At 42.8% G+C, this 72,089-nt stretch overlaps 2 protein-coding genes across 3 annotated transcripts; one reads left to right on the top strand and one right to left on the bottom strand.

The window, feature by feature from the left end:
- Nucleotides 1-12,073: 12,073 nt before the first annotated feature.
- On the bottom strand, nt 12,074-26,655 carry BAG3 (BAG cochaperone 3). Its single transcript, XM_075612050.1, has 4 exons — nt 26,137-26,655; nt 18,150-18,500; nt 15,902-16,303; nt 12,074-13,660 (listed from the first exon to the last, which is right to left on the bottom strand). Exons 1-4 carry the CDS (start codon nt 26,323-26,325, stop codon nt 12,965-12,967), a joined length of 1,638 nt encoding a protein of 545 aa, XP_075468165.1. The 5' UTR covers nt 26,326-26,655; the 3' UTR covers nt 12,074-12,964.
- Nucleotides 26,656-34,930: 8,275 nt separating this feature from the next.
- TIAL1 (TIA1 cytotoxic granule associated RNA binding protein like 1) lies at nt 34,931-63,939 on the top strand. 2 transcript variants are annotated; one of them, XM_075612047.1, is made up of 12 exons: nt 34,931-35,195; nt 42,808-42,904; nt 49,329-49,478; nt 50,218-50,272; nt 50,986-51,073; nt 54,377-54,452; nt 56,060-56,168; nt 56,443-56,538; nt 57,022-57,106; nt 59,257-59,380; nt 60,712-60,851; nt 60,943-63,939. In XM_075612047.1, exons 1-12 carry the CDS (start codon nt 34,960-34,962, stop codon nt 61,061-61,063), a joined length of 1,377 nt encoding a protein of 458 aa, XP_075468162.1. In that variant the 5' UTR covers nt 34,931-34,959; the 3' UTR covers nt 61,064-63,939. The 2 variants fall into 2 exon arrangements, with proteins under 2 accessions (XP_075468162.1, XP_075468164.1); XM_075612049.1 differs by lacking the exons at nt 34,931-35,195; nt 42,808-42,904; nt 49,329-49,478; nt 50,218-50,272 and adding an exon at nt 53,777-53,844 and having other exon boundaries at nt 51,055-51,073.
- The last annotated feature ends 8,150 nt before the right edge of the window (nt 63,940-72,089 follow it).

Here is a 72,089-nt window from a genome sequence, read left to right as displayed (position 1 = left end):
TTACAGTGAATACATGATCCAACTTGTACATAAGACTCACAAGACACCTTGTAAATTCATGCCCAGCTTCTATGAATAATTCTATTTTTAGGGCAATAAAAAAAATCTTCTCACGTTGCATTCACATATTTTTCTTTCCCTGCTTGCTGACACTGTACTTGGTAAGCCTAACTATTGTGAGTTCCTTAATGTAATCCGCTCCTGGAAGATCTGATCTCGTGTCCCCAGCTCCCTCGCAAGATTGAGTCACCACCCTTTAATGTCACAGAACTGTCTCCCTAAAACCCAGGCATATCTACACACAGATTAGGAAAATAGTCTCACTCTCTCCCTACCACCGGCTTTTAGCATGCTGCCTCGACAGGCACCTCCAAGGACACCTTGCAGCGGGACCCCTTTGGCAACACCTTCCAGGAGGCCCCCTTTGGCAACACCTTCCAGCGGGCCTCCTTTGGCAACACCTTCCAGGAGGCCCCCTTTGGCAACACCTTCCAGCGGGCCTCCTTTGGCAACACCTTCCAGGAGGCCTCCTTTGCCGGGTTTGCTGACGGGGCCTGGGCTCCGTTAATCACCGGTGCCTGGGGCAGGAGTCCCAGCTGTCTGGCCTCAAGCCTGTTGTACATCGTGGTTTCCCACATCTTTACCGCAAAAGCTAGTTTTTGTAGCTTGGTTTACCAAGTTTATTTGTTGAATGCCAAGTCGTAACCTTGACTTTTGACCTTGACAAGGGCCACCAACAGGTCAGGTTTTCAGGATATCCCTGTTTCAGCACAGGTGGCTCAGTCTTTGACTGAAAACGGATTTTGAAGGGAAAATCCGGGAAATTCCGGAAAACTGATTTTGAAGGAGAAATCCGGGAAATTCCAGAGAACGGATTTTGAAGGAGAAACCCGAGAAATTCCGGAGAACGGATTTTGAAGGAGAAACCCGGGAAATTCCGGAGAACGGATTTTGAAGGAGAAACCCGGGAAATTCCGGAGAACGGATTTTGAAGGAGAAATCCGGGAAATTCCAGAGAACGGATTTTGAAGGAGAAACCCGAGAAATTCCGGAGAACGGATTTTGAAGGAGAAACCCGAGAAATTCCGGAGAACGGATTTTGAAGGAGAAACCCGGGAAATTCCGGAGAACGGATTTTGAAGGGAAAGCCCGAGAAATTCCGGAGAACGGATTTTGACAGTTTCACCCATCTATAGTAATGTCCCACTAAATTGTTTTAATTGTGAGCTCTTTAGGCCAGGAACCCTCTCTCACATTGTTTCCATTTATTTCAGGCAGCATTATTATTATTATAATAATACTATACATCTCTACCAAAACGTATCAGTATTACAAAACTCTGTTTAATGCTCAATCTTTGATAACTGTAATTAAAATAAAGTGTTAAACGGGAGCCAACGATCCCTTCTCTGTTTGTATCTGCTGCATTTTCACCCTTCTTTGTAACTTGTGCAACTCAATATTTACTGTCAGTCATAAGAGCCTCATAATATGAGAATCGGTCTGTTATAATTACTCCCTTTTAGGACTTGCCAGTCTCTTGGCATGAATGATAATGGAAGCGTCACACCCAAAGGAATCCTGCCTAGTACATTCTATGTGTACAGCAGCCCAGACAGGAGTGCACTAGAAACATGAGGTCATTTTTCAGCTATGACTGTTTAAGCGTTGGAAGGTATTTAAAACATAAGACCTCTGTGATTGAGCTTCTGAGAAGCACTGCCTCATCAGTGAGGGATGTATTACTTGGTGTCAGTAGTAATGCTCAATTACTAGCTGCAGTTATATAGCTTGCACATCTATGGAATGTTCTCTGGCGCTCAGGAAATTTACAGTATTCTTTGCTAAATATATTTAAAGGTGTACTTGGACTTTAAAGCAGCAATCTGCCATTTTGACACCCCACCCCCACTTTTTTTTTTTTTAGTGTCATGATAATATCATGACATATTCAGTATTTTTTTATCAATCTGTGACTTCAGGAGTTAATGGGGGTTACCGTTTGTCTTAAAGTATAATATATTGGGTTTATGACAGGCTAAGACCCTTCCTGGGTCTGTGTAGATCTTCAAAGGGGGCTTAATTGGGGAGGGTTATCACTGATGACCAGCGGCGGATTTGAAGATCCGCTGCCCCATGGCACTTACATGTGGCGGCCGCCTCCTTGCTGCCGCCCTCCTTCTCCTTCCGAATACGTCACCAACGTGATGTCATTTGACGGCGCAACGTCACATTGCCATGGCAGCGAGATGCCGTGTGTCGTCCCGTTGGTGACGATTCGGAAGGAGAAGGAGGGCGGCAGCAAGGAGCCGGCCACCACATATAAGTGCCTTCCCATCAGGCCCGAAAGCACAGCATCTGTATAAATAGGAGCAGGCATTTTTCCGCCCTAGGCCCGGGCATAATGGGAAATCTGCGAGTGCTGATAGCTCACTATAAGTGACATATATATGACGTTTAGAATGCTATACAATAGCCAAATAATAGGCTGTCTAGCCTTAAAGAAAACTAAAAATGATTGAATGATCACTTGTACATCCCAGAGAGAAGTGAGGAACAGGTAAACGCTTAGTTGGAGGACTTTATTAATAATGAGAATATCTGGTGAATTCATCAGTTCTGCATAATAACAGGTACATATGCGGCATTGTGGCAATAAGACAACTCACATCATACCACACACTACATAGGTAAGAGAGGCCAAGGACCAATAACTGTATCTCCTGCAAAAATAGACATTAGGCTGTCACATTTTATACGCAGGCATGCGTGTGGAGAGCACGGACGCAGCCGTGAAGATGGCGGCTGTCTAAGGCTAAGGCCCCGGTCACGCCGCTGTAATGCGCGCCCGCGATATTGGCGGCGCGTTCAGCCGATTCCCCGGTCTGCAGCTCACTACAGGAGGAGAGACCGGGGGGGGGGGGCGTTGCGGGGGAGTGACGGGGGCGCGGCCATGACGTCACCCGGCAGGTTCGCCCTCATTGGCTGAACCGCCGGGGGCGTGCCTAATCGCTCGACACGAGTCCTGCTCTCAATTCTATTGAGAGCAGGAGCAGCTCTCGCGCGAGCGCTGCGGCCCCCCCTCGCAGCGGGCCCGGCGCCATTGAGGGGAGGGCTCTTGTGCGTGCAGCGTCCACCACAGCGGATGCTGTAGTAGGCAGCGGGGGCAAGGCCTAAGTATTGGGGGAAATTAAGTTATGAGTGTTTATATATTGAGTCTTTTTAGAGCAGAGGTTTTTCTAAGTCGTAAAACCGTCAACCTAGCAGCTGATTTACGACAGGGGTGGGCTTATGTGGTTTTCAATGGGAGAAAAATGGTATATAGGTCTTTTCCTGGAGTTAGGAAATCGGAATTCAACAGAGGTGTGTTTGGGATCAATCGTGGGTATCTTCATTTTTCTACTCCAGTGACCTCTCTGGGTGAAATCCTGTGGCATATGGTAACGTAATGTGTAGGAATTTCTCTTTTCTGTTTTATCCTGTAATTTTAAGAAACTGTTCTGCATTTATTGTAACTGTCTGTTCTTGTAATACTTTCTCTGTAATCTAAGCACTGTATTTTTATATAAATTACAACATTTAATGAGTGATGCTTTGGGGCTCTGAATTAACTTTTGCATGCTCTGGAGAGGATTTACATTTTCGGACACATTTTGCTACAACAGATTTTTGTGTGTTAAGTGCATAGTTTTTTCTATAACAGGGGCCTGAGACCCTGACAGATATATATTAATTACATATTTTGCATCCTTCTCGTGTGGTGGCAGCAGGTAGATATGATTGCAATTGAGTAAAGGGGTTAATATTAACTAATTGAAAGTACCTTGCGCAGCAGAAAGGTGAGTTGGTTAGTTTAGCCGTGTGTATTAACCCTGGTTGCATATCTAAGTCACATGCTCACTTGTGTGCTGTTCGTGACCGGTGGTATATTAGGACGGATTGAGGGGAGATATTGTTCATTTGAGGTACCGTTGCGAAGGTGAAAAGTGGGCCAGCTAGAGAGCTGTGTATTAACCCTTGTCCCGTATGCAGGTCACGTGCTCACAGGTGTCCGTCAGTGACATTCGGCTCCAGAGACCCCCTGCTTCACAAGATGGTTACCAGTAAAGGGACCGGGACTACTTTCTGGTTTTTAAATGAACATCCAAGGAAGCAGAGGATGTTGTGTTTTCCTATTGGTTCACGGGACTGAGATTTTTCATCATCCTGCTCAATGGATTAATTACAACCCTAAAACATAAATCATAGAATCTATTTATATTCTGGCCCAATTAAGGAAACGCACTACATTTATTGTAAAGAAAATTGAAAGAAATTGGTGGTTTTATTTTTCTTCTTGTAGATTTTTTTTCTTTTCTCGTCCATTAACCAGTTTTGTCCCCAGGAGACCGATAAATAACTTTCTATGCTTTTGGACTATGATAGGTATCTGGTGTTCAAGATAGAAGTGATAGTGTGGCAGTTTTCACACCAAATTCACTTGAGTTCATTTGAACAGACTTCTCTGAATGTGGAATTTCTCAAAGCTCTGTGAAGGAGCGACTGAGAACACTGAGGCCTATTCTAGTAGCTCTGAAGTTATCATTGCCAAACCGCACGGTTTGGCATGTTCAGAAGTAGCAGAATGAAATGTGAGGGGAAAAAAACTATTCTCTATTGCAAAGCGACCAACTGCACGGTTTAGCAGCCAAATCACCAGGATTGTACGAGCTTTTGAAGAGGAATGAGGTGCTAACTCCATCCCCAGTGTGACTTATGGGGTATGCTTTCTCAGCCAAACCCAGATTTCAGGCTCTGGATGTAACTCGCAATACTAATCTCGCCACCCTTGAAGAGGCGTGAAAAAAATGTGAGTTTATAGAAGCGGTTTGCATAACGAAGCTACTAAAATAGCAGTTTTATTTAAAAAAAAAAAAAAAAAAAAAAAAAAAACAAGTTGGGAGACTTTTTTGACAAACCAATCGGATTGGCAGAGCCAGAGTGAAACCGCTTCTAAAAAATAGTTTCAGATCCGGATTGGACATACGAGAGGGGTTTACAGAATAGCAATGCATGCCAATCCACATAGGGCACTTTAGAAGAGGTTTGTCACACTTCGGAGCTACTAGAATAGGCTCCACTGACTGAAAACAATGACGTGGAGCTGGGAACCGGGGAGCCTGGTTAAATCCTGGTGTCTGCTCCTTGGGCAAGTCACTTTATCTCCCTGTGCCTCAGGCACCAGCAATTAGATTGTAAGCTCTACGGGCAGGAACTCATTCGTCCTGCAAACATTCTATGTCCAGTGCTCTGTATACTGTCAGTGCTATACAAATAAAAAACAGTATTATATTATGTACTCTGTTTGCGGTTGTAAGAGTGTACAGCAGGATGGACCAACCCCTGTCCTCAAGGGCCACCAACATGTCAGGTTTTAAGGATATCTCTGCTTCAGCACAGGTGGCTCAGTCAGTTGAACCACCTGCGTCGAAGCTGCGACTGCTTGAGCCACCTGTGCTGAAGCAGAGAAATCCTGAAAACCTGACCTGTTGGTGGCCCTGGGGGACTGAAGTTGGCCACTCCTGGTTTACAGGTAGGTAAATATGGAGAAGGTATGTCAGTTTTAGCATCTCTGCTGTTTGTGCACCAGTAAACCTCCAGCTCCAAACTGGGAAACGTGGAGAGGGGCACGGGAAATAAACACAAGATTGAGTCATTATGCATTTTGATAGACAATCAAGTAATGAAAGAGTTAATGCATTTTAACCCTGCCAGTGCTGGTGGTGTCTGGGAGACATTGCATTGCAGTGGAAGCACTTTCAACATGGAAGAGGTTGATAGAAATGTGGGGAAGGATTGTGATGGAGTGACTGTCCCGGCTCTCAGCCACCCACTCCCCCTAGCAGACTCCAGCAGGGCACTAAACATAGAAGTGGCTATTCACCGTTATCCCGTTACATGCACGTCTCAGGTTACAGGACAGCGGACAACGCGTTCACAGCGGCCCCGCGTGTATGGGGAAAGTGGCTGAGTCTGGAGAGCAAAGTCCTCTAAACAGAAGGAAGGGCTTTAGAAGATCCAGAAGCAGGCTCGTGGTCTGTCACAGGGGTGCTCAACTCCATTCCTCATGCCCCCCCCCAACAGGACAGGTTTTCAGGATATCCCATTTTGAGCACGGGTGGCTCAATCAGTCCCTGCTTCAGCACAGGGGGCTCAATCAGAGGTGAGCCTCTGAGCTACCTGTGCTGAAGCTATGATATCCTGAAAACCTGACCTGTTGGGGGGAGGGGCTCGAGGGCTGGTGTCGAGCACCCCTGATTTATCATAGTCCCATTCGTTCTAAGGCCTGTGACCAACATGATGTGACGTTGCTTCCTTGTGTCAGGGAAGCTCTCAGCTCCCTGCATTTGGATAGCAGCGAGTTTCCCTGACACAGAGAAGCAGCTTCACACAGCATACTGAAGACGGTCTGCAGCCCTTCTGAGGGATTTCCAGAGCATGTTGACTGCAGTGGGGGTCGAACACTGGTGGATTTCCCATTAGGCCCAACAGGCCCGGGACTAGGGCAGCAACATTTGGGGGCGTCATACAGAGACCCCGCTCTCTTCCCCATTGATTGCCGGAGGAAGTGTGGGGCCTCTGTAAAGGTCTCTTACCTTATCCTTCGCGCCGCCCTCCTCCTTCTGCAGCATTGCGGCGACATCACAGGGCGTCGTGTTGTCATGGAAATGCAGGAGAGCCGCGCTGTGGGAGGAGGCGGTCAGGGGTGCCTAATGGTGGCAACATTTTCAATTGGATATGATATGGATATCTCCATTTTTATTGAACCTAAGGCTAAGGCCCTGGTAACTCCGCTGCAACGCGCGCCCGCGAGATTGGCGGCGCGTGAAGCCGATTCGCCAGTCTGCAGCTCACTGCAGGAAGAGACCGGGGAGGGCGTGGCGGGGGAGTGACGGGGGCGCGGCCATGACGTCACCCGGCAGGTTCGCCCTCATTGGCTGAACCGCCGGGGGGCGTGCCTTATCGCTCGTTGCGAGTCCTGCTCTCAATTCTATTGAGAGCAGGAACTCTCGCCCCAGCGCTGCGGCCCCCCCTCGCAGCGGGCCCGGCGCCATTGCGGGGAGGGCTCTCGTCCGTGCAGCGTCCGCCACAGCGGGCGCTGCAGTAGGCAGCGGGGGCAAGGCCTAAAGCTGCGGCTAGGCAGGGAGCGGGCGTGATGGCGCTCATGCGGGGTGACGTCACGCTTCCTGCTTGGCTGGGAGATTTGTGGCCGGCTAGGTGCGCACGTGGGGGGGCGATTCAGGGGCGTGGCCATGACGCTCATGTGACGCGCGAGAGACAAATTAAATTTTGCTTACTTCGGCAAGCAGCTAAGCGCCGAGCGGGCACATGCCTTAAGGAACCCCAACATAGTTTCATTTGTTCTAGTCTCCTCTGCACTTTAACCCAGGGGTGCTCAACTCCAGTCCTCAAAGACTGAGCCTCTGATTGAGCCACCTGTGCTGAAGCAGGGATATCCTGAAAACCTGACCTATGGGGATGGAGGGGGGCCTGAGTACTGGAGTTGAGCACCCCGGCTTTCTTACTCTGTGACATCATTGCACAAAATGAGCTTTGTGCTGTTTTCTTTTAGACAACAGATGTGTTGTATATCTTGAATATTTGTCACCAAGATGCGGCTTTAATTAAAGGAAAGCGCACACTTGGCAACTTCTTTCCCCCAGCTTTATAACATCACTATCACTAATGCTACGCTCATCATGTTTACTTAATAAACTTCCACGTCCCGGGAACGGGAGAGTTATGAGCGTGATGAGGAGCCCAGCGCAGGATAATTCACAACGTGGTCAAGTGGCAAATAAAAGCCAAAGCAGCCACGGAACTAACAGCTCAAATAAACAGAATGACTTCTATATTAATAGCTCACTGCCTTCTCTGCTCATCTGCTATCCGTGGAAAGAAACCTCTGCATGCATAACCTTGTCAGGAACACAGCACGCACACAAAGTGATATCAGAGCTTCTCCGATTACACAATAAGTCACTTGTATATTCAGAATCCAGCTAAGGCAGCGGTTCCCAACCTTTTATACATTATTTACCCTCTGCTAGAAATTACTTGTTCTGCAAACCCCCAATTAATCAATCAATCTTACTGCCTACTCAGCAGACTCTTGCTGACAAAATTCTATGACCGAACCTAGGCAGTATAGTGTCCCGAGCGTGTGAGGAACACATGCATAATAAGGCCCCAAACTATCCCTCTGTGTGCAGACAGCATGGGGGGTATAGCTGACACTCACTACCCCTCTGTGTGCAGACAGCATGGGGGGTATAGCTGACACTCACTACCCCTCTGTGTGCAGACAGCATGGGGGGTATAGCTGTCACTCACTGCGGGAGCTTGCAAAGTCACGCCATGTCATGCCTTGCTGCTGTGGATGCAAGCATTGTGAGCAGCTTTAATTGACAGCTATGCAACCCACGCTAAGGTGGGGCCCCATTGAGTGCGCTGTTCCCACACAGGCTTAAGAACTCACTATACTGCTTGGGATCCACCATTATGTTTATTTATTTATTTTGGCCAAACCTCTTGGAGACATCTCACAAACTCCTTTCCCAGACTGCCTGTTGAAAATCACTGAGCTAATGGGAAAGAATCGTCATTCTGATCCGGTAACCTTTTTACAGGGAATTTCTAAACATTATTTTTAATTTTTTCAGCGCACCGGGTTTTTTTTTTTTTTTGTCCATTTCATCAAATTGCCCTGGTTTTCTATAATGAAAATCATATGCCCGCAGCATAAACTGAAGATATGGTGACGCAAAGCAAGGAATTAAAATTCGCAGAATGCAAACCAGATCATAGCTACATAGGAGATGGATTTTGCGCCCGGTTTCGTGATTGGCCTACTATATAAAATCAGTAAATTCTACGTTCTTTTGACCAAACACAAAGAGTTAAACCAAAGAAGTGACATTTTTTATTAGCGGTCATCCTAAACATAGATTGAAATCCTTTCAGATTTCAGGTACTGCTTCCCACTGTTTAATTACAAAGCCTTTCCTAAGTAACTAGTGAGATCGGAGCCAATACGTCTATGATAAAGTTTGCATGCGATTCATACATTCTAAGCTTCTATAATGTTGCACCCCAGTCATATGAAAGATATCAAAGATATCATTCGATGCCACACATCCTGTACGATGAACCACTTGGATTATCTGAAGGGTTAGGCTTGTTCTATAGTTGACGCGCGCGCGCTCCTGTGCAAACGCTCGTGCACGTGACGCACACTTTTTGTGTGTATGGTCTGTGCTGCTGTGAGCGACAGGTTTGGAGTGGTCTGTGTGTTTGTATAGATTGTGAGGTATTCATTTATAATATATTTTTAAAAATTAAAAAAAAAAAAAAGACACGTTGTGTAAAGAGAGTTTAGAGTTTACTCTACATCTTTAAAATGTTCCAGTTCTCTCAGCTCCTGCTATGTGAACCTGCTCTTGCAAGGCACAGCGGAAAGAGGACGAGGGACGGGAGGAAGAGAGGATAGGAACGGAAGGGGGAAGAAGAGGAAAGGGATAGATATGTGTGAGGGAGGAATTATTTATTAACATTGAGCGCACACACACACACACACACGCACACACACACGCACACACACACACACACACTGCAGACTGAGCGGTAGCGGAGCAAAAACATAGTTTTCACAGTCTTTCCCCGTCGGCCGGCTCCACGCTCACTGCTGTGCGTGCGCAACAAGCGTGCCCACTATATTACGGGCCTTATTTTGGTCAAAAAGTTTAAAATCACCCACATGCTTGCTTGTTTATATTAATTTTATTTTAAAATAAACTGTTAAAGTCTTATTCACACATATAAATACATATATATTTAAACACACTTTACAGGATTACCTAAAGTGCCCAAATGTGAAAAGTAAAATAACGTATAACGTGAACCACTGGGGGAAATAAGGCTACTTTAATACAACAGAGCAGGGAATTCTGCGTAAGATGAGGCCTCGGGTATTTAGATAGTATGTCTCTTACCCCTATATTACAATTGCAGCCCCAATGTGAATGCATATGTCATTTTTGTCTATACTGATCAAAATCCGCTGTAAAATGCTCCATCACCATTTTAAATATGATGAATAATAATATTGTGGGGTCAAATAGGCCCAGTAATGTGAATTTCCATCTCTCCCTGCTCAGTGCAACATTTTGAGATGACTGCAACGTTCTTCCTCCTGGTAAAAGCTGAACTAGTCGTTAGTATATGCAGTGATACAGTAATTGTCATTTTGCTGCTAGTTTTGGGGCCTAAAATGTAAAAGCTGTTAAACATATCTTAAATTATGTTTCAAATATTAACTATAAAGAGGTTACTTTGGGTAGTGTGAGTCTCATAGGCAGGAGTGGCCAACTCCACTCCACAAGGGCCACCAAGAAGTCAAGGTTTTCAGGATATCCCTGCTTCAGCACAGGTGGTGCAGTCTTCGACTGAGCCACCGATTGAGCCCCCTGTGCTGAAGCAGGGATATCCTGAAAACCTGACCTGTTGGTGACCCTTGAGGACTTGAGTTGGCCACCCTTCACAGGGATACCATGTATTATAGGCTAAAGCTGGTAAATTCCGGGTATTATTGAAACCCCTGCTCTGATTGGATAATGCCCAGAATTTTAACCAATCAGTAATGGCCTGGAATTTTTGCCACTCTGACAAGAATTTCAGCCAAACAGTATTCAGTTCTCATTCACAAAGAGTGAAATCAGCTCTCAGACAGGGGAGGTGATTGGACAGGAGGCATCAGCAAGGCACTGACTCCTCCCCCACCCTGCCTGCAGCCTGACACTGACTCCTCCCCCTCCCTGCCTGCAGCCAGGCACTGACTCCTCCCCTTCCCTGCAGCCAGACACTGACTCCTCCCCCTCCCTGCAGCCACGCACTGACTCCTCCCCCACCCTGCCTGCAGCCAGGCATTGATTCCTCCCCCACCCTGCCTGCAGCCAGACACTGACTCCTCCCCCTCCCTGCAGCCAGGCACTGACCCCTCCCCGTCCCTGCAGCCAGGCACTGACTCCTCCCCCACCCTGCCTGCAGCCAGGCACTGACTCCTCCTCCACCCTGCCTGCAGCCAGGCACTGACTCCTCCCCCACCCTGCCTGCAGCCAGGCACCGACTCCTCCCCCACCCTGCAGCCAGGCACTGACTCCTCCTCCACCCTGCCTGCAGAGAGCTCCACACAGGAGAGTGAGGGGAAAGGTTAGATATGTGTCTGTTGTTTGTTTTGTGGGTGTAGAGGGGCTAGCAGAGTCTATTTTGTTGGTGTGTGTTTTGTGGGTGTAGAAGGGGGGGGCTGCAGAGTGTGTAGGGGGGACTGCATGCAGTGTGTTTGTGTTGTATAGAGGGGGGGGGGGGTGGCAGTGTGTGTATATAGCGGGGGGCTGTGTGTATGTACAATTTCCTTTGAATAAACTTGCTGTAAGAGCAAAATAATGTAGACAATCATGCTGATAAAAATCAATGACTATAAAAGTGTCTTTTTAAAAAAAAAATGTAAAATATAAAAAAAAAAAAAAGCCTACATTTAGCCTATAATAGTAATAATCCCCTCAGAACAGGGCATTACTGGCCAATAAAGCCCTGGCTGGGTTAAAGTCCCTCGGCTTCGCGCCTTCAACTCTTCCAGCCAGGGCATTATTGGCCAGTAATGCCCTGTTCTGAGGGGATTATTAATTAAATAAAAGTATGCACCAGAGAATCAACTGAATCGAATTACAGCAGATCTCGCCTGTGTCAGTGTACAATCCATCATACTCCAGACTATGAGTATACTCTGTATGCTACAGAGTGGGACCAACGTCTGTTCAGTTTACCCTTCACTTCCTGCCTTGATTCCATTCCCTTGGCTGCAGTTTATGCAAAGTTCAAGCGGTATCTTTTGGAAAGGGATCTCCTCGCTATTACGCCAACCCACCAAACCGAAAAGCTGCTGAGAATGATCCTTCAAAGAGACATGCACACTTGAGCCACCTTTTGGAGCATCCCTGCAGGTTCCCACACTGAAAATAATGGCGGTACTCAGAAATAATATACAAAGCATTTATAGATTTCAAACCTCCCCTATATGCATTATCTGCTGATCCCTATCAAGTCCTAACCAACAGGAAACTTAAAGGAAGTTCAAAGAAATGGAGTGTCGGCTTGAATGAGCAGTGTTGTTATTGAGCGATTCCCCAACAGTATTCTTAGGATCTTCTCTCTATTCCCCATGAGTAAGTACAGTATTAGGGCGAGTATCTGTTCTTAACCTTGTTCTCTATTGTAGCATCTATGTTTTCAGAGGTGGGACCTCGAAAATGCAGCCCTGCTTTAATACTTCTTGCACTGCTACCAAAAACAGTACCGACACACACCCGATGATGCAATCCACAGCAAAGAGAAACATGAATTACAACCGCGTACTAGAAGTAAAACGATGATATCACTTTTCTTCCCTCTGTTGAAATACTTAAAGATTGATGGTGTCCATTGGTTCTGAAGATGGCGATTCGATATACTGCTGGCAAATTCCTCCTGCTAAATTGGCTACATTAGAACAACACTCATGCATGAGCATTAAAGTGGAAGAAAATAGCCTTGTGGCCCTCCCATGGTAGAGGTTGCAATAAAGAGTTATGATTTGTATATGGCATTATTTAAAAATTCCTATAATTCATAGTACGGTTGATATTAAATGGTGTATGATATCATATCAAGGTGGCTGATTAGTTATTGATGTGGCACTGCTGGTTGAAGCCTTTCCTTCTCTCTGCACATAAGAAGGAGAGGTTCACCGTGTCCAAGATATTTGGTGTGGTGAAAAACAATAGATTCAAAGCTACGGAAACACATGCAGCTTTCCATTTGCAAAACTCAAACCCAACCCAAGTCCTACAAGTTCTGAAATTAATTTATTTTTCTCTGAAGGTGCAAGCAGCTAGTGTCTATCAGAGCTAGGTGTTACGGTGGCAGATTCAGGGGGCATGTTTTCCCAGACACAGGAAGAGCTTGGCTCTTCATTACTTCTGTCCATTGTGTTGTCAAACTCCATGGAATCCTGGGAGCTACCAGCAAGGTCCATAACTCTGTCATCTGTGGCTTTCTGTTCCAATTTATCCAAAATGTTCTGGACCTTCCTGACACCATCCCTCCTCGCCTGACGCACATCTGCACGACCTTCGGGGTCAACCGAATCCAGGGCCAGCAGCTCCTTAGTGAGGTACTCCTCCAATATCAGATACCTCTTCTCATTTTTCCTGCCCTGGAAGCCAACAACAGCTTGCGCCAGTGCCTGTACCCTGTCCAAGATCCTATCTACCTGTAGAACCCCAGGGTGCTTATCTTGAAACTCTGTCACTTCAGGTGCTTCCTGGGTGACTGGCTCCTCTGGAGCAGGAGACTTTTCCACAGGAGTAGTTGGAACAGGGCTTGGAGCAGTTGGAACAGGGCTTGGAGCCTTCACCTCTACCTTTTCAGGGGTTGCTTTCTGGGGAGGAGATTTACGATCTGCCTCTTTGTAGATCAATCGAATGGGGGGGGCGCAGCTTGGGGGCTGATCGGTGGGAGGAGGGCTAGGCTTATTTTCTGACTGAGACTTTGGGGGGGAATCCCGATCTGGGGTGACCTGCTGCACCTGCGGAAGAAGAACATAGTGTGTAAATAACGAGATGATAACCGCTTACTGCAGACTAGTTTTTGTTTTAGATCACATAAAGCGGTGAGGCACGGCATCATGCATTAGGCCGAGTCCATAGCAGGGGAGGCCGCGCTGAGCCGTGCGGACACTCCGCTCTGAGCCCCTGCATCCTCCATGAGGATGTCTTTAGAGGGGGCTCACGCGAGCGTCTGCAGGCGTGCTGAGGCGCTGGATTTTTCAGCCGACAGCCAAGCTGTTTTTCAGAGCGCTGTCGGCTGAAAACATCCAGTCAGCGCGGAGCAGCGTCAACGTCACGGCGCCGTGACGTTGATGCGTCGCGGACGATTGGCCCAGCGATGTCACTGCCCCGCCTCCCTCAGTCTCCCCCCGCCTCCCGATCGCGCCCGCTGGCTCGCCTGCATGGGCATGAAATCGCGCAGATTTCAGCAGGCGAGCCTCAGCATCAGCGCGCCTCAGCCTTAGAGACAAGTCGCCTAGCTCGGGGGTGGCCAACTCCAGTCCTCAAGGGCCACCAACAAGTCAGGTTTTCAGGATATCCCTGCTCCAGCATGGGTGGCTCACTCAGTGGCTCAGTAGAAGACTGAGCCACTGATTGAGCCACCTGTGCTGAGGCTGGGACTTTTTGAGCCACCTGTGCTGAAGCAGTCTTCAACTGACTCACTGATTGAACCCCCTGTGCTGAAGCAGGGATATCCTGGAAAGCTAACCTGTCGGTGACCTTTCAGAACTGGAGTTGGCAATCTCTGTCTAGCGTGACAAAATCCAGAAAACATTATGCAGGTCTAATGTAAAAGCAGACCAGTGATTCTCATTATATTCAGCTTCTCAGCGGGAATCTCATATACACCTGGACAAGAGTGAGCGAGTTATGAAAACTGATATTTCTTTATAAAAAAAAACTTTCATTTTTTGCAAATGCTCCGAGGTCAGCTGTGGGGGGAACATGTCGACACCGCCTGACTTGAAATGCATAGATCAGTGGTACAGATATGAAAACTGCTCAGTTGTGGTCGGTGGGTCAACTCAACCTATATTATTATGCATAGTAATTTGTTAATGTTACCTAGAGACGACCAAGTACGCAGCACTTGACACGTGTATCAAACAAACAATATAAAAACAAGAGGCAATAAAATGACAATACAGAGATAACAGCATTTGGTTGAAATGAGAACAAAGGGATAATCCCTGGACAAAGCCTTCCAATCTTAAATAGATGGCTGGCAGACACAGTGGAAGGAGAATTGGGGACACAGCAACCTAGTAGTGGGATTAAAACAATCCATGTTAAAAGGAACACCCGCTCCTTGGAAATATACACCCTTCGGTATACAGAAATAGCAACTACAGCAGGGGTGGCCAACTCCAGTCCTCACGGGCCACCAACTGGTCAGGTTTTCAGGATATCCCCCTGCTTCAGCACGGGTGGCTCAATCTGTCCCTGCTTCAGCATAGGTGTCTCAATCAGAGGAACACCCGTGCTGAAGCTGGGATATCCTGAAAACCGGACCTGTTGGTGGCCCTTTGATGACTAGATTGGCCAGCCGTTTTAGAGGGAAATCACTGGAAGGGGTGAAGACAAATAGCGTACCAGAAGATTTTCTGGCTCCTGACAAAAATAACATTTACAGTACTACTAGCAAAACCTGTTGGCCTCTTACCCCTTCCTAACATTAATATACAACACTCATCATAGGGAAAAACATAATTTGATGGCTACTACTGCAGGTTAAATGCCAGTGATGTTAGGCACCATAGCAGATTAGCATGGAAGGCGTGGCTAGGTTGGGTGTGTTAAGACTCTATGTTATAGGTCTTCTACCTATAGGTCATCTACCTTCTACCTATAGGTCATTGTTTTTCAAACTGACTCCTTGTGACCCATGCCCACACCAGGGTTCTCGAGTCAGCCCCCGCTATTATATTAAACTAAAAAAAAAAGTGCTTTCATCTGGATGCAAGTGCATTGGGTATTCCCAAAACCTGGTGTGGCCATGGGGGACGAGGAGAGGTTGGAAAAACACAGCTCTGCATAGCAATACGCATACAAGGGAAAGGAGACACCATCATTACAAAGATGCTCTTTGTGAAGGAAGCTACTTTCTGTTAGTGAGGATGTTGTGTAATGATTCTTGGGGGGAGGGGGCCTGCTGAAATGCATCTATAAATAGCAGTATTTGAATGGAGAACGGGAGATGTAATTCTTGTGTCAATTACCTGAGGCTTGTCCACCACGGTCTGTACTCGAATAGGAGTTGGTGACTGGGTAGTAACTCTGACCGGCGAGCTTTCCCGACTCGAGGGCGCCTTTGATGCTGCTCTTATTGGGGACTGGGCCGGCGCTGGTCTGGGGTCCTTGTCCTCCTGGACTTTGTGGAACACTGGCTGATGGGAGTGGTAGTCGGCTGCTGCCTGCGGGTAATGGGTCTTCTGTGTCTGGTGGAAGCTATGGGAAGGCTGCCGTGGGACATTGCCCTCATGGATCACACGGATGGGAATATAGCCACGTGGCAGCTGGTGGCTACTAGTGCTTTGTCTTCCGGGCGACTGAGAGAGGACACTCTGCCTGCCAGGCGACTGAGAGAGGCTACTCTGCGACTCGGCAATTGAAGGAGGTGGCTGCAATGAAAACAGAAGTTCCACAAATTGACTGCACTTCAAGAATGGCGTATCATTATTAAACTCTGGTATGATGTAACCAAGCAATATAAGGGATCGCCTATACATGTACGTCCGGGTAATTGTATAACAAATGTAACCAAACATGGGCCAACCCAGTCAGAAATTACCGGTTTTTAACCCTAGCCTCATCTAACCTAAGCTGCTCTAAACCTAATCTGAATGCATTTATTTGTGAATTAAATAAAGATTAGTGCTATGAAAATATTGGTCTGACTGGGTGTCCTTGGATAAAAGTTAGGAGCACTGATCGGCCACATTTGTTTTCTTCAGTACAGCACTTTTCAGAGCGCAGAACTGATTATGGAGACAGGGAGAGAAGAGTGCATCAGATTAATTCTCACTTTTACAGATGTTACGCCTTCAAAATGATGCATATTTACCCATGAAAATGAACGCTCATCCTTGTGCAGTACTTTTCTGTCCCTTTTTCACAGCTATTGAGATTTTTAAATGTTAAGAATCCACAACAAAGGCTTCACTCAAGGGTTATCCTCTTCACAAGTCGCAATTACTTCAACTTTAGAGTATTCTTACTTAAACCGTTAAAAAAAAAAAGTCTTTCAACACAGGTTTAACTTGATGGACGTATGTCTTTTTTTCAACCTCCTCTACTATGTAACTATGTAAAAAGTAGTTCAAGTAAAATAATATTAAGATAAGCATTTGAAGGATGAAGAAATGGTGCATTAACCTTTCACTACATAGTTACATAGTTGATGAAGTTGAAAAAAAAGACATATGTCCATCGAGGTCAATTTCTGCTAAATTTAGATAATAATGACAGATACTTATCCTATATTTGTATTTACAGTATATTGTTCCAGAGGAAGGCAAACAAAAAAAAACCAGTGAAACATTATTCAATGATATCTCATAAGGGGATAAATACAATTCTTCCTGACTCCAGTAATGGCAATCAGATTACTCCCTGGGTCAACATGCTTCCTATGTTTACTTATTTAGTATATCCCTGTATACCTTCCCTTTCTAAAAAGATGTCTAACCTTTTCTTATAGATATCTATTGTATTTGCCATCACAGTCTCCATGGGTAATAAATTCCACATTGTAACTGCCCTTACTGTAAAGAACCCTTTCCTTTGTTGCTGGTGAAATCGCCTTTCCCCCAACCTTAAGGGATGACCCCGAGTCCTTTGTACTTCCCTTGGGATGAATAGTTCTTTTGAAAGCTCCTTGTATTGTCCCCGAATATATTTGTATATAGTTATTATATTGTCTTAGACGCCTCTTTTCCAATGTAAATAAATGTAATTTAGCTAGCCTCTCCTCATAAGTCAGAATTTACATCCCCGTTATTAATTTGGGGGTGGCTCGTCTCTGTACTTTTTCCAGTTCCATAATGTCTTTTACATGGAGTGATGTCCGAAATTGTACTCTATAGTCAAGGTGTGGTCTTACTAAGGATTTATACAGTGGCAAAATTATTCTTTCTTATATTATTTGCCTTTGCAGCTACTACCTGACATTGGGCACTATTGCTGAGCCTGCAGTCTACAAGCACTCCTAAATCAATCTCCATCAAGGATTGACATAATTGTGTATGATTTAGTTTGTAAGTAGCCTGTATATTCTTACTTCCCAAATGCATAACCTTACATTTACACTAAACTCGGTTACTTACTGAAAGATGACAACAAAAAAAGTAAAGTGGCTGGTTTCTTAGTTATTGTTAATTAACTGTTCACTGCTAGGGGGGCTTGTAATGCCTTTTGGTTGTGAAATATCATTGTCCGTATATTACGCAGAAAGTGCTGCTGAATTACCGATGGTCCTTGGGGAGATCCACCTTGTCTTGGCGATGAGGTCACTCGCCCGTCTTGTTTATCTGTTTGTGGAGATTCTAACGGGCTCCAGGCAGGGGACTGGGGACGGGTGTACCCCTTCAGGGGTGACTGTGCCCGCTTCTGGATGGAAACCGGTTCACACTTAACTCTCTGCATCCCTGGTTGGTGAAGAGCATAGCATGGATGCTGCTGTCTGTTTTCCAAGCCATCGTGCAGGACTGTAATCGGGATATAACCTGGACGGAGCTGAGGGTAATAGACATTTCCTTCTCTCAAAGGAAGGGGCTTGCGGCTTTCCTGGGACGGACCATTAGCCAATGTCTGGTTCACCTAAGAATAAGCAATATATTGTTATACAGTAGGTACAAATTTACTGCAGTCACCACATCACATTTAATCAACATGTATCACAGTCTCCTGTGTAGAGATGGATGATTTTCTTTTGCGGATTTGGATCTGCCTTGTATCGGGCCGGTTCCTTTGGTCTGCTGATCTTTGCGAATCAGTCTCAAAAAGGGTGATTCGTCTTTTCCGTATATATTTTTTTTTAAACATTGACAATCTGTGGATTCCGCAATCATCTGACGGATTTTAAGAATCCAATCCGCGGATCGGGTTCTTCCAATCCGTTAACGGATTGCGGAATCCGCAGATGGATTGGTAAAATCCACCAGCGGATTGCATCCAATAGCAGATTTAGATGAATCCGCGCGGATTGAAACTGTAACAATCCGTCAGCAGATTTTATACCGCGGAACGGATTTGAAATGGAAAACTCGGGCGCATCCGGGAAACTGATTCGGGCTGGTTGGCCCGTCTCTACTCCCGTGCGATTACTTTCCTACATTTTGCGAAGCTGAAAAAGGGATGCGCAGTTAATTCCTAGAAAAACACAAAAACAGATCTTTCACATCAAGGTCCAACTTGGAAATGTTGGCGATGGTCAAAAAAAAAAATCTAGATTAGAAAAGAGTGCTATTTGTCTTCTATTCAGGTCAATGCTGACAGTATACCAGCATGGGTTACTGAGTATCTTTCTATCTCCAATATGCAGAAGGAGAAACACAGCGAAATACCCAATTCAAGTTGTACCACAAAAATCAAGACTGTGACTATCACCATACTAAGAAAATTATGTTTCATTTGTTTCATCTGCTTTGGGGACTTTATCTACAATCATGAGTAAGGCAATAAAGAGATCGTCCTGATACTAGCGAAACATTGAAGATTTCTCTCTGTAAATTATTCGTGACTTAAACTTTTTTTTAGTTATTGCTCAGCTACCCAGTCCTGACCTCTTCTAAACCATGGGTGCTCAACTCCAGTCCTCAAACTCCCCCCCCCCCCAACAGGTCAGGTTTTCAGGATATCCCAGCTTCAGCACAAGTGGCTCAATCAGTCTTTGACTGAGCCTCTGACTGAGCCACCTGTGCTGAGTAGGGACTAATTGAGCCACCTGTGCTGAAGCAGGGATATCCTGAAAACCTGACCTGTTGGGGGGGGGGGAGGGGTTGAAGACTGGAGTTGAGCCCCCCTGTACTTAATTGCTCAATTCAGTAATGTTTCCACCACGCCAACATGCATCCTTAAACAACCCCCAAACACACACAGCACAGGCTCTCTTGGAAGCTCTTAATACTCCGCTATTGATTTAGAACCGACTACTAATCTTGCAGGAATATCAGAGAGGGGGATGATATCTGATTAATGCCTCAATCCCACCAAGGACCACAATTAATTAATAGCAGCAATTAATTGAATAAGTATCTAACGCCTTTACAATAAATAAATCAGTCATTTAGAAATGTTCTTAAACCACTCATTTACTCACTCTGCCCTATCGCAACTGGACGAACACGGCTAGTTCTACGTAAACCACTGTTGAAAATTGCGTCTATAAACAACGTAAATCTGTTGGAGGTTGCAATACCTTTTAAGGGACAGAGATGTTCTCTCCTTTGACCTGTGAGGCCTTGAAAGCTCGGTACACTATAATTTTATTTATGAAGAATTATTGGGTGGTCCACTCAAAAGAATCACAATCTACAAGCCTACAAGGTTGTTTCACGTCACGTAATATCTGCCCTTTCTCATCGGTCGTCTGTGAGTTGGTCTTTTCTCAAGAAAAGTACATAGACAAGGGGAGTATATACAAAAACCTCATTATCAATAGTGGGGAAGGAATCCAGCTAAGAAGGAAGTAAGTACAGGCATACCCCGCATTAACGTACGCAATGGGACCAGAGCATGTAAGTACAGCGAAAATGTTTTTAAAGTGAAGCACTACCTTTTCCCCACTTATCGATGCATGTACTGTACTGCAATCATCATATACGTACATAACTGATGTAAATAACGCATGTGTAACAGGCTCTATACTCTCCCCGCTTGCGCACAGCTTCGGTACAGGTAGGGAGCCGGTATTGCTGTTCAGGACGTGATGACAGGCGCATGCGTGAGCTGCCGTTTGCCTATTGAGCGAGATGTACTTACTCGCGAGTGTACTTAAAGTGAGTGTACTTAAACCGGGGTATGCCTGTATCCAGGCACACAGACTTAGGGGCCTATGCAGAGAGCAGCGCTAGAATAAATTGGAGAGTTTAAGAAAAAGTAGCTTTAATGAAGAGTTTTATTCTCCATATGCAGAAATGGGCGAAATCCGCTATTTTTAGCATTACTGCATGTGGAGAATTGTAAATGAGGAGATGCGCGCAGCTGAAAGGGAGAAAAAAAAATCGCGCATTTTTTTTCCCCCTATAGCCGGCGAGCTCCTGCTTCTTGCCAACTTTAGTTGGCGGAGAAAATTGAAGAAAATCGCGCCAAAAACAGCCGCTAGATGGCGAGCACGCCTTTCTGAATTTGGATATTTTTCAGACTGTCGAGATGTAGTTTCTCGCCAGCCGCGCGGCGAGATTTTCAAATAGAAAAAAAAAATTGCGCTTTTTTCCTACCTCGCCATTTTCAGCTGTTTTTTGCGCGATTTTCGCCGGAAAATGGCGAGATTGTAAATAGCGCTGCTCTCTGCATGAGGCCCTTAATCATCAAGTGGTTTATTCGGCAAAACATCCAGCTAAACAATGCCCTTTCTCAGTCCTTTCGCCAAAGGAAACTTTTGAAAAATGATTACTAATAATCAGTGGTTGACAAATCACCAAAAAATCTACTCGCCACACAAAAAAATCTACTCGCCACCTAGTACCAAACGTGTGCTGCTTGGGCCAATATTTACTCGCCCGGGGGTTAAATCCACTCGCCCGGGGCGAGCAAATGTATAGGTTTGTCGAACACTGCTAATAATGCTTACTAATAGTTACACGTGATTGATTTTTCCCCCCAACCATAATTTAAAGGAGCTATCCAAGCAATATTCTATGTGTGTTTTTATTTTTAAATAAATCAGTGCTGTAGTATTAGATTAGACTTACTACCTTTTTTTTCCCATTCAACTCTTAATGCAATTTTAATATACGGAGTATCCTTTGATTTCTAAGCAGATGTTAGCACGTCCACCAGCAGTGCAAGATCTTGGTAACACTTTCCTGTTTGTGATAATTTGTTCCCAGTAGTTTGAGCTGCAAACTGTAACAATAGATAACGTTACCTTAGTAATATAGCAATACATTGTAGCTGTTGTGTTACAATGCCTGAAGGATTGATCTGAAACTGAATGGCAGCCATTTAGTGAACCCTTGAATGCAGGATTTTGCTGATCAGTCGGCAGCTTAGGTAATTAGTTTTCAATAAAGGTAATCAAAGGCGGCATTTATTAAAATATATATATTTTTATATATATAGTGTGTGTATATATATATATATATATATATATATATATATATATATATATATATATATATATATATATATAAAATTTACATTTTAAGCAGCTTGGATTGCCTTTTTAAACCCATTGAACCAATTATTCCCATAAATTTACCTTGGTTCTATGCAGGTCTGCAACCTTAAAAATGTGGCTTATGTATCAAAACTGGGAGGAAAAAACGGCAATACATTTTTCAGATAAGATAGGGAGCCGCCATTCGGTGCCGTGTTTTTGCTCTAGTTTTGCCCTGGTGATGCAGCTACAAGACTTTGTCAGACTTTGCCGAATTCATCTGATAAATATCCACCTGGAAAATTGGTCATAAGTATATGTTTCCTTCTCTCTCGTGTCTGTGCTTGTCTGTATTCACACACAATGCTACTAGTGCATTCATGGAAATACCCTTCCAGCACCCCGGGTTTTAAAGGAGCAATTCCCGCTTTTTAAAATGATGTTTTATTTATACAGGATTGAAGCAGGGGGTCTCCGCAGCTGAACCCCATCAATCTCATCTCCGGGGACCCCCTGCTTCCAGAGATACTTACCTCCAAAGGGGTGCTGGCAGCTCTCTGCAGTTTAAAGCTCCCGCGTCACGTGAGCCATTAGAAAGAGACACCGGGTGACATCACGGCTTCCTATTGGTCTGCAGGTCGCAGGACCTTTGAAAAGCAGCCATAATGTGAACCCTGGATGCGAGCCGGAGAGGCTACCAGCACCCCCTACAGAGGTAAGTATCCCCGGAAGCAGGGGGCACCTGAGCTGATATTAATGGGGTTCAGCTCTGGAGACCCCTGCTCCATTCCAATGTAAAAAAACAAAACTGCTTGGATCGCTTGTCAAAAACCTGGTGAAGAACACAATGTTCTCCGCGCATGTAAGAGGCCGCTAACTAACTCCCAACTTCTACAGTACTCGCTCCCTTCAACATTTTAAAGAAAACAACAGCTGGGAAGCTGACAACCAACTGACAAAGTACAAAAAGGCTCTCCAGACAGCTGGGACTGACACAGGCAGCCAAATGCATGAGCCGGGCGGCTCCACCAAGTCCCTTACAGCAGCGTTCATCTCTGAAAAGATTTGCAGGAGCTCAATGGTCGGGTAGCCTTCTAAAACTGCCACATTGAAGGTCACACACACACACATAAAAGTTCATCTGTGTCATAATCATCATTTGTCATTGGTCTGGGGATCGGCAGGGTGACAATTTGGGTTATCAGCGCTTTTGTTGTCAAAGACATGAGCACTAGCATTGTTGACCCCTTGGCTTCTGTCAGATAAAGGATTTAACAAGGAGTTCGTGGTATATATTATAACTATGCCAGAATTGTGAAGATCCGGAAGTTTTTTGTTTTGTCTTGTTTTGGAGAAATAGTGAAATGTTTTCATCCAGCGCTGTTAAAATGGAAGCAATGCAACGTTCGCATTGCTGAGAGTTCCTGTTTCCCTGTATATCAACATGGGGGGCTCAACGCCAGACCTGAAACCCCAATCCCCTGACACAAAGACGCAGCGTCACATCACGCTGATCAGAGGCGATCGAATGAGATTCTGATAAACCAGGAGCAACTCCAGTATCAGAATCAGGATATCCCAGCTGTAGCACAGGTGGCACAATCAGTCCCTCCTTCAGCACAAGTGGCTCAACCAGTCCCAGCTTCAGCACAGATGTCTCAATGAGAGGCTCAGTTAAAGATTACGTCTCTGATTGAGCCACCTGTGCTGAAGCAGGGACTGGTTGAGACACTTGTGCTGAGGCAGGGACTGATTGAGCCACCTGTGTTGAAGCAGGGATATCATGAAAACCTGACCTGTTGGGGGGGGGGGTGAGGGGCGGGGGCGCTTGAGGACTTGAGTTGAGCCCCCCTGTATTAAGGAACAAGCGCTACCAGAAACAATGACATGGCTAAATGCTTTCCCTTCAGGATTGCCCCTTGTACCCTTCAGTGCCAGGTGGCTCATCACCACCAGCAGTAGAAGCAAAAAACCAGCACACATCGAAAAAGCAATGTCCAGATATTTTTATTTTTAGAATTGTTAAGCACAATTGCTATAAATAGCCAGGCATTGCTTTGTGCAGGAATGTGTCAAGGAGAAACAGGAGTTCCGTAGGTTCAAGACCATATAGAACCTTCCATGTTTCATTTTGGAAAGACACAGTGTTACCCCATTAAGCATAAAAGTCCTCCACGGGGCAGCATATAACCCACCTGCCAGCTGTGCTTTAGCATGCTATGCCCAGCTGGCACATTCTTACCAACCTCAGAGACCTACGCTAAACCACCAACTTCCACTAAGTTCCTGAAAATGTCTTTAGAAATGTCTCCCAGGCCTGGCAACTTTAGTCTGCCTGGGCCTCTAGGGAGAAGCGTACAAAGTTCTCTGAGGGTCAAAACCACCTTTTATCTAACATTCACTAGACATTTTAGGCAAAAAAAAAGAAACAATTGAAGAATTGTTTTCTAATATTAAAGTTCAGCCCCATAAACGCTACTATAAAAAAATCATTAATTATCTCAGGGACAAAGGAAACCTCCCTAGGAGAGGGAAATGCACTGAAAAACACTCCATAATATATGTACAGAAGAGAATATGGATGTGTTTGGGATTCATTTTCTGCATGGGCTAGTCCTCTACCCTCAAGGGTGTCATTGACATTTTAAGACTGGTTAAGGATGGTGAGGCCCAGCCTGCTAGCTCCAAAAACATACTGAACATACAAATCATTCTCCTTCCCTACACACAATAAAATTATCATCTGGCTGTTCTCGTCAGAATGTCCGATAAAATCAGGATTCCCTACATCTGAAGTTACACTGGGAGAAAAGCGCTAAATAAATAAAGTTATTATTATTATTTCACATGTATTCTGGATTATACGCCTACCGCTGGCATAATCCCAAAGGGGACTGGATGCGCAGGGTTTTATCTCCCTTCAGCAACAAACTAAATCATGGTTGCACGTGTCTAAGCAGACTGCAATAAGCCCCTTTAAATAAACATTACAAGGGTTGAAAATGCTTTAGTGGTTTGCTCAGTGTGCAAAGCGGGACTGCAGTGTGTCAGAAACTAGAGGGTATGTGTGACACCGTGGTGACTGACCACCCAGGGAGAGTGTAAGGGTGGGGCGTTTCAACTCCAGTCCTCAAGACCCCCCAACAGATCAAGTTTTCAAGATATCTGTGCTTCAGCACAGGTGGCTCAATCAGTGGCTCAGAACCACCTGTGCTGAAGCAGGGATATCCTGAAAACCTGACCGGTTGGGGGGGGGGGGTGGTCTTGAGGACTGGAGTTGAGCACCCCTGTACAGGATGGAAGATTAATATATTAAAGACATATAAGGCAATATATAGGAAGTATGGGATTTTTTTTTTATCAAGACTTAATCCCATAGAAGATTAATTTGGTTTAGTAAAAATGCATCCAATAAGCCTCACATAAGATTATTATTTTTTTAAACACCAATCCTTTGGATTTAGAAAACCTAAAAAAAAAAAAATACAGAGGATAATGGAATAATAAAGGTTAGAAGGTGTGGCTCAGTGAGTGAAGTCACTGCCTCTGAAAACAATGACACTGACTTTGAGGCAGGGAAGGCTACTTCTAATCCCAGTGCAAACGAGTTTACATTTTATATTATTTTAAGCACTTATATTTTATTATTTATATAATTATATAATATTTTACATATATATATATATATATATATATATATATATATATATATATATATATATATATATAATTTAAGCACATATTATATTAATAATATATTATATTTTGTATTATATTATATATAGTATGTATACATATATTGTGCATCTTATATTATTTAAGCACCTGCTTTCTATAGTGAGAAAAAAAATTGCTTTGGTGCATCCCAGTAAAATGATATTGCAGAATTGAAGGGATTTACGGGAAACCCTTTTAAAGTGGACAGCTGGTCCCGGGGAAAGGGGCAGACCCAGCTCATGTTCTTTTGGAGCTAAATGCAGTCCATAAAACTAATGCAAAGAGTTTGTCTATCTGTATATATTATATTACACCTGTTTTATAGCGGATTCTCATCTCTCTGTATAATAAAGTCCTTACAGTATTTCTCACTGTGGTCACACAGCACCCCCTCCTCCTCCTAATCCTCCTCCTCACCTTGACTGTGTCCTGCGCCCGAGGGTCGCTCCATGTGGTAGCCCTGTTATTATGATCCACAAAAAAAGGCCACCCTGTCTGTGGGTCCAGCTTGATCTCCCAGCCTGGGGGCAGAGGGTCGTTGTTGGGTGCCATGACTGAGGCTTGTGTGGTCTTCATGTTGCTGCGGGATAGGGGGTAATGAGCCATACTAGAGTCCCCTCACCCTTTAAGACAGCCTTATCTACCGCCCAGGGTGACGCCAGAGAAAGGGGTGGAAAGCTCTGGAAGTGACTGCAAGGGACACTTTGTACCGAGAAGGGGAGGAGACTTGCAAGAGGAAGAGACAGGGCGAGAGGACAAGGGAGACCCCCCAAAGTAGCAGCAAGAGGGAGACAATGTTGCAAAGAAGTGTGGTGAGGCAAGAAGGATCATGCAATAATATTCAAGACAGAGATCCCTCTGGAAGGGAGCCTGCTTAGTCACTGCAAACATTAAAGAAGAGAAAGAGAGAGGAGGGAGGGATAGTAGAGGGGTGGAGAGATGGATGGTGGGAGGGGGGGGGGGGTGACAGGCTGGAGAAAGAGCTAGGGAAGGAGGAGACTGGATGTTGGAACCCTACTGGAAAGTTCTGGTGAAACCTCATAGTTGGCAGTTTTTCCTAGCAGACAGCTCCTCCTTGAGTCATCAGCTATTAGTATATGTAGGGGAGAAATTATTAGGGCTTTAACTCTTAAGAATCAGCATTTATATATATTTACCCATGTATGAGTATCTCAAAGAGAAATCCACACACAATGAATGCTGAGAGAATTAGAACCTCTTCCTCATAGCATGTGGATATTTAAAGTTAATTCTTTGGATACATTATACATAGCGTTTTGTGCGGAATATGTTTTTCAGGCATCTAAACCTTCGGCATCTGAAGAATAAACTAATGCAGAATGCATGGAATTTTGCATTGGAAATGGCATGAAATTATTATTGATTTATAAAATATGTTACCAGAAAATAATACATTGAGAGTTACCTCTCGTTTTCAAGAATGTCCTGGGCAAAGAGTTATGATGACAATACATGGTTACATTAAATGAATAAAGGTTATACATTCAATTTAGACATTTACCATGGATTCAGAAGTAAATTCTGGCCCTTACGGCAGGCAGCATAAGGGTAATATGTACACAATTAAACAGGCTGAGTCCATGGTGACTCAGCCCGTGCGGTGGCGCGCTGAGGGTAAGCGGGTGCTTTCCCTGGCCTTGGTTAGCGCACTGTCCGGGGGCGTGTCGGGGGGCGGGCCAGTGACGTCACGGAGCTGGTTCACCCTCATTGGGCGAACCGCTCACATGACCGGCCCTGCGCTCCCGTGAGCGCGCAAATTTAAAATTTTCCTAAGATCTACTCTTCCGCACGCTTGCAGAAGCGTAGGCGAGCCCCTACTAAAGCCGCTCTCATTGCGGCTGCAGGGGCTCACTGGTAAGTGAGAGCGCGCCTCAGCACGGGTCAGCGCATAAGCGCTGACCATGCCCGAGGCCTAAACATATCAGCTGCCACTTGTATGTCTAGTAATCGACTTCAAAACTAAATCAACATGAATTATTTTTTTCCCCTATAAATGAGGTTGTGTCCATTGAAGGCCTGTTACAAATGTTCATGTGACATCAGGTATCCGTGACCGTCCACAAGAAATCTAGCGAATGGTTTGATTATTTTTTTCTCTCTCAACATTCAGTGTTGCACATTGCCTGAAATAGCTCATCTGCTGATTTATAACACCTATCCAAGTGATGGCTGAAATGGCAGTCACACACGGTGATACTATGGTTCTTATGCAATATGCTTTGATAAGCAGCTTCCCAGTGACGGAGAAGAATTTAGTCCCATTCATTTGAATTGATCTGATCTCTTCCCAAACACGGGGACAGTGGCTTCATGTTGAATAGAAGCCTATTTCTATTTTGAGGAGGGTGATAAACTTCTAAAAAAATAACAGCAATTGAGAACTTACTGACGTACTCCTTTTTAACATTAAAGAAAATATAATGCCATTTGTCAAGCAAATCCCCAATTCGTCATGGAAATATTTTGTTATATATGTGTATTTTGTGATAAAGTACTTAAACTTACCGGATCTAGTGTGTCACCATGTTTCACATAGCTGTTACTTTTAACTTCTATTGTAAATACAATTAAGAGCTACTAGCTGTTGTTTAATGTTTCACAGTAGAGCAACTTCACTGCTTTTATGGCATTTTAAAACGGCTTATTACACATGCTGCTAATTAGAATCAAAGGTTCTTGACGTAATAGAAACTTCTAGTCTCTGAACACTCACATGTTGAGCCTATGAGTCATGCGGCCCTCGGGGACTACACCTTCACCATCAACCAGTCTCTGCCCGGGCAGCACGCTCTCCCTGTCTTCCCAGTTCAGAGAGAGCGGGGATATTTTGGGGTGAATCGTACAGTATTCATCAGGGAGCCAGCATTAAGCAGCTGGGCGGGGGGGGGGGGGGAGAGGCCACCTGCATCTGCAACATACCTGTCCAGAATGGCAATTCGTGGCCCTTGGGGGGCGGGGGAGGGCTCAAGGGCCTCACTTGAAGCAGATCACTGCTATAAATGGACAGGATTCTTGTTTTGGGCACCAAAATATTTTGCATACAGCACAGGGGGGAGGGATAGGTTTCAGTCACAGATAACATTCCAAGATGCACTGTTTTTAAGTTAAACCTTTCTTGCTTTATCCATTGTAACACCGTCCGAAGAAGAGATCAGTGTATCTCGAAAGCTCGCACAAATAAAAGCATTTCGTTAGCCACAGAATAGTATCGTCTATTCATTTTTGATTAATAAGCTCGGCTAACATGGTATAGATACCTCTATATATATGTAACGGATTTTCTGACCTGGCCTGACCCACCCAATCTCACATTGGCCCCTGTGGTCTAACCAGTCCCCATTACAGTGTAGTGTCTGGTGGTTCACCTCTTGGCAACAGGACTCCTGAGTCTCCCGCATGATGTTGTGTGGGGATTGCCAACCCAGACAGGCAGCTGAGGTAGTGTACTTGAGTCCTACCTAGATCCAGTGCAGCGCCTCCACCTCATCAGGATCCCAGCGTCCGCTTGTGGATGGTCCTGGTGAGGAACTCCTCAGTGGTGCACTCCTCTGTGTAATCACTCCACACTTACACACGAGGGTATGATTTAACAAGATCATCTTTATTGACTTGCGGCGGGCCAGCTGCCCCTCACAGCAGTTGTACTCAGCCGCTCATGTTCACCGCACTTCCCTTTGAAAGGTGTCCTTTCCCAAATTGGTGGATTCCCTATCTCCCCTTAGGGAGATATTCCCTGTGCCAGGTCCCTGGTCACAGTCTCATGAGCTATCTCCTCCCAAGTCTGTACTCAGACTTGCTCCTTGCTTCAACATCTACTACCAACTCTACTGAACTCCACTGATGATCCAACCACTAACTTTTGAGCAGTGCTGTGCCTTATGTATCCTCTGGGGGCTGGTACAACTCTGACATCACTAATCATGGATTCAGAGCATGTGACCACTCCCATCCATACATAGGGCACCTCACCAGGGTGTGAGGGCAAACCTCCATAATTACTGCTGGCATGCCCATAACTTACCAGGCCTTACTGTCAGCAGGAGAGATGACTGTAATCCATTTTACAGCATGGTTACACATATATATATATATAATAAAAAATGAATAGACGATACCGTTCTGTGGCTAACGAAATGCTTTTATTTGTGCGAGTTTCTGAGATACACTGATCTCTACTTCCGGCGGTGTTAAATTAAAGCAGGCAAGGGGTTTACACACATTATATATATATATATATATATATATATATATATATATATATATATATATATATACATGTAGAGGTATCAGTACCGTGTTAGCCGTGCTTCAATAATCAAAAAATAAATAGATGATACCGTTCTGTGGCTAACGAAATGCTTTTATTTGTGCGAGCTTTCGAGATACACTGATCTCTTCTTCCGGCGATGTTACAATGAATGAAGCAAGGATAACTTAAAAACAGTGTCTCTTGGATAATTACTAAATTATATATAATTTACTTATATATATATGTAGCCATGCTGTAAAATGGACTACAGTCATCTCCTGCTGGCAGTAAGGCCTGGTAAGTTATGGGCATGCCAGCAGTAATTATGGAGGTTTGCCCTCACACCCTGGTGAGGTGCCCTATGTATGGATGGGAGTGGCCACATACTCTGAATCCATAATTAGTGATGTCAGAGTTGTGCCTGCCCCCAGAGTATACATAAGGCATAGCACTGCTCAAAAGTTAGGCGTTGATTAGAGTTGGTTGTAGTAGTTGGAGTAAGGAGCAAGTCTGAGTACAGACTTGGGAGGAGGCAGCTCATAATACTGTGACCAGGGACCTGGCACAGGGAATATCTCTCTAAGGGGAGATAGGGAATCCACCATATAGGGAAGAGACACCTTTCAAAGGGAAGTGCGTTGAGCATGAGCGGCTGAGCACAACCGCTGTGAGGGGCAGCTGGCCCACCTCATTGCAATAAAGATGATCTTGTTCAATCATACCCTCATGTGTAAGTGTGGAGTGATTACACAGAGGAGTGCACCACAGAGGAGTTCCTCACCAGGACCATCCACAAGCGGACGCTGGGATCCTGATGAGGTGGAGGCGCTGCACTGGATCTAGGTAGGACTCATGCACACTACCTCAGCTGCCTGTCTGGGTTGGCAATCCCCACACAACATCATGCGGGAGACTCATGAGTCCTGTTGCCAACAGGTGCACCACCAGACACTACACTGTAATGGGGACTAGTTAGACCACAGGGGGCAATGTGAGATTGGGTGGGTCAGGCCAGGTCAGAAAATCCGTTATATATATATAACTTATATTAGGAGTTATATATAATGGTAAGGAGAACAGTAAGCACTCCAACGTTGTAATCCAAATAAGCCTGGTGTTAGTCCTATAAATAATGCAAATAGTATGTTACCATCCAGCAGGGTAGCAGAACAGCAAAGAGTGGCAGCATTCAGAGATAAGTGTACAAGAATTGTATTGTAACAGACACAAAAACCTGATCTGTTGCACTCTTTGTTGTTCTGCTACGTTGCTGGATGGTAATGTACTATATATATCTACTATATATATCCTGTTCTTGAGGACAGGAGTTGCCCACTCCTGGGTTAGGGTATGGGTTACACTGCATATTAGGTATAGGGTAAGATCTAGGCTGAACAAGTCTCCCGCTTCGGTTAAATAAGGCTGTCCTTTAAACAACACAAAAAATATGCCTTGTGTACCTGTCTCGCTGGGTACCTCTATATATAAAGGTAGCGGTACCCAGCGAGACAGCTAAACAAGGCATTTTTTTAGTGTTGTTTAAAAGACAGCCTTATTTAACCGAAGCGGGAGACTTGTTCAGCCTAGATCTTACCCTATACCTAATATGCAGTGTAACCATACCCTAACCCAGGGGTGGGCAACTCCTGTCCCCAACAGGTCAGGTTTTCAGAATACCCCTGCTTCAGCACAGGTGGCTCAACTGACTGAGCCACCTGTGCTGAAGTAGGGATTTCCAGAAAACCTGACCTGTTGGTGGCCCGTGAAGACTGGAGTTGCCCACCCCTGCCATAACCAGCAGTGTCTGAGTCCTAATAACCTGGGAGAAAATAATTTCTGGCTAAATAGTGGAAAGTGGGAAGGTTATAGGGCCAGCTGCCGGGAAAAACAGACACTTTGATACATGAAACTTCAACTTTCTACATTTTTAAATCCTTTTTAAGGTATCAGGCTGCATAATAGATTGTCCACATTTAGCTCGGGGATTGCAATACAAATTAATTGAAACAGTCTTAACACAGATGTTTCAGCACCTTGAGTGCTCATTAATGTATTTAATAGTGGTAGTAAAACAGGAATTTGCCACTGGCCAAAGCCATCGAATGTTCAAATGTGCTGTAATGCAAAATAAAGATGCATTCCCACTAGATTAACCACATTGCTAGCTGGAGTTGCTTAGTGATAACGCTGCCTTTGATGCAAGTAACCCTGGTTCAGCGCTCCTTTAACTGTGTGTAAGGCTTGTTATATAGTAGGTGCTGGTGCACGTGCGGGCACGCACCTGGCGCTGCGCATGCATGTGGCGTGTGCGTTTCGTTTATATGTTGTAAGCAGTGGCATGCGCGGCTAGGAGGCGTGGCTATAGACGTCATAGCGATAGCTGCTCTGTGATTGGCTTGTCGTGCGCGCGACTGAAGTATAGAACGCCAGGCCTGGACACAGCCAATTCTAATTGCCACGCGCGCACGGTAGCGCATGCGCGTGCACTATATTACATGCCTAAGGCTGCAGCCAGGCTGGGAGCGGGCGCACTGGCGCTCGAGCACCGTGACATCATGCACTCTGCTTGGCCTTGCTTTTCCTGGCCAGCTAGTTGCGCGTGTATGTGGGCGTGGCAATGACATCACGGAGCTGGTTCGCCCTCATTGGGCAAACTGCTCACGTGACGCGCCAGCAAGTGGAATAAACAAATTTCCTTGCCTCTGCAAGCAGCTGAGCGCCGTGTGCTCACGGGCATGCACAGGCGCTCGCTCACGCTGGCCACACATTGCTGCAATGTGTTTCATCGTGACGAGCGCGCCCGCTCAGCATCACCCTGGCCGCAGCCTTAGTCACTTTATCGCCATGTGTCTCAGGCGCCAACATTAGATTGTACGCTCGAGGATAGAGTCATTTGTGACTACAAAATGCTATGTACAGTTCTGTGTACAGTCAACGTTACATAAGTAAAACAAAATTATATGTATATATTATTATAGGAGGCCTGTATAGCGCTCCTGGTCCCTGGGAAATAAGAGATTGGTTATTAATTAAAAGGAGCATATTATACGCTTTTAAACAAGCAGAGTTGAGGCAGAGATCTTGTTCCTGCTCCACCCAATGACTTCATAATTTTATATAGTGTGAGTTTGTGTAGCAATGTCACAGACAAATTAAACATGAAATGGCCTACAGTCTCACAGAACCCTACTAGAATCTTCTGACACAGTGCTACTGTTAGAAAACATAAACAAATGAACACATGACTACATGTATTTTATCATGTGCTGGTAATGTAATAAATAAGCTTTATAACAGAATCTGAGCTTCCAGAGTAAACACAACTTGAATGTAAAATACAAGATCTTCAGTCATTCCACTGCATGTCTATGAGTACTTGTGTACAGCAAATGTTTCTCCTACTGGTCCTGCTTCTCTTGCACAAAACACGATAAAGCAAAGTTTGAGTAGCCAACTTGGTCCTGTAGAGTTTGTTATCCATTATACTGCAGTTTGTGAGTTGTAGAAATATGCATTGACTTGTCAGAACCTCATAGGTCTATTCTTCATGTCTGCTGTGACATTGTGAAAGCTCTTAACTGGTGGAGGGTTTTTGTCACTTTTTTTTTTTTTTTTTTACCCACCATAACTTTTTTAATGTCTGGTTATACACCCTTACCAGCTTCACGTTGCATAGACAGCAATCAATGACCTCGATGCAAATATAAAAAACAAACAAAATAAGTGCTCCCAGTGATAGTGGGACCATGTCAAATCATATCAATGACCTCGTACTGAAGAGACGTAAAAGGTCGAAATAGATGTATGTGAGTAGGGTTACTGGCTCTGCACTTCTTTAACCCAGGCTGTGCCGAAAAGCTGTGTAATGCGGCTGGCATAGGTTTCTAGGGGTTCATGTTAAAATGGACTAGAAGCAAAGAATGACTCACTGTCAGTGCTCATTTGCAGGACATTACCCAGAATCCCATGCGGCAGTGGCAGCGCTGTATGCTAAGAGATAATGGGGAAAGGCAGGGTTGCAGACCTGTCTGAGACGTACAAATGTACCCACCAGTGGTATTTTTATTTGCTGTAATTAAACCTTGCAATCGACATGCCGCGAGAGCAAACAGATCAGCACTGACTGCATTTGGGTCACCTCATCCTTTGGCAGATCTGTCAACTTTCACTGATTTTCTGGAGTCTGACTGATATTTAGCATTTGCGTCTTGTAAACCTGAATGGAGTCTCACAGATAGAGATTGAAACTTTTTTTAAATTATTATTATTATTAACATGAACATGTTGATCCCAGAAACCCCCAAATCTCACCAATTCAAGTCCTTGAACACTAGCCATTTCTGCCTTAGAGCAGGGGTGGGCAACACCAGTCCTGAAGGGCTACCAACAGGTCACTGAATAGGGATATCCCTGCTTCAGCACAGGTGCTGCAGTTGAAGTCTGAGCCTCTGATTGAGCCACATGTGCAGAAGCTGGACTGATTGAGCCCACGTGTCCTGAAGCAGGGATACCCTGAAAATCTGACCTGTTGGAGGCCCTTGTGGACTGGAGTTGGCCTCCCCTGCTTTAGTGCAAATAAAGATAACCCTACTGACAGGAGTGCTGTGAGGAGGCAGGAGGGCTGACATTTTGTGTGGCCACCAATAATACACCACCTGCTTTTTTTTTCTTCATTTAACCTTACAACTCAGACCCCTGAAAAGATTCACAACCCTGAACACTACAACATCGAATTGATTTGTCACTTCCCATCCACAAGGAATTTTGAGGAGACGGGTGCTGCAAAAAAAACCCCAGGGGGGTCACTCTGAGGTGAAGGTGGCAGGGAATATCATGGGAGGGGAATCAGGCGCGTGCGCGGGGCCGTCCCTGGCACGCGCACGCAGCACGCACTGCCTTTGAGGAGGAAGGTCTCGCGCCCGCGCGCGAGCCAGACAGTAGACACACACGCGCACACGACGCTTGCGCAAATGAGCGGCTCCCTGACTGGCTGGTGGTGGCCGCCTCCATTTTGTTTAGCGCCGGACGGCGGTGTCCGAGACTCGCTACAGGCTCCGGAGAGGCCGAGTCCCTGCCCGCCGCCTACTCCTCCGTTGTTGCTGCTGATACCGACACCGCCGCCTCCTTCGCCTGCTTGGGACGTACACGGGAGCTCGCGCGGATACTCGCCCGGCAGCATGGAGGACGACGGGCAGCCCCGGACCCTGTGAGTATAGCGCACCCCCCCTGAGCTTCCTACACCCCGGGGGTTAGCGGCCTCTGAGGAGGGGGTAACCCCCCCCCCAGGCCCGCCTTATAAAGAGGCCCTTACACCTTTAATAAGTCATGGGGGCTCGTGACAGGCCGTGTTCCCCTCACAGGGACCGGCCTCGGTAGGCCCGGGATGTGGTGATTTAGTTGTTGTTGTGACTCCTTGAGGTAAGCTGAGATTCCTCAGGGATTTGTAACCCGGTTACCTGTACTACATCCGGCGGCGCATTGTCGCCCCCCCCCCCTCTCCCCGGAAGCAGAGCCACGTCCTCCTGTCTGTGTGGCATTGTCTGCCCCCCCCCCCGCCTCCCCCCCGGGAAGCAGAGCCACGTCCTCCTTCTTGTGTGTGGCATTGTCTGCCCCCAGGAAGCAGAGCCATGTCCTCCTGTGTGTGGCATTGTCTGCCCCCCAGGTAGCAGAACCACGTCGTCCTGTCTGTGGCATTATCTGCCCGCCAGGTAGCAGAGCCACGTCGTCCTGTCTGTGTGGCATTGTCTGCCCCCCAGGTAGCAGAACCACGTCCTCCTGTCTGTGTGGCAGCATCTGCCCCCCAGGAAGCAGAGCCACGTCCTCCTGTCTGTGTGGCAGCATCTGCCCCCCAGGAAGCAGAGCCACGTCCTCCTGTCTGTGTGGCATTATCTGCCGCAATCTCACGCCAGCTTCCTCTCTGGGACCCACCTCTGACAATGTTCTCTTTTTGGGGCCCAGCATATATTGCAGCTTGGTACCAAAACATGATCTGTATTCACGCATAAGCATATATTTATACAGGTGTGTGTATATGTCCTATTTATTGTTGAAGATCATTGGGTAGGCCTCAATCCAGGAGTGTGTAAAGGGCTGATGATTATAGTTACAATTATATAGTTGCCCATAAACCTTCTCTGTACTGGAGTAGTCTGTAAATTGTAGCACTGAAGGAGTTAAGTGCACCAGTATTTACATACTGGAAAGGGCAATCACATCTCAATGTGTTTCAGATTTTTCTTTTGATGGATCCGGGTCCACCAGTGTCAATATTTGAATACGTGGCCTGCACCTTCTGACATCGGTTTTATATAATTGTTTGTTATTGTGCTATCCCTTGACTCCAGTGCTGTCCTAGTCTGCAACATACATTTAAAGGGCATCGCTATTTAGCAGTGGTTGTCACAATGGTCTGTTTACTGACCTTTCTGTGTTGGGGGAACTTGCATTGCATTTTGCCTCTAGCATTTGACAGGTTAAAACAAGCTTGGAACAATTCAGCAATTCCTTTCAGAGGTTTAACAGTTGTGCAGAGGGGTGTCTGGCTCATTCTGTTTATTGTGGACCTGGGATCACTTTTCTTTGGTTAATAGTCTTGTGAAGCCTGTCACATTAGTAGTGAGCTCAGTATCTAAGAATATGGAGAAGTGGAAGCAGTTTTCTGACAGCTGTTACTGAGGGGCCCACAGGAAAATAGTGACTCAGCATTTAAAAAAACACCCGTCTCAAGGAATCGGATGTATGTTGCTAGTGTACACACACGCTGATATTACATGGATTATATTTTGTAAATAGTTTTATAAACGTGCCAAGATAAACACACTTTACAAGATCACAGAAATAACATACATAAATGTTTTGCTTCACTTTGAGGTAAAATGAGGTGGTTGTATTTTTCCTGTGAATGGTGTGTGTATCTTACAATGTAGGCAAATGTGTTTTATTTGGCTTTGAATTAAGCAACACACGAGTTCTTATTTTCCCAGTAGTTTGTCAGTGAGTGTTAACATATGTTTTTCCGAAAGTATATAGTCATGTGGGAGACTTCTGTAGTTGTGGTTCAGTAGCGTAGTTGGGTACTTTATTCAGTGAAGGAAGCTCATCCTCTTGACACAGGTGTGTGTAGATGATTATTAATCAAATTGTTTTTCAAAATGCACAGAGGTTAATATTAGTCATAACTTCAGATTTTCCTACGTACGAATTTGTACCCATGAATCACTTAATTTGGATGAAAACATTGTTCTATAGTGTGTAAAGAGTAAAATCTGTTTAAATGGTTTGATAGTGAATACATCTTGCTTAGGCGTTTATTTCACAGTTGTTATTTTGAGACACTGCAGATCAAAGAAAACAAGAAGCCTATGGTCCCAGCCCTCTGTGTTGGAGTTGCCAAGTTTACAACATTTCATGAGAAATGTGCTGTATTGCACTGAATATAGTACGGCCTCGCACATAATACGACCCCTAAAGTTTTCAAGGTGTTCTACAGGAAAAATAAAAGGTGTTAGGCCTGTAATATAGTGGGCGCGCTTGCTCCGCTGTACGCGCGTGGCACTTATAATTGGCTGTGGATAGCCAGTCGTCCTATACTAGGGCCGCATGCGCGCACTGTAGTGAGCGTGGAGCCGACCGATTGGGGGGGAAGACTGTGAAAATAATCTTTTCGCGCTGAGACTGTAGTGTGTGTGTGTGTGTGTGTGTGTGTGTGTGTGTGTGTGTGTGTGTATATTTATCAAAGTTGCACAATGTTAATAAATAATTTATTCTTACAACATCTTTTTTTTAATTTTTAAAATATTATATAATATATACACACACAGCTTCCTCAGTGACACACAGACCACTTCAAAGTAACACACAGTTACCCAGTGACACACACACACACTGACAGCTTCCAAGTGACACACACACACAGTGCAAGAAGAAAACAAAAAACAGCGCAAAACCGCATTGTGAAGTATATCAAAATATAATTAGATCTTAAAAAAGGTGAGTATTAGGCGTACATCAGATAAAAAGAACAAACGCATTGAGTGCATATAGCACAACAGGTTACCACTCGACAGCAGGTATCGTAAATCACTGGCAGTCACAGCTGTGAAGATTCGTTACTTCTGCCTCACGTCCTCGATGCAGATTGTTACTGGAACTCCGTCAGTCCGGTGGTTCAGCCTCGTCAGGGGAGGATTCCTCTCTGTGATGTCGGCGTGTGTAGTCACATCGAGGAGCCGCGTTGCAGCCGAATGACGTCACAGCGACACGAGTGATAGTCTCTTCCGTACACGTGGTACGTGAATCAATCCAAAGCGGAGGAAAGTCCCAATCGCAAAAGAACAATGGGAATAGAGCTCAAAGTCACGATCTTAATGACTAAAATAGCCACCAAGCAGGGGCATAAGGGCTATGGTCGTACAGATAGACGTATATTATCCTACGCGTTTCGTAGCTGACGCTACTTCATCAGGGATTAGTTTAGCAATGGCTGTCGTCGGCATTAAATAAACCTCCCGCCTTCCGTATTGGACGGTTGCTAATTGGTAACAGTCAATTGGGTTGAAATGGGAGGCAATCCATGTAGGCTGACAGCCCTTGCTAATAATCAAAACACATGCATTTTATTAAAACATTACACTTAAACAACAAGATAAAAATCTAGATGTATGCCTAGAGAAAAGGAAAAACGGTATTAATATCATAGCCATTAACTAAAAAATCAGAGCTGAAATTAGATAAAACAATTATATTAAAAAAATATATATATATATATATATATATATATAAATATATAAAACAATTATACAGAGAGAAGGGTGATTCACCTATTAGTGAATCAATATAAGGCCCAGACATCTATGTGCTCATTTAACCCCTTGGGGGACATCGTATCTAGCTTAAAGATCCAGAACGTTTCTTGAGTGGAGAGTTTTTTTTTAACTCTGTCACCTTTCCTCCTATCGCAGGGTATATGTTGAATACCCCTGAACGTCAGACAAGAGGGGTCTTTATTGTGATGCAATAAAAATGTCATGATACACTGTGTTTCTCATATCCACTTCTGATGTTTCTGATGTGTTCTTGAATACGTATTTTAAGGCAGCATTTCGTACTGCCAACGTACTGTAAACCGCAAGTACATTCAAGTACATACACTATAAACATGGATGTACATAATATGAAATCTTCCACATTGAATAATTCTTTAGAACTCCTAGAAATTATTTGTTTTCTACCTGGGTGCATGAACTTGCAAATGGAGCATTTACCACAGATATGATTGCCACTAGGCTTACCACTCAACCAATTATTAGAAACTCCATTAGCAGTAACCCTGCCAATATCACTAGGGACTAATACATTTTTAAGATTTTTGGCCCTTCTGTAAATAAATTTTGGTGACTTCACAAGATGAGCCTAAAATAGCATCATTACACAATATACCCCAGTGTTTATTAATAATACCCTCAATACTTTTCTGTGCCGAGTTAAAATTTGTAATGAAAGCCACATCAATCTCGCCAACAGTGGCGATGATCTTTTTTTTTAGGTAGAAACATAGTCGCAATTCATATTCCTAACCTTTACAAGTTCGTTTTTTAGGTTATTCGCTGAGTACCCCCTCTCAATAAATTGACACGAGTTTGTCTGCTTATTGATCAAAGTCTTCAATATCGCTACAATTCCTCCTCAATCTTGTAAATTGTCCCCCTGGAATATTACGTATCCAGGAGGCTTTATGGTTGCTAGTAGCCATTAGGAGGTTGTTCATGTCTACCTCTTTGAAAATGTGTTTCAGTACTAACATCACCAACATCGGATATGGTAAGTTTAAGATCCAAAAACTCTACTTATGACATGTCTGTGACGTATGTGAATTTAAGATTACAATCATTTTGATTGATATATGACAAAAACAATTCGGTAGATTCAAGATCTCCGTCCCAAACGCACAGAATGTCATCAATATTGCGACGCCATATAATTATATTCTCAGAAACCGGGTTATTAGCCCAAATTACATGATCCTCCCAATCTCGTAACTCCTAACTCTTAAACTTACCATATCCGATGTTGGTGATGTTAGATACTGAAACACAGTTTGGGAAAACCAAACGTCAACTACGGCACAGAATATTGGAACATCTCGGCGACATCCGTAATAGTCGTGATACTCCTGTTGCCAATCATGTCAACACCCATCATCAGGGCCTGGCCACAATTCTGCGGTTTATTGGGATCGAAGCTGTCTCCAATCATAACAGAGGGGGAGATTGGGACAACGAGATACTCAAACGAGAATCTCGTTGGATCTATACCCTAGGAACACTCAAACCCAAGGGGCTCAATGAAGAATTTGTCTTCTCTCCCTTTATCTGAGCATCCTCTGTGATGAAGTGTTCACTCTAGTGCTTATGACCACAACTCTGGTTCTGAGCCATATACGTACTATGCTGATCTATATCTACTGCGTACCTACCCTTGGTACGAATGTATAATGTCCTAAGTTCACACGATTACTTACCAGGTTCCCTTACCTGTTATGTTTTTAAGCTGCTCCGCTTAGATCTGCTTTTTGTGGTTACTTACTGGTCTCAGGTTGGGACTATATGACTTATGTATATGTAGTTTTACCTGTATGGTCACCCATTGATATGTGATTCCATAACATAAGAGACATGCTGAGTGTCTCTATGGGTTTGAGACTGCATTACAATATTCAGGCCATTATACCAGACTTGGCATAAAAGTATAGTCACTGTGAGTCTATTGTCTATCAGTTGCTGTTAAATCCCCTTAGTATGGGAAGCATGGACACTTATGTCTGATACTGGATTTAACACGTTATATATGTTGGCCATGTTGTCATCTCATAGCTCTACCCATTTAAGAGGCTGGTATGCAGCTAGAGCAATCATGTAACCAACGGGCAGCTTCTGGCATTGTGATTTGTTTACCTAATAGCAGTGCAGGGGTTAAAACTCCCCCAGCCTGTCATTACTACCAACTGCTATAAATTGCGCATGCTTACAGCTTGATTTCACCTTTGAGAAAGCGTGCAATCACATGAAACGTACGTCAGGTGATCACACAGCGTGACGTCACCCCGCAGCACAGTCTACTGTGATACACGCTCCAGCTACTCTTAACGCAGGCTCCTGTCTATCCCCTCCTGACGGGCTACACGATTCAGCATGCAGCACTATCTATCCAAGCTAAGTATATCGTGTGCACAGCCCTTTTGTGCTATGTTTCTGCTATAATGCACTATGAAGGGTATCCTAAGAATTAACTGGTATTTCATACCATATCGCAGTCGCTACTTATTGAGATTGATACTATACATGTAGCGTTATTCTCTGCTCACTGAGACTGCTACAATGTGTGCTGCATATATACTAAACATGAGGCTCATCTTAGTGGAGTTCTCTGTTTAAAGTCAGCGTGTGTGTGTTTATGGAACCATTACTAGACGTTTCTATATGTTTCTAGATTAGAATCATTATGTGGTAACAGACATCAGCTGAATATATTATAAGTGTTGAGACTTTATTATATTACTATTGAGACATTTTCCTTATTATAAAAGTTTATGCCTAAAAAAGTACTCATAGTTATGAGGCTATAACTTGATACGGTCTGCGAACCGTGCGTCAGGGCTATACAATTGCACATTTTGTGCTAGCCCTTATCCCAGGATTCTATACTCTCGCTAGGTGTCTTTTTTACCCTACCATGCTGACCATTCAGATTTAACTGTGAGTGCTGTTACTGTGACTTCACGCTGAACTCTGCACATATATCATTATATTTTACCGGTCTGATTATTCCTTGCTTTCAGTACTATTTCAATGATTACCTTTTAAGGAATTTTCTCCTCCAGATTTAGTATCGACAGTTTTATAGTAACTGAGACTGCCGGTTTATTAGATAAAAGTGCTTCCTCACTGTAGGTTTGTACTTAGTTCTGCAGGCGTTAAGAGACATTCATAGACCGAGGCCATATGCCAGTTTATCTAGGTGCAGTGTTTTTCTTCCTTATCTTTTTTCCGTGTATGTACGTCATACGGTTAAAACGTTAACACATTTGGTATGTAATTTGGGGGTGGTCTTGGACCTGTTTACCACACCCCTCTGTACAACTACTATTTTATTGATTGTTGATATATTAAATTATTTTAATTCCTTACATCATATCAATTAGGTCGATCTGAGTGCATTCAGGGGGGAACCTTTTGTTGTTTTTTCTGTAAAAAAAAATGTCAATGTGAAGAACAAAATAAATTGCTCATTCTGCTTAAAAGTGAAAAACAAAAACGCTCAAAGATTGTGCACAATGAAATCTTGATAAATTGTTACCAATGTATTTTGTGAATTAAGTTTTGTCAGAGTAAAATGTAGTAGTCAGCTGGCATGGATTATCTGATTCAAATTTTAGTAGCTTTGTTTTCCCTGAGAAAATGTAGTTATTTTCAGGTTATTGCATCACCATTAAACTAATGCTCTCTGTGTCACTGTAAATTGGGACATGTGGCCTCAAAAACTTCCACACATAACTTGTCTAGTAAACAGACTTTCAGGAAAGTGTCTCTGTGACTAATTCAAGTCTCAGAAATTCATTTGTCTAAATCGATTAACAGACTTTTTAAAGCCTTTTCAAGATTGTCTTAATTGATGTGGGAATTTGAGGATTTAAATAACCTTGGACTTATTGAAAGATAATTGCCTTGTTTCAGTTTTTTTTCTCTCCTGTTTTACAGCCCAAAACTGTTCTGAGTTTTGACAGAGAATCTGGCTTTAATTTGTCCTTTCTTTCTGTGCAGATATGTAGGCAACCTCTCCAGAGATGTGACAGAAGTTCTAATTCTTCAGTTGTTCAGTCAGATCGGTCCCTGTAAAAGCTGTAAAATGATCACTGAGGTAAGTTGTCAGTAAACTCTTTAACCCTCATTTCCAAATGTGTATAATCTTCATTTTTGTTATCAGTTTCTCCCATCCACCCAGAGCAGTGTGAAGAAATGTAACTGTTGCTCTTACTATCCGTGTTGGTAAATAAAACGGAATGCACATACTGTGCTTACATAAATCAAGTAAGACAGACAGATGCAAAGGATCCCAGTTGTATTAATATCACTTGGTACAATGGTTCTCAAAATATTTTGATATGGGGCACCCCTGAAGGATTTTAAAGATCTCCTCGCTTACACATATCTCATTTGCCCTCCTTTTCCATGCACACCTCTCCACCCTCTACTTACTCCACATTCAGCGTCACATCATACTTGTCCTTTTATTTTACACACACTGCGTTTATCCTTTCTCATACAACACACTCGCCTTCTTTCTTAATTATAAAAATCACATGCACCCCCCTTCTCTTATACCATACACTTCCCCTTCACCATGCAAAGCCCTCGTTCCTTTCCTCCCTTCTTCCTACACAAACAAACCGTGAGCTGGACAACGGGCACGTACGTCTGCAGATGGAGAGGCCCCCATCTCTCCTCTGTGCCATGCTGAGAGAAGGATACATCTCCAGGCAGAGCAGGATGTGCCCACTGAGCAGCCAGTACAGCTTTTCCTTGAGCCTAAGCACCCTTGGCAGAGGGTCACGACACCCTGGGATTCCACTGCACCCTTTGTTGGGAAACGCTGATATGGTATTTAGAATGGGGAAATAATTTGCTATACTCCTGCATACAAACACATTTCCCTCTCTAGGCTACATGAGCCTAACAAAAATGGTTTCACTACATTTGTAAGTGGCTGAGTATTGGAGTGTGAAAGTTATTTAAGTAGCAGGCATTTGTGATAAACTTGGGTAAATGTTCAGCATCTTTTGTATTACAGTATTGAAGTTAAATCACAAAAGTAACTGAAAGATTAAGGTGCAAGTCCCAGAAGTACCAATGTAGAGATACAAGTGCCATGAATTCTCTTATTAAATTCAAAATATCTCCCTGATGTCTTATGTAGCACTTGTTTTCACAAATTGGGCTGGTTATAATACCTGTTTATATGTTTTTGAGTCCATAGTCATAAAATTAGATATAATTGTACTTGATTTTGAAGGCCATGCAGGTTTGCTATATGTTCCTTCTACATATCTAATAAACACATTAGGCCCTGTATTTAAAAAAAAAAAGAACACTAAAAAGTCACTCATCACACCTGCGCCCCCCCTCAAAATATTGCGTTCTGATTTTATTTATATTAGAATATTAAGGTTAGATATTTTCAGTGTATGTTAAGTAGTATTTACCACAGGAGGTGCTCAACGCCACTCCCCAAGACACCCCCCCCCCCCCCAACAGGTCAGGTTTTCAGGATATCCTGGCTTCAGCACAGGTGGCTCAATCAGAGGCTCAGTATTCGACTGAGCCTCTGATTGAGCCACCTGTGCTGAAGCTGGGATATGCATGTCTTTATATACCCACAAGGATGGCCACTACTTAGACCTGGTTTTCACTAAAAACTTCTCTCTCTCTGATTTCTCCATTTCCCCTTTTCCTCTCTCTGACCATCACCTCATCTCATTCTCTCTATCTCGCTTCTCCACCTCCATCTACCCCCTGGTTCTGCAGAAACCTGCGCTCTATTCACTTACCTGACTTTGAGTCCACTTTACGCTCCTCCCTCTCCTCTCTAAGCTCTGCTACAGACCCTGACAAACTGGTCAGGAACTACAACTCTGCCTTGTCCTCCTCTCTTGATCTACATGCCCCGCTTTCTCTCTGCCGCACTCGCCCTTTTAACCCTAGACCCTGGTTAAATTCCCACACGCGCATGCTGCGTTCCTCCGCTCGTTCCTCTGAACGCCTCTGGAGGAAGTCTCACACTCTCGCAGACTTCCTTCACTACAAATCTATGCTATCCTGTTTCAACTCTGCCCTCTCTCAAGCTAAACAAGCCTACTTTTCTTCACTAATCAACATGCACAAGTCTAACCCACGCCGACTGTTCTCTGTCTTTGATACTCTACTCAAACCACCCTCAGCTGCCTCTCCTTCCTCCATCTCCGCTCAGGACTTTGCTGACTATTTTAAGGAAAAGGTGGAATCCATACGTCAGAACATCCCCTCTGTTTCTTCCTCCCATCCTACACCTCTTCCTAACTCTCCTCCTGCCTTCCTTGACTCTTTTTCCACTGTCTCAGAGGAGGAAGTGTCGCTGTTGATCGCCTCTTCTCCCTCTACCACTTGCCCTCTTGACCCCATTCCCTCCCATCTCCTAAAACCTCTTGCTCCTACTATAATCCCTACGCTCACGCACATTTTTAACTCCTCCCTCTGCTCTGGAACCTTTCCATCCTCCTTCAAACATGCAACAGTCATACCATTACTCAAAAACAGCAAGCTTGACCCTACCTGTCTTTCTAACTATCGGCCTGTCTCCCTCCTGCCTTTTGCCTCTAAACTCCTTGAACGTCTTGTATTCGCTCGCTTGCTCCATTTTCTCAACACCTATTCTCTCCTAGACCCTCTACAATCTTGCTTCCGCACTGCTCACTCCACGGAAACAGCCCTCACTAAAATAACTGACGACCTCCATGCTGCCAAAGACAGAGGTCATTACACTCTGCTCATATTACTCGACCTCTCTGCAGCATTTGACACCGTGGACCACCCTCTTCTCCTTCACATTCTCCATACTCTTGGCATTCGGAACAAAGCTCTATCCTGGATCTCATCCTACCTCTCCCACCGTACTTTCAGTGTCTCTTCTGCTAATACCTCCTCCTCTATTGATCTCTCTGTGGGGGTACCCCAGGGCTCTGTCCTGGGACCTCTTCTCTTTTCTCTGTATACACTCTCTCTAGGTGACCTAATAACATCTTTTGGGTTTAATTATCACCTCTATGCTGACGACACACAAATATATTTCTCAACACCTGACCTTACACCTGCTGTACAAACCAAAGTTTCTGAATGTCTCTGCTATATCATCCTGGATGGCCCTCCGCTGCCTTAAACTCAACATGGCTAAAACAGAGCTCCTCATACTTCCTCCCAAACCTGGCCCTACTACCTCCTTCCACATTACTGTTGGAACTACGATCATTCACCCAGTAGCCCAAGCACGCTGCCTTGGGGTCACACTCGACTCCTCTCTCACATTTGCCCCTCACATTCAAAACATTTCTAAAACCTGTCGCTTTTTCCTCCGCAATATAACGAAGATACGCCCTTTCCTCTGTTGCTCGACTGCTAAAACTCTGACTCAGGCCCTCATTCTCTCCCGTCTTGATTACTGTAACCTCCTGCTGTCCGGCCTTCCTGCCTCTCACCTGTCTCCCCTACAATCTATCCTTAACGCTGCTGCCAGAATCACTCTACTCTTTCCTAGATCTGTCTCAGCATCTCCCCTCATGAAATCCCTCTCCTGTCTTCCGATCAAATCCCGCATCTCACACTCCATTCTTCTCCTCACTTTTAAAGCTTTACACTCTTCTGCCCCTCCTTACACCTCAGCCCTAATTTCTCGTTATGCACCATCCAGACTCTTGCGTTCTTCTCAAGGATGTCTTTTTTATACCCCCTTTGTATCTAAAGCCCTCTCCCGCCTTAAACCTTTTTCATTGACTGCCTCACCTCTGGAATGCCCTTCCCCTCAGTACCCGACTAGCACCCTCTCTATCCACCTTTAAGACCCACCTTAAGACACACTTGCTTAAAGAAGCATATGAATAGCACTGTGGCTATTCTGAACACATGGCACATAAAGCTTGGCCCCCTGCAGACGCACTTACCAGAATGTCCTCCTACTGTCTCTGTACGTTCTCCCTACCTACCAATTAGACTGTAAGCTCCTCGGGGCAGGGACTCCTCTTCCTTAATGTCTAAAGCACTTCTTCCCATGATCTGTTATTTATATTATCTGTTATTTATTGGATTACCACATGTATTACTGCTGTGAAGCGCTATGTACATTAATGGTGCTATATAAATAAAGACATACAATACAATAGCACCATTAATGTACATAGCGCTTCACAGCAGTAATACACGTGACAATCATATAAATAACAAATAATATAAATAACACATAAAGGGGAGAAGTGCTTCAGACATAAAAGTAACCCTTAGGAAAAGCAGTCCCTTCTCCGAAGAGCTTACAATCTAATTGGTTGGTAGGAAGAACGCACAGAGACAGTAGAAGGGCATTCTGGTAAGTGCGTCTGCAAGGGGCCAGGGTTTATGTATGAGGTGTAAATTATCAGCCATGGAGCTACCATATGCTTCCTTAAGCAGGTGTTTTGAGGTTGGTCTTTAAGGTGGATAGAGAGGGTGCTAGTCGGATATTGAGAGGAAGTGCATTCCAGAGGTGTGGGGCAGTCAGCGAGAGAGGTTTAAGGCGGGAGAGGTCTTTAGATACAATGGGTAGAGAAAAAACATCCTTGAGCAGAACGCAAGAGTCGGGATGTGTATAGCGAGAAATTAGGGCTGAGATGTAAGGAGGCGCAGAAGAGTGTAAAGCTTTAAGTGAGGAGAATGGAGTATGTGATAACAGGATTTGATAGGAAGCCCGGAGAGGGATTTCAGCAGGTGAAACGCTGAGACAGATTTCGGAAGTAGTAGAGTGATTCTGGAAGCAGCATTTAGGATAGATTGTAGGTGTGGCAGGAAGGCCAAACAGCAGGAGGTTACAGTAGTCGGGACGGGGGAAAATGAGGATCTGTGTCAGTTTTTGCTGTTGAACAACAGAGGAAAGGGCGTATCTTTGTAATATTGTGGAGGAGAATTACAGGTTTTAGCTACCTTTCGAATGTGAGGAGTTGAGTGTGACCCCTAGGCAGCGTGCTTGAGCTACTGGGTGAATGATAGTACTTAACACAGTAATGTGGAAGGAGGTAATAGGGCCAGGTTTGGGAGGAAGTATGAGGAGCTCTGTTTTTGCCATGTTAAGTTGTCGGAGAGCAACCCAGGATGATATACAGAAACTGGTGTACGGTCAGGGGTTGAAAAGTAAATTTGTGTCATCAGCATAGAGATGATATTTGAACCCAAGAGATGTGATTAGGTCACCAAGAGAGTGCGTGTAAAGAGAAAAGGGGTCCCAGGACAGAGCCTTGGGGTACCCCCACAGAGAGATCGATAGAGGAGGAGGTGTTAGCGGAAGTGACACTGAAAGTACGATGGGAGAGGTAAGAGGAGATCCAGAATAGAGCTTTGTTATGAATACCAAGAGTATGGTGAATGCGAAGAAGAGGGTGGTCCACAGTATCAAATGCTGCAGAGAGGTCGAGTAATTTGAGCAGAGTGTAATGACTTCTGCCTTTGGCAGCATGGAGGGCATTAGTTATTTTAGGGAGGGCTGTTTCAGTGGAGTGAGCAGTGCGGAAGCCAGATTGTAGAGTGTCTAGGAGAGAATAGGTGTTTGAGAAAATGGAGCATGCGAGAGAATACAAGACGTTCAAGGAGTTTAGAGGCAAAAGGCTGGAGGGAGACATGGCGATAGTTAGAAAGACAGGTAGGTTCAAGCTTGTTGTTTTTGAGTAATGGTATGGCTGTTGCATGTTTTGAAGGAAGAGGGAAAGGTACCAGAGTAGAGGGAGGAGTTAAAACGTGTGAGAGCGTAGGGATTATAGTAGGATAATGTGTATCTCCTGAAAACGTGACCTGTTGGGAGTCTTGAACTCGAGTTGAGCACCCCTGATTTACCAATGACTAAAGTTTTAACTGATCAATTGACATATTGCCAACTTTAGATTCTACAGACCTCCATGATATATTAAGAAACTTCTTAGAGTTCTCCGCCAGATATATCCCAATCTCCATTTTAGTTTGTGATCACATAGTTAATACTGACATGGAAATACCCTTTTCAGGGGGGTTATTTCTTTGGTAATTCCAGCTTCAGACTTTCCATGGATTATGATTGATACAGCGGTGGGTCTGGGTTTGTGCTTCATCCCCTGTTTTTGTTTTTTTAGATTAAAGCCGCAATTCTGCCCATTTTAGGAATAGTGGTTGTTTTCCAGAATTTAAAACTAGGGGAGGCGGGAAGGAGGTTTGATGAAGCGCACTATTTTTAGCTTACTGGTTTAGCTACTTGTGTTCCCTCATGGGTATTTAAACAGCCTTCTGATAAGAAGCTACTTCTTATAGGCCTGTGGGCCTGCAAAATTTGGCAGCCATTTTGATATCCCGAAAGGGATGAAAACACGGACAACTAAACGGTCAAGTTGTCTTGGAATCCAGGGGTCCCTGGAACTACAAATAGTGCTTTTCAGCAATGGAGGACCCTACCTGGCAGTATTGATGCTTTTAAAAAGAAAACCATTATTATTATTATAGAGAAACAAGTGAACTAACATGAACAGCGGTTTTCTTTCTGTTTCCAGCAAACTGATGCTAGACGGATCAGCGTGTCCATTGGATTTTCTGTTTTGCAGAACACAAGCAATGACCCTTATTGCTTTGTGGAATTTTATGAGCACAGAGATGCAGCTGCTGCACTAGCAGCCATGAATGGCCGAAAAATTTTGGGGAAAGTAAGTGACATGAAAGTCATCCTCTGCTTAGTGTTTTTAAATGTTTAGTAGTTACGGTATTGTACAATGAATACATTGATCCTTAAGATACTGTATTATATTTGAATTAGTCCGTGTTCTTGCCTACACACATGGTGGCGGAAATAGGTTGTGTGAGACTGGACAAAGCATGACGGTGGTTGAACTAGGTTTACAGTACAGGGACTTAAGTCAGGTGCGTCCTACTCCAGTCCTCAAGCTACCCCCTCACACCCAACAGGCCAGGTTTTCAGGATATCCTTGCTTCAGCACTGGTGACTCAATCAGGCTCAGTCGAAGCAGGGACTGATTGAGCCACCAGTGCTGAACCAGGGATAACGTGAAAACCTGGCCTGTTGGGGGAGCTAGAGGACTTGAGTTAAGCCCCCCTGTAGTGATATGTTACCATGCAATCAGAACTGCAGCAGATTTTTTTGAGCCTTTTAACCTATTACCGAATTAAATGGCCGTTGTTAACTATTAAAGACAGAAAATAGCTTGTTACAAAGTAGCGGGTTAATTTACTCATTCAAGTTACATTTTTAGCCTTCGTGCTGCAGTTTGATTGTTCAATCATAACATAGCCCGCAAATGATTCAAGTAAATGTGTTACCACTAGATTTATTGGCATTTAGAAAATACAAGTTTTTGCTTTTTATGTTACATTAACTCAAAGTCAGAACTAATGTTTTCCTTTATTTCCTTTTTTTTTTCTCCTTAGGAGGTCAAAGTAAATTGGGCAACCACTCCAAGTAGCCAGAAAAAAGATACATCCAGTAAGTAATTGCTTAGGTGTGCTGTAAAAACAAAGATATCCTTTAATAATTAGAAATTGGGTTATATGAAGCCTACATACCACATAGTTTCTTTTTTATGTGGAAGGATAGTTTTAAAATGTTAGTTATATGGAGGCAACTCACCTTCTCTGTATTATGGTGCTATTAATTCCTTTTTGTTGCAGGCCCCTCCAGCAGAAAAGGGGTTGAGAGAATCTCTTGGCGATTAGCATTTAGAAGTCCATGTCCTGTTTAGGCTGCTTCTCCTTGGTATTCTCTCTATCATTTATCTCGGTTGAAAATTCAGTGTAATAGTTCCTCAGCAAGAATGTTTTAAAAAAAAATTGTGTGTGCAATTAAAATTCTGAAAAATATTGAGTTCACTTTAAGAAAGCACAAACGCAGTGCATAAGTATAAACAGCTGAATTCTTGTTTGAAGTATTTTGAAACACGTGTTCCTTATTAATAGTGACATGAAGCTTTTCCATTATTCTTTTTTTAATGAATCCAGAGAATTTGTCACACTTGTATACTTAGGTGCATTAGTATATTAGATATTTTCCCAGGAGAGCACCCCTATAAAATTTAAAAAAAAAAGTAATGTTTAGTGAACTCTAAACAATCACCTGGAAATACTTAGTGTCGTAGTAATTCTAGTTGTACATAGCTTGTCAATTGCATAGTTTTTGATTAAAAAAAAAATTCTTTACAGACCATTTCCACGTCTTTGTTGGGGATTTGAGTCCTGAAATCACTACAGAAGACATTAAATCAGCTTTTGCTCCATTTGGTAAAATATCGTAAGTATCGTTTTTAGAACTGCAGATGTTACAAACACGTAAATTCCTGTAATTGAGGTCTTGCATAACTGCTGTCAAATTAGTGTTAATTTAATTAATGTTTTTTTCTGTTTAGTATCATCTACTCCTTTATGCAAATATTTAATGTGATTTTTTTTTTTAAATAATTTTATACATTTCACTTTATGCATTTCATATGTCTATATATTTAGATTTTATTGAAAGCATGTATGTTTACTTATGTGGAATATTTTTTATTCCTTTGATATGATTTTGTTTGCTTGAACCAAATATGTCTTAGGCCGTGCCTATAGTGCCGTCGATGACGGGTGACGGCATCGCGTGTTTCCGGCAATTTGATTGGTTCAAGGGCCGTCACGTGACGTGACAGCCCTTGAAAAATCAAATTTTGCTGGCTACCAGTTTTCGCGACATCGGGTTGTCGCCGTCGCGCGCACTATAAGTGCACGCGGCGGCGGCAATGCATTTGTTTTCGGGCGACGTCGCCGGCACTATAAGCACGGCCTTAGCCTCCTGAAAATCTGTAACCGTTGTTATTATTATTGTTAATTTGTAAAGCGCCAACATATGCTGCAGCGCGGTGGGCAGTTAGTGTTACAGTGGGGGTACAGAGATTTGAAACTTAAGTATAATAGAACTATAATAAATACCATTTTAAGTTCCAATCTAGAACACACATTTATACTGATATTTGATTGAAAAGTGTATGAAGTATATTATTTGTTCATAACACGCTAGCATAGGGGTGGCCAACCTCGGGTGCCACCAACAGGTCAGGTTTTCAGGATATCCCTGCTTCAGCACAGGTGGCTCAATCAGTGGCTGTAGATGAGCCACCTGTGCTGAAGCAGGGACTTATTGAGCCACCTGAAAACCTGACCTTTTAATGGCCCTTGAGGACTGGAGTTGGCCACCCCTGTGCTAGCACATTAATGCAACTAACTATGTAGTGCCTTTGTGTGCCTGACATGTTTCCACCATCATAATGAAGCACTCCGGGAATTGAGGTTACTGCCCACCGCACCATCTTTATCCCCCTAGCTGGTGCCATCCAATAGTAACTCAATTCCTGAAGTGGTTTGTTGCTTCAAACTTTATAACTGACTAGTGAAGTTTGTGTTTTTTTTTTTTAAATTGACACTAGTTATTCGTTACATGGAATAAAATTTGAGAACCATATAGAGTAGGGGTTCTCAGCTCCCAGTCCTAATGTACCCCCAAACAGGTCAGGTGTTCAGGATATCCCTGCTTCAGCACAGGTGGCTATCATTTTGATTGAGCCACCTGTGCTGAAGCAGGGAGATCCTTAAAACCTCACCTGTTGGAGGTATTTGAGGACTGGAGTTGGGGATCACTGCTATAGAATATTGGTGGGCCTGAGGCAGCCCACGGTCGTCTTCACCTGTGGCCCCAAACCTAGCAGCCCACACTTGATTGGTGGAGATGTTGCTGGTGTGGATAGCTGCTTCCCCCACTCTCCAGCTGCTTAATGTCAGTGCACTGATAAATACTGTCCCACTCCTCTCCTGTGCTAAAAACTAGTTCCCTGTGTAAAAAGAGGAGCAGAGACAGTATTACCCTGTGCTCTGGCGTTATGCAACTGACTGGTGGGTTGAGAGTGGGGCCTACGAACCTTTTGGCATTGAAGATGTTGCACTGATCCAAACAGGCAGAATTTCTAAATATTTTTGATCTGATAGAATAAGTATTTCCTTTAAATTGTAGATTGCATAAGCGTAATACCTTCACCTCAAATATGTGCATAATGTAATTGTCTGCAGAAGAAAGGGCTGCAATATTTCACCTAATGTATTTCCTGTGTTACGAAGTAGCAGTTGGCTGCAAAAAGAAGTTGGAAATGCAGTTGATTTGGTCACATTAAATTTTCAGCCCATTGTGTTACAGCTGCCGTGTACTGGAATCTTAAAATGATCCCAAATGTCATTCTGCCACAACCAATAGAATCCACAATCTTCAAGGAAGTTGTGTGAAATACATTTTATCTAGATGTATGGAGGCCACTTCAGTTATTTTACTGATTTTAAAGAAAGAAAAAAAATGTAATGAACCCTTCACAAGACACACACAAATGACGATCAGTGTATAATCTTTCTTGCTATTGAGGTGTCCTGTTTCTATAATAATACATCAAACTTTATTCTGTAATATTCCATAATGATTGTTTACTTCTGCTGTTGTGTTTTTCTCTCTAAACATTGGTAAGTAGCACTGCTAACCACTATGAGAAAGTTAAGAATAACCATTTCTTGCTTGATTTTGTTTATTCCTGAAGACCTGCAGTTTTTCTTAGGTCCACGTCACCATTACAAATAATAGCATTCTGGTTATTTTGCAGAATTGCTCATAAGAATGGACAGGATCTTGAAGGCTAACTGCAAGGAACTGTGCACACTGGAACTCAGTTGTAGATTTTTTTTCTCATTTCTATTTATTCTTATTATATTTTATATATTTATACATTTATATATTTTAGTATTTACATTATAACATTCTATATTCAGTGCAGTACTATATTTCCAATCATTTTAACTTAACTCACTAAAAAAACCAATACATTTCTGTGTAAGTTTTGTTGTTTTCGTACTGGTGTGCTTAGTATTGTTGTTAGTTTTATTCTCCTTTCTTAAATTTCTGAAAATGTCAATTTTTCAAAATTTACAGCTGCCCAAACTCCAAAATGGTGGTAAAGAATTGACCAAGAAAAATAAAGAAATCTGTTAACAGGCCATGTATGCCTTTTAATTCCTATTTTTCCTCTTTTTCAATTTTTATATTTCATATATTCTGTATCACTAGGCAGAAGACATTAATATTAGAGAATGCATGGAGAGACAGTGAGAATTGTTAGAAAATGATGACACAGCGGTTCTTAGCTCATTGTAGTTTGTAGAGTAGATCATGAACATTTTGATTTTTTTTTTTAAAGCTTTCTGAAGTTTATTATTTTGTCATTTTCGAAAGTGCAGCATAATGTTAGTAAGGTTGCATGTTTATTACATGTTAATATTATAATTCTGTGCTGTAGATATCATTTTGTTCTAATTTTTTTTTTTTTTTTTTGGTAGGTGAGGAGATCAAGTAGGTAGTGAGAGCAGGCATAGCGGTAGTGTGTTAGGGATAAGTGCAAGTTTAAAAGAAACAAAAGAAAAGAGAATTATCTTCACGATACAGTGTGTGTGGTTCCTTTTAGTTTTTTTGATTCTTCAAGTTACTGCTTTCTGCCCTGTGCTTATTGGACCATACTTTCTTTCTTCTTTACAGCGATGCACGAGTTGTGAAGGACATGGCAACAGGAAAATCCAAAGGCTATGGCTTTGTGTCATTCTACAATAAACTGGTTAGTTTAAATAGCATGAAAGGAATATCCAAATTATAACTAAACACATTAGGAAGTTGATTGTTTTACAGGTTAAGATGCATTGAAATGTTTTCATTTTGCAAGATCCGGACTGAATATAACGGTTTTGTGCATTGAAGATACTTTAGACACATGCCCAGAACTTAAAGCAGCAGTTCAAGCTGCCGTTTTAATTTCTCCCCCCCCCCCCCCTATTCGATATGTGCATCAATACAATCTGCACACTGACAAGTGATTGGCTAAGTTGCTGATTGATCCGTTCTCCTATGATCGATTGGCAAAGATTTGGTTCGGGGTTCACTAAATCATTGTTGGTGCTGCAGAAGAGTACCCAAGATGCAAAGTTCTGTGTGGAAGATCATGTGACCAGGCAGTCACTAGATACAATTGGTACACTGCTAGAGAGAGCGCAAAAGTGGTATCAGAGCCTGTTTCAGAAGAGAAATGGGATGTGACTTTGTAAATGGTTGCTATAGAAACAAAAATGCTTGTTGCATTATAATATATTAAGTGTATTTAATTTTGTTTTCTTTTTAATACTACAAGTATATTCTCATAGTACAGAACTGATTTAGTTAAAAAAAAAACACGTGCAGGATATTGCTTGAACTGCTGCTTTAAAAAGAAACAAGTGAATCCTGGTGCAGTAAACTTGATGGTGTAGTACAGGAGTGGCAAACTCCAGTCCTCAAGGGCCACCAGCAGGTTAGGATTTCAGGATATCCCTGCTTCAGCACAGGTGGCTGTCATTCTAACTCAGTCATTCAGTGCTGAAACAGGGATAGCCTTAACTGGCCTGTTTGTGGCCCTTGAACTGCTGTTGGCTACCCCTGCTGTCCTGTTTGGCTAATTGCACTTCAGTGCTTAACCCTCTGACTTTCATAGGCTATGCTTTAGTCCTCCTGCAAATATTCCACTTGTGCTGATATTGACTGCCTACTAGAGGCTATTGATATTTGGACTCTGGGATACACACTATTGCGTGTTAAGTAGAGAACATTTGACATCTGTGTAGGTGACCCTGGATTTTGGTGTGTTTGATGTTTTTACAACATGCTGCATAAGTGGGAGGTTGAACATAGGAGATTTTGACCATGACGGCCACGTAGAGTTATTGGCAATTGCAATATACAGTATATTTAGAGCTAGCTGCGCTTTAAAGTTTCACAGCTTCCTATTGGCCCTCACAGTCTGGGAGCATTGAACAGCGGCCATTATGTGATCCCTAGCCGAGCAAAGTGGCTATTGGCACCTACTATGGAGCTAAATGTCTCCATAGTAGGTGCTAAAATTAATGGTGTTCCGTTTCAAAGACACCCTGCTTCAAACCTTGGTGAGAAAAGAGCATATATTGCTGCTTTAAAATAAACTTTTGCATTTTTACTTGCTATTATAAAGGATAAATACTTATGCGTCACATTATACTTGTCCTTTCTTGTAAAACAACCTCATTGTAAATTTGCTTACAAAAGACAGGTATGACTTTAGTGAAGGTACCACAAGTGCTACATGATATGTATTTTAACTTCTAATGTTCCTCCAAGGCACTCAAAAGAAGCTAAAGCTTTTATTTTCATTGATCTCAGGATGCAGAAAATGCCATTGTACATATGGGAGGACAGTGGTTAGGAGGACGCCAGATTCGAACCAACTGGGCAACCCGCAAACCACCCGCACCAAAAAGCACACAAGAAAGTAAGCTCAAACCGTGAAAGGATTGTGTCCCGAGAGAACAGAAAGCACACAGGTCCATATCCATTAAGCCATCTTCTGCAGTAAAATAACTCCTGGCACTGGAAGACACATTATAGCCCATTGACTTGAATTGGTTATAAGGTATCTTCCAACTCCAGAGGGTGTCTTATGACCCAAGATTGTTTAGTCAATTTTGCCTATAATCATTCAGATTTGCAAACAGTTTAGGCCAAATATTTTATTCCTGATAGTTGTTTTTTCCTTTTGCATTCAGATAACACAAAACAGCTACGGTTTGAAGATGTAGTGAATCAGTCCAGTCCTAAAAATTGCACTGTTTACTGTGGTGGAATTGGATCAGGATTAACAGGTACATGTTATGGCTCTATTTTATGTGCTGAGCAGGTTACCTCATTGTAGACAATTTAACAGTAATCCGTCTTGTAACGAAAGTGTGAATATGATCTTTGCGTTCTTGATCTGATATAATATATGCAACATTTATATCAGATTGTGCCAATTAATCCCCAAAAGATTGCGTTGCAAACAGCAGTGGTTCTGAACATGTAAATATAGAACAGGTAAATGCATCACACTTGTGAAGGCATTTGATTTAGTAAATATTTACTTTTTCCTCCATACGTGTAATACCCTCGTTTTGATATTCAGCCTAGTATAGCAATGGCCATACATAGTGGCATTTATATTATGTCGCATGCATCCTTTTTTTAATTTTAAGTACATCACAATAGTCGTTGTGTATAATTAAACCCGCTTACCTAACTGAAGGGATTTTCTGTTCTACACATCCATCATTTTCTACTATTGTTACTTTTTTTCTTTTGTTAAACAGATCAGCTTATGCGGCAGACATTTTCTCTATTTGGGCAGATAATGGAAATCCGTGTCTTTCCAGAGAAAGGATACTCCTTTGTCAGGTGAGTAGGTTATGAACTTCTATGACATTGGTGTTTCTCAACTCCCCAAACTGATTTTGAGGGAAACCGTTGCATCCCTATTTGATTTCATGTTTCACGTTTATTTATTTTTTAATCGTGGCATGTTTTATTAGTTGAGTAATAATCGTAAACACAATATTAATGCTGCACACTATACAATAAATAGCAGATACTTGCTGTTACCGGGGCTCCTGGTCCAGGGGGGTCCCTGTCAGTGAAAAAACTCTAAAGTAAGCAAGAAAAGGAGGTTCAGGGCACTGCGGATTTCCAAGAAAAATTTATTAGATGAGCACAACGTTTCAACCAACTAGCGTGGTCTTTCTCAAGTGAAGACCACTTTAGAAAGACCACGCTTGTTGGTTGAAACGTTGTGCTCATCTAATAAATTTTTCTTGGAAATCCGCAGTGCCCTGAACCTCCTTTTCTTTCTTTATTAGTTAAGAGTAACATGGAACTTTACCGGTCCCTCCAGGTCTGTTAGCTCTGTTAAAACTACATCTTAGAAGAATTAACATGTTTGTACTTTAAAATGGTTCTCAACTTGCAGCAAATTTGTCTTTTTCAAAACCAGCATGACTGCTAGACTTGATGTTGGATTTCTTTTTAAATTTCTTGCGTATTGTTTTCTTATGCAATATTTTGCTACTTCGTTGGCTGCAACCTACAGTACCCAAGTTGAGGATTGTTGATAGACATTTTGTACACAAAAACAATTTTCCATGTTGGTTTCTAGCGTAACTCCTGCACTGCCAAGGGAATTTTTCAGATGTTTAATACAAGTTTCAATCAATAATCTACGTATCCGAGTAACTCATACGCCATGTTGTGTTCAGAGCGAGTCGCACTTTATTCTGATGTTGGTTCCAAATGCACGTCAGGTCATGTAACTTCAGCAATCTCATCAGCATGCACAAAACTGTTTTTCTTGTATGTTATATGGCTATCCAAATATTGCCTGAATTACACATCATATACCTAAACATTTTTCCTACTCTAAGAAAATATAACATCCAATATATTTACTTATTATTTTGTTAATGTTTTAAGAAAATGGTGGTGGGCCTCAAAGTAACTTTACACAGATTGATGCACCACATTTTCCTGCTGTAAATACATCTAAACAATGGTGCACTCAGGTCCAACTTGTATATTCTGAAGTAGACAACCAGAGGTCTCCTGCGATTGGCCATTTTGTACTCTGTACAAAGTCAGCCTTTGTAGTAATCTCTCATTCTTTTATTTTAGAGCACTGTGCACTTTGTCCCCCTGACCCCCAAAGGCAGGGTTTTCTTCTTACAAATATGGGTATATCCTAAATCAGAGGGCACTATTAATGTCAGTGGTTACCCCATACTTGCACGAATAAAAATGTGCCTGTGGGATCTTGTGAAATAGAAGTGTTCAAACATGTGAATGCGAATATATGTATATAACGTGAGTAATAGGAGTTGCTTTTTCACAAGACCCCTTAGGAACAATTTTACACATACAAATCTAGAAATAACCTTGGAAGGAGATGGTTTATGAAGGCCTTAAGGGCCATGTCATTACCACTTTTTTAGAATATTTCCTAAGGAGAGTGAAGGGGTTATTTATGTACTGAAACTAACAATGTATTACATTAATCAGAATTTAAGCCTTAATATTAGATAACGTTCTGAAAACATAATCGTTTTGGTGTATGGTAACTTCTTTAAGTATTTATAATGTTATTTCTGTTACAAACTTCTAATTCCAATTTGCAGTTGCTACCCATTTTTCTTATTGCAGTTTTAGGTCTGGTTTGATTCTAACAATCTTTAAATAAGCCCTGCATCACTATTTCAGAGAGTTCATAGTTAACGACATAAACATTTGTCATAATTTACAATAATGCAAAAGATAGTGGGCTCACTTTGGGTGATGTAACCCTCGAGTAAAAAAAGTTTTCCCCATTTCTATTTTTACTAATTTACAATACCGTCCACCCTGTGCACATACACACCTTTTACCAATCTGATTTTCACGTCTATACGTTGGAACGAACAATGCGACTCGCTTCGTGGCTATCTGGATTTTTTCTTTTGTGTTTTTACTTTGTCCCAGTAGCTGACGTACAGTTCTTTATTTTTTTTCTCTCGTATTTTTAGGTTTTCAACCCATGACAGTGCTGCTCATGCCATTGTGTCTGTGAATGGAACAACCATTGAAGGCCATGTTGTGAAATGCTATTGGGGCAAAGAAACACCTGACATGACCAAGAACTTTCAGCAGGTAATGAAGTTTGAAACAATGAGTCATTCTGCCATTTCTAAAAATTGCTTTAACACACTCCTGATTACTGCAGATTTGAAAAGGTTGGAATATTCTTCATTTCTAAACCACTAATACAACCTGATTATTTGGCATATTCTGTAGAATTTTGCTGTTCCGATTTGGGCTTCCAGGAAAATGTTTATAAATTGTTGTGCCTAAATTGGGAAACTACCCATTTTTTAAGAATGGTAGAAAGTGTAACAAACATACAAGACATTTATTGGCAATGCTGTAACTCCAATGCTTTGCTAAGTGGGACACTGGCTGTAAGTCCGATTCTTCCAAGTAACCTGCGGAAATGTCCTGGCCTGCTCGTGTACAGTGTCTTTGCCACTGACCGTTCTTGGCCAGTCCTAATTATTGTTTTTTATGGTCTGGCAAATCTGTGCATCAAAGCATTGTATGTGGTGATACCCACATTCATTTGTTTTTGGCTTACATCTCTGCTTCTGTAGTAACTTTTGGCAAAGGTGTTGTAGGACAAAAAGTCATGTTACTGAGGCTGGAGGGTGGCAGGCCAAGTGGAAATGGTTTTTATGGAATAGCCTTGCAACCGCAGGTGGTAGAAACTAATAGTGGTCGACGACCTGCGGCTCTCTGAAGCCTGCTGACACCCAGCTGCTGCCTCAATCCCTCACTACCCTGCTGGCAAAGCTGAGATGGCCTGATCCGCAGAGATGGCCTGCTAGAAGGTGTCCGTGGAGATGCCTGTCCAGGCAGCTTGCTGTAGACTGGTAGAAGGGAGGTTCCACTGACAGGCACCTTCGTGGGCACCTTTCAGCAGGCAGCTCGGCAGGCCCCCTCCAAGTTTCTAACAGGACCCCTCAATTAGTGATGTACCGAGTACCCGGTGTTACCTCGATCATTTTCAACCACCCAGACATGACCCGGCAACTGAGAAGTGCGGGTAATGTCAGGATAGCCCCCTCTTTCTCCTTTCCCCCCCTCTCTCTCCCTTCCCCCCTCTCTCTCCTTCCCCCCTCTCTCTCCTTCCCCCCCTCTCTCTCCTTCCCCCCCTCTCTCTCCTTCCCCCCCTCTCTCTCCTTCCCCCCCTCTCTCTCCTTCCCCCCCTCTCTCTCCTTCCCCCCCTCTCTCTCCTTCCCCCCCTCTCTCTCCTTCCCCCCCCTCTCTCTCCTTCCCCCCCCTCTCTCTCCTTCCCCCCCCTCTCTCTCTCTCTCTCTCTCTCTCTCTCTCTCTCTCTCTCTCTCATGGTAAGATTAGGTAGGCCAAGTGGTTCTCATCTGCTGCCACATTGTGTTTCTATGTAACTTAGTGTACTTTCTTCCTAGGTGGACTACAGTCAATGGGGCCAGTTTAGCCAAGTGTATGGGAATCCACAGCAGTATGGACAGTATGTGGCCAACGGGTGGCAAGTGCCATCGTATAGCATGTATGGGCAAGCGTGGAATCAACCAGGCTTTGGAGTAGAGTAAGTAGTGCTGCTTTAATTTGTATCTCTCTTATCCGTAAAATTATTTCCTTGTGGATTTATTTTAACTTGTCCTTTTTTTTGTTGGTAGGCAATCTCAGTCAGCCACTTGGATGGGTGGATTTAGTGCCCAGCCTCCACCACAGGGACAAGGCCCACCGGTAATACCCAACCCACCAGGATACAGCATGGCCAGCTACCAAACACAGTGAGAACAGGACTCTTCCAAATGTGTATATGATACGGCGGCTCTTCAACTGATTGAATGGAACACAGCATTGTAGATAATGGAAGATGGGGTGGGTAGGACTTGATTGAATTTTGCAGAAGGGTAGTATGGTACATAAGAGGATACATATTTATTTTAAAGCTGAAACTGTTTTGGAATTTTTAGCTCCACTCCTCGGCTTTGGTGAAGAACATACGTCTTATAGTTTTGCCTTTTTAAGAAACTTTTTCCCCTTTGTTCAAGATTGACCGTACAAAGTCAGTTTCTTGATGTACAAAACGTACTAAATAAAATCCATTGAACAGAATTCGACATACATGTTGAAATCGTAATCAGTCGAGTTGAAAAAAAAATTGGCTAAATATTGGAGATACCAGTGCACACGTCTGCTTTTATATTTCATCTCTTTTGCGTTAGTTTAATCTTTCAACCAAAGTAAATTTTGGAAGAGAAGTTGGATTTCCATGATCCGGTAATTTAACAAGCCAACTACCGATATTACACACAATATGGACCAATCCTATTTAGGCCTTTCAACTATTTTACAGGTTGTAGTATTAACGAATGCCTTGCCTTTTCTACCACAACACATTGCTTGTTACAGTACAACTTTGAAATGCTTCTGAATTGAAACTGTTTCCAAATAGAGAAACTTCCATTTCCTTATTAACCTTTTGTGAAGGAGGATGTTAATATCCTCTAACACCACAGTGTGTCTTTATTACTGGCTGACGGCTTCTGTCACCCAGTGGTGACAAACTTGTTTTGCTCAGTCATTTGCACCTGAGATGACGTGAAATAAAGCACCACTGTAATGTAGGTTATTAAATATACTCCAATATTGTCCAGATGGGGATGTTGGTTTTACCTGTCATGCCTTATCGTCATAGCCACATGACGCATTGAAAGCCCAGGGCAGAAACCATGTACAAATCCTGCCACAGGCAGCTCTGGGGTTAGAGTAAATGCAATATTTTAACATTCAATGCAAATTCCCTGTTAATCCTGAAATTTATTGGACAATGGAAACTGGAGTTAGGAAAAAAGCAAGCCTGTTCCATAACACAAATTGGTTGTATACTACGTGATCCTCTCGCTCTCTTCCACTCTCTTTCTTTAAAAAAAATAATATATAAATGTATATATTTCAAACCCAATCCCCCTCAAACAACCTTTCACACGGTAAACACAACTGATGATATTTAAAAAAAGAAATCTCTGATTGTCAAATACAATCTATGTAAATAAATTTGATCTGCACTATTCACACTCCATGACCTACTAAAATAAAAGGCATCTATTGTAGCATAATTCAATAGTTTTTGCAGTTGTGTATCTTAAGATTGAGCTTTTTCAGAAGCTGCACTTAGTCATTAAAAAAATAAACAAAAAAATAAACAGCCTGCTCATATTAATCCTATATTTACCCTATTTGGGGTTCCCTTTTTACCTAATTTCCACCCATTGACGAACACAACTGCAGCTAAAATACAGGAGTGTTACCTTAACCTTTATGGTAGTGCAGCTTTCACACTGCTACACTAATCTTTTTTTTAACAATGTGTCCTGGACGTCTGAGGCCTGTACATTTTTAATTTGGTTAAATATCTCCGCACAGAGGTGGCCAACTCCAGTCCTCAAGAGCTACAAACAGGTCACGTTTTCATGATATCCCTGCTTCAGCACAGGTAGCTCAATCAGTGACTCAGTCTTTGACTGCATCACCTGTGCTCAAGCAGTGGTGTCCTGAAAACCTGACCTGTTGGTAGCTCTTGAGGACTGGAGATGGCCTCCGCATATTTATCCTGAAACTCCGCTATTTGTTTTATAAAAGGTGAGTTTCCCTCCCTCGTGTACAAATGCATTAATTCTCATTTGATCAAATTCCCTCCCAGTCTCCTTTACTCCCTCTGCCTTTGAATTTTGTTTTCCTTTACAGGTGAAACTCGTATGCCAGTTTCCTGCTGTTTTTACTAACTTCACACACCTATTCCAGTACACAACTTGTCAGAACTTTCCGACAAGGCCGAACATCTTGTAAATATTTGCAATATAAATGTTCCACCAGCATGCTGCAGAATAGAAATAGCCGTGATTTACAGTCCTAATATATTCGTGTTCACAAATGAGATGGTTAATATCCATGTATATTACTGATGTTTCCAAAGTTAACCTCTTCATTTTAAAGGGGTCAATGTAGCGAAAATAACCCATTCAAGTAAAAAAAAAAAAAAGCCTTAATTTCAATTTTCTAAGTATTTGCAATGCCCCATTTTTGTTTTTGTTGTGTCCACATCCATTCTGCTTTCACTAAATGTTTTGGTATGTAAATACCTTGTTTGAACATTACTTCGTTTTTCTAAGTTGTATAGCATCTTGAGTTGGTTTAAAAAAAAAAAAAAAAACGTTGGTCGTCTTGTATTTTGCTCTAGACATTTTTTTTAACCAGATTGTTAATGCATTTTATTTTAAAGTGTGTTGATATGTGCCATTTGAGCTGGTGATATTGTTTGGTGAAAAACGCAAACTCCACAATGTGTGTGCTGGATTTGTTTAATTTGAATGAAACCTGTTTTTTGTGTTGGGCTGGATTTGCATGTGATGACCATGTTGAATAAACCTTGGTCATTTTTGTACATGAGTGTGGAAGTGGGCAAATCATGCATATGTTTCAACAGTAAACCTTTTTTTTTTTCTTTTCTTTTTTTTTCTTTCCTGAATTATTTTGAGAAACTGCCTCAATAAATTTTTGAAGTTGAAACCAAAGTATAGTAAGTGTTTTTCTATGTTCAATAATTTTTAACATTTTGTGTTGACACATAGTTATGTTTATGGTAACGACATTGAGCCACATTTGCACCGCTGATTCTGTTGATTAAGAAAAATGGTTTTATGAGCATTATAATCTTGTTTAGCTATTTAGAGCTGTATTGCGGATTTCATAATAAACTGAATTACCAATATACTAACGTGTCTGAATAGTTTTACGAATATTTTTTCCTGTTTAGTTGTGCAAATGTAGAGATTATAAAATACATTTGAAATAAACTTTTCCTAACCTATTCAGGATTAGATGGTCATTCCTCCATGGTGTTTTTTTACACTACCGCCCCTCCCTTGCACCACCATTATCTAATGAGTGAGGTTTAAAATGAAAGTAGAGCATAGGCTACCTTTTTATAAGTACAATACATTGTAAAACTGCACAAGTGTTAAAGATAGAAATGCTTTGATCACCTTATGTTTTACAACACTGCTAGGAATTCTTCAATTTTGCGGTAATACAAGTAAAACAATCTATCTTCTAAAAGTATTTTGTCGATTTTAAAATAAAAAGGACAAAAGTGAGGTAGACGTCAAGTGATACCTTTTTTAATGGTGAATTGATTGAGTGCAAGCTTTAAAGCAACAAAACGTGAAATCTTTTAAATCCGTCCTGTAGTATTAAATAATATTGCATTTTTTTAAAATGCAACTCTTAATGCTATTTTTAATTAAGTAATAATCCCAGAAGAACAGGGCATTACTGCCCAATAATGCCCTGGCTGGAAGAGTTGAAGGCCCGAGGCAAAGCAGAGGGACTTTAACCCAGCCAGGGCATTATTGGCCAGTAATGCCCTATTCTGAGGGGATTATTACTATTATAGGCTAAATGTAGGCTTATTTAATTAATCATTGACACTTTTGTATAGTTATATAGATTTTTTAAATTAAAATAAAATGGTAAATACGTTAACGCACCTCTATGTACACTTACACTGCAGATATCTATATCCACACACATGCATACGCACATACACACCCCAGCTCTATCCTATCTATCTACATACACACACACACACACACACACACACACACACACACACACACACACACACTTGTGTGAAAAAGAAAGTACACCCTCTTTGAATTCTATGGTTTTACATATCAGGACATAACAATCATCTGTTCCTTGGCAGGTCTTAAAATTAGGTAAATACAACCTCAGATGAAGAATAACACATGACATATTACACAGTGTCATGATTTATTTAACAAAAATAAAGCCATAATGGAGAAGCTGTGTGTGAAAAACTAAGTATACCCTTACTGCTTCCATAAGAATTAAGGTGCTAAGTAGCAGACAGGTGCTGCTAATCAAATGCCCTTGATTAATTGATCATCAGCAAGTGTGACCACCTCTTTAAAAGCCGAAGTTTTAGCAGTTTGCTGGTCTGGAGCATTCAGGTGTGAGTTAACACAATGCCATGGAGGAAAGACATCAGCAATGATCTTTGAGAAGCAATTGTTGCTGCCCATCAATCTGGGAAGGGTTGTAAGGCCATTTCCAAACAATTTAAAGTCCATCATTCTACAGTGAGAAAGATTATTGAAAAGTGAAAAACATTCAAGACACTTGCCAATCTTCCCAGGAGTGGACGTCCCTGCAAATTCACCCCAAGAGTTACATCTACAGGCCTCAGTTAGCATGTTAAATGTTAAAGTTCATGACAGTACAATTAGAAAAAGACTGAACAAGTATGGTTTGTTTGGAAGGGTTGCCAGGAGAAAGCCTCTTCTCTCTAAAAAGGACATGGCAGCACGGCTTAGGTTTGCAAAGTTGTATCTGAACAAACCACAAGACTTCTGGAACAATGTCCTTTGGACAGAAGAGACAAAAGTCGATGTTTGGCCATAATGGACAGCGCCACGTTTGGGGAAAGCCAAACACAGCGTATCAGCATAAACACCTCATACCAACTGTCAACTTCGGATGAACAACAACACATGACATATTACAGTGTCATGATTTATTTAACAAAAATAAAGCCAAAATGGAGAAGTTGTGTGAAAAACTAAGTATACCTTATAATTCAATAGCTTTTAGAACCACCTTTAGCAGCAATAACTTGAAGTAATCGTTTTCTGTATGACTATCAGTCTCTCACATCGTTGTGGAGGAATTTTGGCCCACTCTTCTTTACAACGTTGCTTCAGTTCATTGAGGTTTGTGGGCATTTGTTTATGCACAGCTCTCTTAAGGTCCAGCCACAGCATTTCAATCGGGTTGAGGTCTGGACTTTGACTGGGCCATTGTAACACCTTGATTCTTTTCTTTTTCAGCCATTCTGTTGTAGATTTTCTGGTGTGCTTAGGATCATTGTCCTGTTGCATGACCCAATTTCTGCCAAGCTTTAGCTGTCGGACAGATGGCCTCACATTTGACTCTAGAATACTTTGGTATACAGAGGAGTTCATGGTCGACTCAATGACTGCAAGGTTCCCAGGTCCTGTGGCTGCACAACAAGCCCAAATCATCACCCATCCACCACCGTGCTTAACAGTTGGTATGAGGTGTTTGTGCTGATATGCTGTTTGGTTTTCGCCAAACGTGTGGCGCTGTGCATTATGGCCAAACATCTCCACTTTGGTCTCGTCTGTCCAAAGGACATTGGTCCAGAAGTCTTATGGTTTGTTCAGATACAACTTTGCAAACCTAAGCCGCGCTGCCATGTTCTTTTTAGAGAGAAGAGGCTTTCTCCTGGCAACCCTTCCAAACAAGCCATACTTGTTCAGTCTTTTTGTAATTGTATTGCCATGAACTTAAACATTTAACATGCTAACTGAAGCCTGTAGAGTCTGAGATGTAACTCTTGGTTTTTTTGCAATTTCTCTGAGCATTGCACGGTCTGACCTTGGGGTGAATTTGCTGGGACGTCCACTCCTGGGAAGATTGGCAAGTGTCTTGAATGTTTTCCACTTTTGAATAATCTTTCTCACTGTAGAATGATGGACTTTAAATTGTTTGGAAATGGCCTTATAACCCTTCCCAGATTGATGGGCAGCAACAATTGCTTCTCTAAGATCGTTGCTGATGTCTTTCCTCCTTGGCATTGTGTTAACACACACTTAAATGCTCCAGACCAGCAAACTGCTAAAATGTCGGCTTTTATAGAGGTGGTCACACTTGCTGATGATCAATTAATCAAGGGCATTTGATTAGCAGCACCTGTCTGCTACTTAGCATCTTAATTCCTATGGAAACAGTAAGGGTGTACTTAGTTTTTCACACACAGCTTCTCCATTTTGGCTTTATTTTTGTTAAATAAATCATGACAGTGTAATATGTCATGTGTTGTTGTTCATCTGAGGTTGTATTGACCTAATTTTTAGAGCTGCTAAGGAACAGATGATTGTCATGTCCTGATACTGTATGTAAAACCATAGAATTCAGAGGGTGTACTTTCTTTTTCACACAACTGTACACAACTGTACACACATGCACACACACACCAGATCTATATACACATGCACACAAACACACAAACACACACACCAGCTCTATATATATATATATATATATATATATATATATATATATATATATATATATATATATATATATATATATATATATATACATACACACACACACACACACACACACACACACACACACACACACACACACACCTGCTCTATATACACGCTGCACACACCAGCTACCCACACACACACCACCTACCACCCCGCACACACACACACCAGCTACCCCCCCCCGCACACACACACTACACACACACCCACTCAGCAGCTTTACACACACACACACACACACACACACACACACACACACACACACACACTAGCTCTACAAACACACGCACACACTAGCTCTACACAAACACGCACACACACTGTAGCTCTACACACAAATGCACACGCACTCACAATAGCTCTACGCACGCACCCACACTGTAGCTCTGCACACACACACACACACACACACACACACACACATACTGTAGCTCTACACGCACGCGCACACACACACACACGTCCACGTTTTAACCATCACTTAACCATTTAAGGTATTCTACCTTTTTGTTATTTATTACAAGTGTCTCTTTACGTACCAACACGGTACCATTCTTCTAAATAGTGAATTGAAGATCTGAAAGTAAACAAACAGCTTTGAAGTGAGGGGTAAGGAAGATGGTGCTCTAAGCTGTTGGCTTATGGTTCTGTTCGATAGTTATATCAGTTTGTCCAGCTGCTGTTTGATAAATTCTATTTGACACCTTTCAGATTTTTGTGAAGTTATTGGATGAGAATGTCGCAGGAAATGTAGGGCGCTCAAGGTCACGTTTCATAAACTGCCAGCTGTTTATGTAGGAACTTTTTTTCTTCTTCTGTTCCTGGGAAACTTGTTGACCAGCGCATCTGGGCCAAAAAGTGAAATGGCTTTAGTGATTTTCTGAAGTTAACTGGTTATTGCACATGAAAAAAAACAAAAAAACCTATATAATCCGGCCAAAGACAATTTAATGTGCAGGTAAAGTGATCAAAAGAAAAGCATTACAGTGCGAAAACCGTTTTTTGCCCCAGTAAAATGCACATCTGGAGAATTTGCTTCTAGGAATTTTTTTGACCACTTTTAATTAAATGAAGTAACACGGTATCAGTAAATGTTTTACCTTAATGAGAATTGTAAAACAAATATGTATTTTGCCCCTTAAGTGATTTTACTAGTGTAAGAACCTAGAACGGATTTGGGGAATATTGGTAGTGGTGGGGGTGGGGGCGGGAGGGAGAAAGTGAGTAATACATTACCTCTCGTTTTCAAGTATATGTCCTGGGCACAGAGTTATGATTACAAAAACATGGTTACAAATACATAGTTATAATTAAAGCTGCAGTTCAGTCTTTTTTTAAAAAAAATTTTTTTTTACTTATATAGTTTCATGTGGGCAATCTCTAATTACCTAAAGAACTGTATAGCTGCAGGTCAATTCGTTCTCCATGTATTGATCGGCGAAATTTGGTGACATAATTAGTGAAGGGATCTGTTTTTCTTCTGCTTCTGTCTCTCAGTGGAAGCTCATGAATATTCATGAGCACTCCTGCACTGACATGTGCTAGAGGGAGGGCAGGGCTGACAAAGGGGTGTGTCAGGGCTTGTGACAGGACATGAAGGGGCAGTGCCTTAGCAAATGGTTGTTAAAATAGAATACAAGAAAATTGGTCTTTCAAAGTTGTTTTTTTAAAAACAGAAAATGCTCAAAGTATTTTTTCTTACTACAGAACTGATTTATTAAAAAAAACACACATGCAGGATATTGACTGAACTGCAGCTTTAAGTGGACAGGATTATACATTGTATACAAGACATTGCATGCACAGTTAAAGATAATGTATATTATAGGCGTATGTAACAGTTACAGACCAGATTAAAATGTGAGACATCATTCGTTTTGAAAGCACTCAGACTGGAGGCGGCTGTGGTAGATTGTGAAAGTTACATAATTACCACGGTTCTGTATGCCTGCTCCTTATATTTCTGTATTTTGCTGACAATACCGCTTTAAACCTCACCATTCTGCTCAGAACATTTCACGTTCATTGGTAGTCAGCACTCCCATGCACATAGGTCAAATGTTGCATCGCTAAAGTTTAATTGTTTATTTATAAAATATTTTACCGGGCAATAATGCATTAAAAGTTACCTCTCATTTTCAAGTACTCAGAATTATATTGACAATACATAGTTGCGTTAAATGAACACTTGTTAAAAGTTTACAGACACTTCATTGACCGAGATGATATGTTATGGGCGTATGCAACAGTTACAGACCAGATTAAAATGTGAGAGAGCTCGTGTCTTGAATGTAAGAGCAATACCACGAAGGCTGAGATTAGTGGGGGCGTGCGCGAGCGAGCGCATGGCGTCACGCGTGCGTGAGCGCATGGCGTCACGCGTGCCTCTCGCCCGAGCGATGGGTGAACTCCGCTTCCAGCGATTGGGGAGCCGTGGCGGACCCGTCACCAGGCTGGTTTGCTCACGTGATGCGGCCGCCACACGAAAAGACAAAATAGTTTGTAGTTTAAAAAAAAAAAAAACTGCCGCCCAGTTGCTCTGCATCGCTAGCGCGATCTCGCGCACTATGGGAGGCCTCATAGGGAATCAGACTGTGTTAGAAATCATGCGAGCACGATAATCTCAGCCTAAGAATTAAAGATGTCAGGCTTCATGAAACATTATTCTTGGTCCTGTTGCACACACTTCTCAGCTGCATCAGTTCACAGTGAGTTGACAAATAGCAGTATACAAAAAGCCTGTTGGCTCTATTAATGCAGACGTTTAGTTAATGAGGGTAAAACACTGCCATTCTACGGCTTTTGCTTGAAATGGTACTTTAGCTTATACAAATTTGAACAAACCACAATGTTTTTCAGTGCAGGCAACGCTGATGATTTGGTAACATTGTCCCCTGTGATGTGCAGTAAGTGTGGCTGTCTTGCTCTTTTGGTATCGCAGCCATAAATGGAAAAATAAAAATGTTGCCAAAAAAAGCTTTACAAATTGTACACGAAATTGTATAAACACCATTTTTATGGAAAGGGTAGAGAAAATGCTGATTGGCCACTGGCGGTAAATATTGACTGGACCAAAGCTGAGCTTCGTGCATATTCTGGCAGACCTGGTGCTGAAGCTGGGATATCCTGAAAACTTGACCTGTTGGGGGGGAAGGACATGAGGACTGGAGTCGAGCACCCGTTTTATGCAATGATGCAAGCACAGCAGGATGTCAATAGAAGGCGGAAGCATCACAGGGTACATGGCATGTCTGCAGTGGGCAAAATTACTTTGTTGGGGTACTTTACCTTTCTTTTAAAAAAATACTAAATGATAAACTTTGGGACAAAGCTCCATTTTTAGAAATGGTTATACAGTGTGCTATAAAAGCAGAAACAAACATTCTTTCTAAAATCCTTTTCTTTTATATCCTCCTACCTGTTCTTCCTCTCCCCCGTGCTAGAATTATCCTATATTTGCAAATACGTCTGAATACATTTGTGTTGAGAGATGCAGCAAAATATCTCATAATGTAAAAGACCTAATAGCCTGAGGGCGTTGTTTAGCATTCTCTGACTATAAAAATGCTTGTGGTGACCTAAGGCCTTGCCCCCGCTGTGGTGGACGCTGCGCGCACGAGATCCCTCCCCGCAATGGCACCGGGCCCGCTGCGAGGGGGGGCTGCAATAGAATTGAGAGCGATTAGGCACGCCCCCCGGCGGCTCAGCCAATGAGGGCGAACCTGCCGGGTGACGTCATGGCCGCGCCCCCGTCTCTCCTCCGCCACGCCCCCCCCCCCCCCCCGGTCTCTCCTCCTGCAGTGAGCTGCAGACCGGGGAATCGGCTGAACGCGCCGCCAAAAGCGCGGGCGCGCGTTACAGCGGAGAGACCGGGGCCTTAGCCTAATGCTTCAGGAAACGCACTCTAAAACCCAAAACCCACAGCTTTTTTTTTTTTTCTTTTTTCCTTAAACCACATTCCATTTTTTTTCTTCTATGTTGCTATCTTTCTAACTGGTTGTTTTCTTACTGCCTAAAATAGGATGCAGAATGGAGATGTATCATTAGAACAAATAAATTGTGAGGTGAACATCTCCATCTCATTCTTGCAAATGCATATGCACCACATGAACACAAGGAAATATTTTGAGTTCAATCAGCAAGTGTTATGATCTCGGTGGATAAATCGAACTCCTACTTTGGTTAGATATCAACGAGGTACAGAAGATGCTTGTTTTCCCTGTAAAGCCCAGGCTTTCAATGCTCCGTTATTGATTCGATGATGTGGTTACTTAAATTAACGCCAACTGAAATCTTCAAAGCTCAATAACGCAGTTTTAAGTGCTGTTCTTGGCAATAATTGTATGAGAAAGGTGTTCCCATTAATGCATGTTCACAGAGCTCTGGCAGGGATTTAACGAGACGGTTATGTCATAGCTAAACTTGGCATTACTCACATCATGAAATAGTAAGACCACAGCTAGATAGGCTTTAACCAACACCTTTATTTACATGGTTTTTTCTCTCCTGTCTTCTCTTAACGTTAACACCTATTCAGGGTCTGGGTGAGAGTAACACCACTTTTTTTGGTAAAACGGGTTTAACACAATGTTGTTTGTTGCTAACGCAAGGCAGTGCTAACATCGCTTAAGCATATGCTAATGAGAACCAAT

The sequence above is a fragment of the Ascaphus truei genome, chromosome 8, assembly GCF_040206685.1.
Source record: "Ascaphus truei isolate aAscTru1 chromosome 8, aAscTru1.hap1, whole genome shotgun sequence".
Lineage (NCBI taxonomy): Eukaryota > Metazoa > Chordata > Amphibia > Anura > Ascaphidae > Ascaphus > Ascaphus truei.
Note: the sequence above shows the minus strand (reverse complement) of the source record. Positions and strands in the feature narration are given on the sequence as shown.

Excerpts from the sequence above, each read along its gene's own strand:
- TIAL1 (XM_075612047.1), top strand. The coding sequence starts at position 34,960 with ATGAGCGGCTCCCTGACTGGCTGGTGGTGGCCGCCTCCATTTTGTTTA. Across the intron at positions 57,107-59,256 it reads AAAGGATACTCCTTTGTCAG|GTTTTCAACCCATGACAGTG; the intron begins GTGAGTAGGTTA and ends TCGTATTTTTAG. Across the intron at positions 60,852-60,942 it reads CAACCAGGCTTTGGAGTAGA|GCAATCTCAGTCAGCCACTT; the intron begins GTAAGTAGTGCT and ends TTTTGTTGGTAG.
- BAG3 (XM_075612050.1), bottom strand. The coding sequence starts at position 26,325 with ATGGCTCATTACCCCCTATCCCGCAGCAACATGAAGACCACACAAGCC. Across the intron at positions 18,501-26,136 it reads GGGCGCAGGACACAGTCAAG|GTGAACCAGACATTGGCTAA; the intron begins GTGAGGAGGAGG and ends GCTTATTCTTAG. Across the intron at positions 16,304-18,149 it reads GATCTCCCCAAGGACCATCG|CCACCTCCTTCAATTGCCGA; the intron begins GTAATTCAGCAG and ends TTTTCATTGCAG.